Below are 72089 nucleotides of genomic sequence, written 5' to 3'. Positions count from 1 at the left end.
GGGGACACCCGAATTTCCCGGCGCGTTCGCAAGCGGCCGCGTTCCAAGAAAGGAGACGCTCCGCTTTGAGTGCCCCCAGCCGCGTTCCAATGACCCTCGCGAGCGCTACCGATCCCTTACACCAGGGTTTAGGTATTCTATGTAATTACCTCGCTTCTGCCGATTTTGTGGACGCGCCATCACGATTCCGAAGCAGACTCTGCGTGTCGCCAGTGTCGCTTCGCAATGTTTAAATTCGTGCCAGCAATCTCGCAAAAATTTTAATGAGGCGAAAGTGCCAATAAATTCCCTGGACTAAGAAAATTGCGTGCAGACCAACGACCAAACATACTGTCGCACTTCTGCCGCCGGCTTGGCCTTCTCCTGTTACTGGCAGTACAGTGTTCTGACAGGCAGGTGGCGAAGTTGCCTCGGCTATGGAGCTATGACTACAACTCGGTTTGGCTAGTTCGGCCGCATTCACAAAAAAAGTCAGTCCAGCAATCAACGCACTGAAGCCCGAGCACTGAGTAATGTGTTCTAAATCTATGAGATAGAAATAATTTTTGTAAAATTAGGACCTGCGAATACGCGATGGCACAATACATTGGAACTTTGGTTTCAGTCGCCTTGCCATCGCTTCCAGCAAATTAGATTTAAAAAAAGTGTGGGGAGACAAAAAAAAAGAAAGGAATTTTAGGCTAGGTGGCGCAAACTGCCGCCCGATACAACTGTAGTCAGAATAATCCATCCACCCGTCTATCTATTGCGGGCTGTGGCGGACGCGAGACCGGCGACATTGAGCGACCGAACTGAGCAGTGGCCACTGAGCAGTCAATCTTTTGTGTCACCTCGTGAGCACTCGCAATTCGCTGTTGACACCATGAGCACGCATGCATACATTCGGTACGAGGACGACAAGCGTTGTGCCATTGTCCCTATCGAATACGTGCGAGGATTTAAGTGTAGGGATGATGATGACTACTCTTCAACATTTTATTTGGTGAAATGGATTGAAGAAGATGGAACTGGAGATTATTATCGAGCCCGCATATACATAGGTTGCACGTGTCGTGACTTCCGCCGCCATCACGCGCTTGCGGCCATGCTGCCGAACCATTCGGCCGTCCCCGCCCATCCGCCCTGCGATGCCTGGCCACTCCTCGGACGCTTTAGATCATTTTTTTATCTTTCGGGCGCGATGCCTACTCCACAGACGAATGAACCACTCAGTGCAGGCTACTGGTCTGAATTTATTTGATCGGCGCGCGTACGCTACGCACACAGAGTGAAAATTTGCGACGATACATATCCGTACACGCTGCGACCGGGAGTCGACGCGACGATGGGCGTTGATGTGTTCCTTGAAGTGGCCCACGGGGGATATCGTGTACTCTTTCCAGCTTTGTGAAGTTGGTAGAAATGAAAGCCTTCGAATCAATGGAGGCACAGATTGATTTCTACAGCAGGTGGGTGAGAAGCCTGTCTGCGATGCGCAAGCAACGAGACTAAAAGCTCGGCCTCGGTACGCCGCTTTCTCTGCCGTCATTGCTCGCTGCGGTCGTGGTGATCCGAGCTGGCTTGCCTAGTGCTGTAGCTAAGATGCAGCGACACGGCACCCAGTCTGGGTTTGTGTTGTCAGACAAATTGGATGACGTCATTCAAAACAAGAACATTCAAGAGAGTCATTGCTTCCCATTTTTTCGTAAACATTTAGTCGACGACACAAGCCTCTTACCTGTCACAAAGTGCACTCAGCACACAAGTAAATTTGGGTTGACGGGTTCCAAATCGTAGCGCTTAATGCGAGCCAGCCACAGCTCGCGCAGATTCGTACTGAGTCACGGAGCGCTCGCACTTGCATGCCTACGATCATCTTACGAATCTGGATGAAGTTCGTGTTAAGCGGCTTCTTCTTTCACCTGGAGCTGTCGCTAAGGTCGTAGCAGCCAAGGGTGGCACACAAATCCATACCGAATCGACGGCGACGAGAATCGACATGTTGCGAGCTAACATACGCAGCTTAATGCTACAGGTGGTCTGGCGGTGGTTCGGCAGCACGGCCGACTCGCAACCGACGGCCACCGGATGTGACGTCGGTGCAAGCTATGTATTGCTGCTTGGAGGTAAGTTCGAACTGTTATTATTCTGCGCCTGCGGCAGTAACCATTCTTCGCGCGTTGCAGAGGAACTGATCACGGACAGTGGTTGCTTAATTACTGCAACACACTCCATTCTAATAAGGTTGCTTGATCGCCCAATGCGAGTCGCAGATATCGCGATATGAAGGCATGAGATTCTAAGAAGGTTGCTTGATCGATCAACGCGAGTCCCAGCTACCGCGGTATGAACGCATGAGACGTAAATCGTTAAAATTTCACAGAACGCAGCAATTAAGGCATACTTCTTTCTGTGGTGGGCCACAAATTAAACTGAGCGAAAAGCAGCCGTCAGTGGGAGAACACGTGTGTTGTAGATAGTCGACCGCGTGGGCAACAATCACCTGTAAACTTAAGATTAAGTAGCGGCTTTTGTTGCAGCGATAATATTATATTTGTCATGGCTGCTACCTGGCTGTCAAAAATAAGGACTTGGTAATTAGCACATATTTCGCTAGTTAACGCGTGCTCGTTTATCATTCCTTTAGCCACAATTTATTTTGGAATATCCCACGCCTAGAGGCACTCGACGAAAAAAAAAATCAAGCTCGATCATCAAAGGTAACTCTGCGATCGCAATTTTAAAATATTTTGTAACTTTATAACCATAGTTATAACCAGGCCACCTCTTCAAAACCAAAAATTAGAGCGATTTTATTTATTTGATATTGTGATGTCACTGCATCACAAAAAAGTAAATCATACATACTCTCTTTTTATGAGTTTTTTTGAATTCTAGGTTTTAATTTTTATCATAGCAATAATATGTATTTGATGTGTCTACAACTAACAGCCTCCATTTCTGCTGTGCTCTTGAAGTACATTTCTGGGGTGCATTTTGGCTTGTTAAAGTGTCTAGAAGACCTATACCGTTTACCTGCAATTTACTGATCTGTGTGTCAATGTTTCCGACTCTGAAGCAGACTTACAAACCAAAGTGAGACAGCGTCGTGTTCGCTTCAGGCGAATTGTTGACTCCAGTGACAGTGAGGAAGAAGAGCGCGAGGTGGTATGTATGCTCCTCAGTGCACAGAAACTGCCGGGCTCCTAAGAGTGTGTGAGGCTGAAAAATGTCTTTGCATTTCCTTACCCGCTTTAGGAAATGCAGACATTTTTCAGCCTCACACACTCTTAGGAGCCCAATTTCATTAACACCATGCCTAGGCAAACTCATGGAGCATGTCATCCTCAATAGGCTCCAAAACTATGCGGAGGACATGAACCTCCTACCTGAAACAATGTTAGGATTCAGGGCCCAACTATCTACCCAGGACATACTCTTGCAGCTTAACAAGGACATAATTGAAGCTGACGAGGGAACAGGAACGAAAGCAATATTGGGTTTAGACCTTGTTAAAGCTTTCGACAACGTCACCCACAAAGCCATTTTGACAAACTTGTCAGAAATCAACCCCGGAGAAAGGACGTACAACTACATCCGATCCTTCCTCACTAACAGAACAGCAGTGATAACGGTCGGAACAATAGAGTCTGCCCCAATCACACTAGGAAGTAAAGGAATGCCACAGGGCTCCGTCCTGTCCGCTTTCCTTTTTAACCTCTCCCTCATCAAAATTCCCCCCAAACTGGCACAAATACCAAACCTACATCACACGTTCTATGCAGATGACATCACACTTTGGGTAACCAAAGGATGCGAAGGCTACATAGAAGACACACTCCAAGCAGCAGTGGACATCATTGAGGCATGCGCATGGGAATCCGGCCTCACTTGTTCTGAGCAAAAATCTGAACTCTTCGTGATCCGTCGTAAACAAAGAGGTAGGCGTACCACGACATCCCCCCCGCAAATAAACGTCTATGTTAATGGACGATCTGTCAAAGAGGTACAGACCATGAGAATACTGGGGTTGTATTTACAAACAAATGGAAAGAATACTGACACACTCACTAAGCTAAAACGCACGGTAGAAGCGACGGCGCGATTAATCCGCCGCATAGCTAACCGCAGACAAGGGGTGAGGGAAAGAGATTTATGCCGCCTAGTGCAGGCCTTTGCGCTAAGCAGGATACTCTATGCCACCCCTTATCTCAAATTTTCGAAAGCAGAAAAGGACAAATTGGATAGCATGATACGGCAGGCCTATAAGGCTGCGTTAGGACTCCCACTAAATGCTTCAACCGAAAGGCTTATGAGGTTGGGAATACATAACACCTACAATGAACTGAAAGAAGCCCATTTAATGGCTCAAACAGCGCGATTAGCCAATTCCAGAACTGGCAGGAGTATTCTTACCAGGCTCGGAATTAACTTTCAACCTAAGAATAACGATGCTAAAGTAGACTTACCCCGCGACTATAGGACGGCCCTACTAATCAAACCACTCCCCAAAAACATGCACCCCTTACACCATGAGGGTAGAAGACAAGCACGAGCCAAAGCCTTACATAAGAAATACAGACAGTGCGCTGCAACACTTTATGTAGATGCGGCAGAATACAAAAATACCAATGCCTTTGCAATTGTGGTTGTGAATGAGAATGGTGACCACATCGTCTCGGCGACAATCAAAACGAAATCCTCTGAAACGGCAGAAGAGGCGGCTATAGCCCTCGCCCTAGCACATACCCAAGGGAGCATCATCCTCAGCGATTCCAAAATGGGTATCAATAATTTCGCTAAAGGGCGAATTACAAACACCTCCCTTAGAATCCTTAACGCAACCAAATTCTCACCAAATTATTCCGAATTGATATGGGTCCCAGCCCATTCGGGGAATCCGGGGAACGAGGCAGCCCACAATAAAGCCCGAGGTTTCGTCGACCGGGCAGTGGATGAGTCTGGCTCCCTAAATTTCACGAAGGACTCAATGATCACATATCATGATCTCACCAATCATTTTAAATTAGAGAGGAGAATTTTCCCCCTCCAGACAAAAGACTTACTAAAGAACAAGAGGTTACGTGGCGTCGTCTACAGACGAGATCGATACGCACCCCATCACTCCTCGCGCACATTTATCCAGATCTTTACAACCCAAACTGCAAACACTGTGGCCAACGTGCTACCTACGATCACATCCTGTGGGACTGCAAAATAGCCACCTCCGGGTGATCTAGTTACAGCTCCTTCTCTCGAGCGGTGGGAGACCGTGCTGGCTAGCTCTGACCCCAGAACGCAAGTTTTGGCGGTGGAGTGGGCTGACAAAGTCGTCGAGGGCTATGTACTCTCGACCACTTAACGCGACCTCTTGCCAAGCTCTTCCCGGCGAATAAAATGTTTTACAATCAACTTTGCATTTCCATTATTTATAGGAGTCTAAGAAGCAAAAACCCACCAACAAAGAGAACCTTTTAAAAGCTCTTGCAAGAAAAAAGAAGTTAATACCGCAGAGATTAGAAACAACAGAGCAAAATGCTCTGTCAGCTGCACTGGCAGAGGTGAGTAGCCTGAAGCAGCAGTTGCAAGAGCAAGACTTGGAAATGAGGAAACTAAGAGACCTTAATGAGAGGCTCCAGGAGAAAGTTATAGGAAGAATGGATGAGCTCGGTATAATGGCTTTTTGATTCCTTAGTATTCTTAGTACTAGTTTTAGCCTGGCGGCGGCATTCAAAGTAGTGTGTACTCGAACCACACTTAAGAGACAGATTATTAATAATGTCATATGTAAATATTCCTGTATAAAGTTCTCTCCTTCCTTGTTTTATCTTCGTAACCCCGTCTCCTGCCTTCCTCGTCCCTTCGGCCCGACCACGCTCACCCAATCCTAATAACTGGTGGCAGCGGTGGGATAGAATCTGCACCCAACAACTCGATCGCTCGATGAGATGTCCAAGTCAAGTCACTGGCTCCAACGGACCCCGGCAACTTTGCCATTCGTTTCGCCAGACCGCACTAGCACAGGCAGATGTTAGTAGTGGGATTTTGTGTTTTCTGGGAAATGAAAATTTGGCAGTTTTTTGTTTTGTCCGCCTCAAGCTGAGGGTTGTGTTTTAGCGGGAATTAGCGGCACGAGGTGCGTTCCGCGATGTAGAAGTCAAGGTAGAGGACCTCCTTGAAATTTGGGAAGAACTGGGCATTTCAGTAGACTCCGCTAAAACAAGAGAGGCGATTTTGGTTGTTATGCGGGCGGAGGTGGTGACAGTCGAGGAGGGAGACGAGACGTGGGAGACGATTGTAGAATGAAAAGCGGAGAAAGAAAAGCGAAGGCTTCTCCAGGAGAACGAGAAGCGAGAGGAGCAGGAAAGGCGAAAGCTGCGTGGGGAGAAAGAGAAGAGAGAAGTGCTTCAGCAGCAGGAACGGCGAAGGCTCTCAGAGGAGCAAGAAAGAGAGCGGCAGGAGCAGTATCGTAAGGGACGCGCTGAGCTCAAGGAACTGCGTAAACGAGAGCAGCAGGAGCTAGTGCGTAAAACTCAGTTTCTCAGATGGCGAAGGGCCCGAGATCGCCTCAGGAGTTACCGAAGAGGCGAGAGCTTCCGGACGTTCCTTGAAAATTTTGAGCACATATGCACAGAAGAGGAGCTAGATCAGGGTGAATGGTCGATGATGTTGGTGGCCGTTCTCCCTGGTGACGTCGGCGCCGTAATAGCGCGGCTGTCTGATGAGGATGCCGACGACTACGCTAAAGCGAAAAGTGCCCTCTTTCGTTTCTTTGGCATGCGTATAGAGGAGGATTCTAAAGATCGAAATTATGGCAGCGGGCAATGCTCCCATCAGTGCGCCAGCGACCAGCCAACGAACCGCGCCTGGTCAGCTACGCACAAAATAGTTGCTCAGAAGAGCAGTGACAGGGCAGAGTCAAGCCCGGAAACAACTGCCAGTTCGGCAGCGACAGCGGCAGGAAATGTCGATTTAAAGGCAGAAGCTCCGTTTCAGAAGGACTGCAGTGAGTGTTTGAATCAGCGCAATGACGAAACCAGAGAGGTCCTCCGCTGGTGCAGCTAGCGAATAGTGGCAGTCAGGACGTTGAGGCGATGATCTGCGGCACCGAGCGTGGCTGTGAGTCACCTGACAGCGACTCTGACGCTCTGGCGCCAAGGCAGAGCGCTGCGTTAGCTGATAAGAGCGAGGCCGCGCAGGCTTCCTTTGCAACACAGATAGGTGTAGGCGCAGCACCGAAATGTAGTCCTCCAGAAAGCAGTGACGTGCGTAAAGCGAGAGCTGAACCGATTCTAAGCGAGGAATGCGGTCAAGCGCTGCATCTAAACAAAGAGCAGCTCAGTGCAGGCAAATTAATCACAGCGCCGAAATATGGGCCGCAGGAGAACGGTCGTGCTCAGCAGAGGTCACGGGAGCGAGCGATTGTGCAGGCGAGCTGTCGCCTAGCACTCTGAGGAAAGCGCCAGTGGCTTTGCTGCGCGAGAAAAATGGCGAAAACGATGAGCCTTTCAAAAGTGATGAGCCGACTAAGGCGAGGGCCGGCAGTTTAGCACCTGATAGCCACGCGCGAACTTCTGACAGGCAGCGAAAGTCAACAGGCGAGCTTTACGGAAGATGGCCACGCGTGAAGACAGCTGATCCGAACATCTCTGCGAGAAAGCAAAAAGCGCGGGTCAAGCTTCTGCATTTGAGGACGCCGCGTAATTCCTCAAAATTGCCACCGCGGCGCTCAAAAGTTCGCAAGCGTTGCAGAAAAACCCAGGCGACTATTCATGCGCAGTCTGGATGCAAACCACCTGCTCCAGGGAGACGGCAGAAGGGCGGCGTGCTAGGGAGAAGGGTTCAAGGCCGCCACACAAAAGGGCGTCGCGGAGCGCGCGCAGGTCAGAGGGGGACACAACATGCGAGGTGCCGAGAGAAGAGAAAGCGCTTCTCTCGCGTTAAGGTTGAGTTGCATGCACGCGAAAACTCACGTGAATGCGACGGCGACACGCGTCGCGAGAAGCTTCGCGTGAAAGGAAATGTATGTGTCGCTTGGCTCGTCGCTCGGATCTGCCGAGATAGAAAATTTCGCTCGTTCGCCCGGAAGTGCATGCGCGATCAGCCAATAGCATGAACGCTCAGCGCACTTCACTGCCGGTCATTTCGCGCGCTTTTTTTTTTTGTCTTGAAGCGCTGCGTTGAGATCGCCGTGTATTCGCACTTCCAAACTACACTATACCTAAACGATGGCCAACCAGAGCTTCAACGAGCGCCTTATTGATGCCGTCGAGTGCGAGCAGGCCCTTTGGGACCTGCAGCACAGGCTCTACAAACATCGTGGCCACTCTGATGCGGCTTCGCGCCGAGTTGCAGAAGCCGTCGGTGCACCAGGTGAGCAGTTTTGTAAACAATTTCATTGAGTTGGTTTCATTGACTGCTAACTGCTTCGGTACGCAGACTGGATATTTACGAAGTGAAAGCGCTCATTTATGTCTCATGCATGTGGTGTTAGCTGTCGTCGAGTGACCGTTATCGTTCGCTAGAAAGTGCGCGCTGCCGCGTAGCAGATTTGCCTGACAAGGAAAGCATGCATAGAGAACTATTTCACAGAAATAGATACTATTTCACAGAAATACGGTACAGGCTTTTATCTTGTGGCGGGTTTAACGGCGTGTGCTCTTTGTGCTTTCGCAGTTCCAGAGGTTCCATCGCCCGATGGAAAAACCTGCGGGACACGTTCCGCCGCGTGTTTAAAAATCGCGTCCGGGCAAGAAAGAGTGGGGCTGGGGTGGACGACGTGGAAGAAGAAGATACCACCTGGCGCTACTATGAGCGGCTGTGTTTCCATCGGGACACGATGCTCGGCAGGCCGTAAGTCAATTTCCCATGATTTTAGCCGATTTATTTCACTTCAACAGCACAAATATATACCAATGGTATTTGCAGTCTACCAATGCTAAAAATTGTACCGAATGAATTCTATTTGTGTTTACTGTCTGAAATAAATCAAACACACTGTCCATGGTATTCAAGTGCATTTAAACATGCAAAGACATCATTTACTTGTTTGCAAGCGGAGTTTACACTCATCTTTTACATCACTGCAGAACCTCCGGTAACTTGGACCCCCTACCCCTCAATGTCGGGACCAAGGATGTAGCAGAGGGTCTTGATGACCCTGAGCCAGCACGAAATGCCCAGCAGATTGTTGCTGAGATGTATACCAGGGAAAATATTATCTCTGTTTCAAGCCCTGGACCAAGCTCAACTCCACCAATAAGTGCAGGAGTTGAGCTTCTGCCTGAAGCACCCAGCTGCATTGAGCCCCGCAAAAAAAAGCAAAAAAGACAAATACGATGATGAAATTGACAAACTTGGAGATATTCTGAAAACGGAACCGGATGAACTGGACCATTTCGGTTCTCTTATTCTTGCAAAAATGAGAACTGTTCCAAAAAGGTTGTGGAGCGAGATGCAGCTGGCGGTGTTTCAGACGGTATCTCGTTTTAGCCAAGATGAATGAGTTAGTAAACTTATCCTGTGCTCCACAGGATGAGTGACTAACTCATTCATCCTGTGCATGACCAGCTGGTGCATGGATTTCTAACTTTTTTGTGTAGGGAGGCAAGACTTCCTGTTTTTGTTATTTATTTTGGTGTGCATGAAATAGTTTTGTTCATAGTTTTTCTTCATTTTAACTTTTCATGATATGAGTGGTGTCACTCGAATCTGCAATAATCATGACATCATTACTATATTTTTTTTTTTTCAAAAAGTGTTACAGCCAACTATACCACTATATACATATCTAACTCCCGTGATAGATTTGTTTTTTTGTTTTATTGCGGTTTAACGTCCCGAAGCAACTCAGGCTATGAGGGACGCCGTACTGAAGGGCTCTAGAAATTTCGACCACCTGGGGTTCTTTAACGTGCACTGACATCGCACAGTACACGGGCCTCTAGAATTTCGCCTTCATCGAAATTCAGCCGCCGCGGCCGGGACTGTCATCCCCTTTAACATCTGTGTTGCTGTGACAACTACATGCTGCTGCAATATTTGCAATTTTTTTGCCAATAATCAAAGTTCCTATCATTGTACATTTTAATTTCTTCACCGTTGTCACTTGGAGTTAGTTATGATTTTGAGCTCTCACATCTCCATTTCTGTGCAATAAAAGATGTACTTACAATTTCCTTATTTTAGTAATGTGTATATAGTGACTAGTGTTGCAGTTCATTTAATTCTATTGATTATAGGGAACAGGTGGGACAGAAAGCTGCAGCAGCAGCTTGGCTAGTCCGCACCTCCTACAAGGTGACGACAGTGAATATTTCAGAACTTGACTACGTGACATGGCAATGCAAAATAAAAATGAGAAAAGAAAAGAGCTTGTACAACACAAAAAGGACACAGACTGGTAAGCATGTACACTGCATACCGAGGCTCATTTTATTTATTTATTTATTTATTGAATACTGCGGACATGCTGTATGTCCAAGCAGGAGAGGGAAATACATACAGGAGGGAAAAGCAAAACAGGTGCGATAGTACCGAACGATATAAATACCAGAAAACAAGCAACGCAAAAGTACAATTGAAAACGCGGTTACAGCACAGCTACTAAACCAGCAGTGAAAATCAAGAATGATTGCAAAACAACGGAGAGTTCTCCGGTAGAGCATTCCATTGAGAAACTGTTCTCGGAAAAAAAAGAAAACTTGTAGGCATTTGTGCGTGCAATAATAGGTTTCAGGCTAAGGGCATGCTTATGGCGCGAGGCTCGAGTGGAATCATCAACGATGTAATTTTCAGGTCTGATACCAAGTCGACAAAAGTATAATGAATGAAGTGAGTTGAGACGGGCTTTCTTCCTTCTATCTGCCAGTGGTTCTAAGTCTGCGAGTTTCAACATGGCGGAAGGAGAGTCTAGGCGCCTGTAACGGGTGTAAATGAATCGTGCCGCAAGACGTTGCATTCTTTCTAGTTTTTGGATGTCATCTATCATGTAGTGTTCCCATACAATGCAGGCATATTCGAGACTTGGCCTTACAATAGATTTATATGTCTTCAGTCTTAGGGCACTAGGGCAACCGCTCATCCGAAGCTTCAGAAATCCTAGCTTTTTGCAGGCGGAGGAGCATATATTTTCTATGTGTTTCGTCCATTTGAGCCATGACGTTATTGTGACACCTAGATACTTATATTCTTTTACAGCTCTGATTGCAATGTTATTAATGTTGTATGAAAAATTAAGTTGCGTGGTCTTTTTACAGATGCAGAGAGACACTGTTTTGTCAAAGTTAATAACCATTTCCCATTCATTACACCATTTAGCTAAATATTGTAGATTTGCGTTCAAAGTAAGCTGGTCAGACACAGCTTTACGGACACAGAGGGATCGAGAGCTTCTGGGAGGTCGTTTATGTAGATATTGAATAGTACTGGACCCAGAACAGATCCCTGAGGAACACCTGAGTAAACCTCTAAGAATCGAGAGGTGGCTCCATCGATGCGAAAAACTGCTTTCACTTTGATAAGTATGATGTGACCCAATTTATTATTTGATCCGGAATGCCTATTAATTTCATTTATATTACTAGTTTATGATGAGGTAAATAGAGCCACACGCCTGCAAGTTACATGCTATGGAGGAGTCTCCTCGTCATCATGCACTTGAGGCAGGTCTTGCAGCGGAGGTCACGCCGACAGCGTGCACGCAGTCTTCTGCGGTATTCCAAAGGCGGCGTGAAGGTCTCCGCTGGGACGTCTTGCATGGCCCGCGGACTATGTGTCCGCAGGCTCGCGAAGAGGAGGGCCGGTTGGAAACTGCAGGCCAGGATCCTGCAGTAGTCGCCAGGGTAACAGCAGCCGGAGGTGGCTGCTGTCTGGTCTCGCCACGGCTGCCCCGGATGGATGCGGCGAACAGGATACAGGCCGCACCGTCGCAGCAGGCGGCAGCGAGACGATGTGCACAGGACAGCAAGCCGGAGTGGCTGCACTGGATCTGCAAGATTTCTGAAACACTCCGCATGCCTTTAACGTAGGTCACGGGAGGGGAAACGGCGTCCACAAGAGCCTCGTGGCTCAACTCACTAGCAAAACGTGTCGGGCGGCTGTGCAACGCAGAGTTCGAGTGAACAAAGCCCTTTCTCGAGTTGAACGAGACTGCTCAGTTCATGCGAGGTTACAAAATGGGCGAGCAGCAAAGTGCGCCCCCTCTCAACACCACGGTCCAGTGGTCGTGTCCCTTCCAACATGGTGCAGGCAGCTCTGAAAAGCCTTAGGCCTCACTACCAACGCACTGCTCTGTATTAATGCTTACCTGATCTGTTGGGCACTGCAGATGCATATCCAGCTGTGTCATTGGCTGTGATGGTTCAGAATGGTAAACCGTTTCTCAAAAGTAATTCACAACTGCAAGTAAAATTTTTATTGTCACTCATGAATGCAGACAGCATTTAGAATATCTAATTCGAGCTGTTGCGCCTTCACATGTCCCTAAAAACGTTGAGCTTGCAACATTGCACGAGTGACCGACAAAATCTACTAGTCCACAGTTACAATTAATTAGCAGTCAGGTCATGTGCTGTAACACCAAGATGCTCATGTACAGATATGCTTTATTAGAAATTAACATACTCTTAGTCAAAACCTTTTATGTCCAGGTGCTGTACCACCGATTTCCTAGAGACCACACCATCAATAAATATTTAAAAATTTCAACGGCAACAAAAGTCTGTTCTCTGCATTTCCCAAACTCACACTACTGGTCAAACTTTGCAAGTCGCCTTCGAGTTTTACATCAGGTGGCTGTACCCTCATTTTTTCTTTTCGCGCTTTAAAGCCCTCAAGAAAACCACCTCATGAGAGGAGTGCTCCTATCAGCAAGAAGGGGCACAAGCGCTCAAAAAAAAAATTAAGGGAGGCAGGCTGAAGCAGAAATTACAACGGCAGTACATGAATGTCTTCCTCACAGTGAATCTCCACGGCTAGAGTCCACTGCAGACACCGATTCTTTATGGGGTAACTTTCCTCTGGATAGCAGACCTGTAATGAGCACAAGTCTCCACTACAGGAAATTTTTACCGAAAAAGTGCCATCACCTCAAGAAGCCCCATAGAACTTCCATAAATGCAATTATGACACTGTTTCTGCTCTGCAAGCACAGCTAGCTGCCAGCAAAGAAAATGAAGTAAAGCTGCAAGAGCAGCTCGCTGAAAGCAAACAGTGTGAAGTAAAATTAGAAGAAAAGCTTGATTCAAGCAAGGAGAACATACAGCAATTACAAGGTGAGCTGCAGCATGCCAATAAGAAACGTGGAGCACAGAAAAAAAGAGCTCAATTTATTTCGAGATCAACTCGTCGCCGCCCTACGCACATTACAGAAATGGGAGGAAGATTTAACTCCATTTGGAATGGAAAAATTCCACGGAAGTTATGAGGACATTCACTTCTACACTGGGCTTCCAGACTATACATCATTTGTAGCCCTACATGAGTACCTGCACCCAGGAGAGGATGAAACAAATATAAAGCGTCACCAGAGGAACTGCGGGAATCTCACATGCAGAGGCCTGCAACATAACATCAACTCATCAAACGAACTATTTCTTGTGCTCGTGAAACTCTGGCTGGGTTTGCTTCACCAGCATCTTGGACATCTATTTTCTGTGTCGAAGAGCACAGTGTCCAGAATATTTTCTGCATGGACAGACTACATATGCTTGCAGCTGGCACGGCTGCCGCTGTGCCAGTCCAGAAATGCCATTAATGAAACAATGCCAGATGCTTTCCTTGTGAGGTATTCATCAAGTCATACTCGATGCCACTGAAATCAGATGTGATGTGCCCACCTCACTAGTCACACAGTCCGAGCTCTACTCGCATTACAAATCAACCCACATGGTGAAAGGACTTGTTATGACACCAAGTGGAGTGCTAACATTTGTGTCCGAGCTGTTCATGGGTGGCACGTCCAACTGGAAGTGTGTAATCAAAAGCGGATTCCCAGACCTGCAGTTTGATGAAGGAGATTCAATTATTAGTGACAAGGGCTTCCTGATAGAAGACCTTATGCAAGGGAGAGGTGTGGCAGTGAACGTTCCACCTTTCCTTAGATCTTGGCAGTTCAAGTAGATTACAAATCTACTCCACCTTGGGGGATTCCCCTAAACATTTAACGATCACCGCAGAGGAAGTTGAAAAAACTCGAGCAATTGCAGCTCTTCGAATTCATGTTGAAAAGAGGATTCAGCGCATCAGAGGGTTTCACATCTTTGATCATTCCCTTCCTATTTCGCTGGTTCCATTAGCGAACCAAATGTGGACGATTTGTGCGATACTCGCAAAACTTTCAAGGAGCTCTCATAGCGGAAAGTGACGACACTCAGACTTGCATAAGTCTGAGGAAATCATCCTGCATTGTAGCAGTGCACAGCAGTGGACATTTTATTCATCATTCTCCAAATACGACATGAGTGTGTTGAAATAAAAATCATTCATGCCTTCCCATTCACTCTCACTCATTCTAACTCTCTCAATTAGAATAAATTCTTTAACAAAAACAATAAGAAAGCTTCAAGAAAGCTAACACATGATATATCAACAATTGCATCATCTCCTAAAAGCAGTGTCTAAGATGAAAAGGGATGTATGCATTATAAATTGAGTAAAGTACTTTTTCCTTGTTTTTCCAGGTTCACACATGAGAATAAAATTTGATTAATCGTAAAATCAGCTCCGCATTCTTCGCAAACAGGTTAACCTTGTTTTGTCAGTAGGAAATTGCGTGTCAGGTGCGTGTGTCCTATAGGGAGATGGCAGATAATGACTTCCTTGAAACGTTCTTGGTGGGTGCAGGGTTTCCATTCTCCTAAAACTGGTTTTACAAAGTGTAGTTTGTTGTTTGCTTCATTGTCCCAAGCAGACTGACATTTTTTCCTAATTTCACAATGTGTCGAGTACATGCAATCTTTGTAGGGAATATCTACTTTCTTTGTTTTGCTTGCCACGAGCCTGCGCAGTGCAGAGGTCTCCTCTCTCATTGCCTTTAATTCCGACGTGACTCGGCACCCAACAAAATTTTTTGTTTTTTTGCTTGAGCTATGGCTTTTGCTATGTTGTGTATGATGTCACCGAGCATCGGAGTAATTGCATTTCTAGACTGGAGAGCTGCAAGTAAACTAAGGGAGTCTGTGTAAATAATACTGTTTGTGAGGTTCTCATTCACTATTTCTTTACGGCCAAGCATACAGCGTAACATTCGGCTGTGAAAATTGATGTACACTGTGGAAGTCTGATTATTTCCTCCTCATGCCCTCGTACTACTGCACCTCCTATGTAGTTATCTGTTTTGAACCGTTAGTATACAAGTCCGTAAAACCATTGTATTTTTCCTCGAGTGTGCAAGACAGGTCTTCGGCTCCCGAACTATCAGCGGCTGGCACCTAAGGAAGACGACGACAAGTGATACAACGTTCTGATGCTCGTGTGTCCTCTTTACTGACCGCTGCCTCTGGTCTGTACTGTACCACTAGTCGTTCGCGACGCAGCGCCTTGGAAGACGTCCTACATTACATGTGGTGGAGGTGCCAGCGATCTCCTCATCCTGGAGCTTCACAGCCGTTTATTGCCTCCCATTTCCGCAATGCCTCAGACCGCCACCCAACCTGCATCACCGCTTCCCTTGGCTGTCTCTTCTGGCGTAGCGCAGCAGTGTGACCCAGCCTTTTTCAGTGGCACAGATTACACAGATGTGGAGGATTGGTTGGCCTCCTATGAGTGCGTAAGTGCATATAACAAGTTGGATGACAACGTCAAGCTCACCAATGTTATATTATATTTGAGCGATGTTGCCAATCTGTGCTTCCGCAACCACGAGGTAGACATCTCCAGCTGGGTGGATCTTAAAACCAGCCTCACAGAAGTCTTTGGCGCCCAGCTGTGCGCAAGCTTCGTTCCGAGCAACGCTTGCACAGTTGGGCACAACAAAGCGGAGAAAACTTTACAAGCTACATTGAAGATGTCGTCCACCTCTGCAAGCGCACCAACGCTTTCATGAGCAAGGCCAGCAAGATCAGATATATTCAGAAAAGCATTGATGAAGATGCCTTTCAGATGGTCGTCGCCAAAAATCCCCAGTTTGTGTCCGATGTGATAAGCTACTACCAAAGCTTCGATGAGCTATGCAAACAGCGCCTTTCCACCCGCCGAGCCGGCTTTCAAGAGGCAAAAATTTCCAGCTTGGCTCTTTCCGGGGATGGTGCTCTGGAACACCAGTCGATCCTCCAGCACATTCAGCACTTTGTCGTTGAGGAAGTCACCTGCCAGCTGTGCTTGTCTACCAGCCCACCTACACCTGCGCTGCGGCTCACTCCCAACCTCCAGCGTGTCATACAGAAGCAGGTCGCCGAGGTACTGCCCTCTCCTCTTCCACCTCCTCAGTAGTCACTGATCGTGCCTCCTTAAACACTCCCAGTTTAGCGTGTCTATCTCCACGTGCTCTTCTCATCGCAATTACGTGCGAGCATGCACACGTGTCTGAACTTGGGCTGTGTAGCAAATTGTTACGGCGTCTGCAGCAATTCTGAATTTCCTTGTTTTAGCGCGCAAGCCGAACGATTAACACTTGCTTTCGCCCTCACTTCGCTTGCGTAGGTTAGCAACGCGTGCGGGTGCTAGCACGGACTTGGATGGTGCAGGCACACACCACGAAGAGCCTGATCGCCGCTCGGAGTCGCCGACATCTTATCAGGTAACAAAAGTGTTAAAAGCCATTTGCACTGTCTCTTACTGCAGCCCTTATTTTAGGTATGGCCTCTATGGCTTTTCTGTTGTATTCAGGAGAACCATTACCAGGCCACAACAGCAGACCATTGCGAGCAGCAGCAATTGGGCTTGGATGCTGCAAGCAGTTTGTTTATCTTGTTAGCATATTGAATAAAGGTGATTTTATTGTGGATTTAAAGATACCACAGATCAAAACATGCTTCAGAATGTATGCTTACCTTTTTGCATTTGCAGTGATAATGTTGTTTGGTCAAAGTGTTTATTTCCTTTTTTTATGCGCTTTCAGGACGCCGCACATAAACACATGCTTCAATACGTATGTTCACCTTCTTGCATAAAGCGTAATAATGTTCATTTGTCAGTGTTTTATTATGCTTTTCAGGGTGCCACAAATCAACGCATGATACAGCAAACGGAACCACTGGACCTCGGCACTGAAAAAGTTACTGGGAATCAAGACGTTGCAAGGGGCAAAGAGTCAGTGACAGAAACTCTGCCAGTTCTAGCACACTGTAGTGCAGGCCCTAACAGAAGAGTTAGCTTTTTTTGGAGGGTATAACACAATATCAGCAGTTCCTGGGGCTGTGCGAGACCTGTGTGGTGCAAATGACAATGTTTTTGCCTTGTTTTTAAGCCTGCTACCCCAGGTTCGGGATAAGGCAAGTAATGTAAGCCCGCCAAACAAGATGCTAATTTTCCTCCTCAAGATGAAGCATCGATTACCATTTAGTGCGACTGTGATTTTTTTGGTGTACATGACACTACAGCTTCTAGAATTTTTCATGCTGTGCTGGGTGTACAGACCTGAAAGCTATGTAATCAATGCAACTCGTCCAGAAAGTTTCAAAGCGAAATTATCCTGACTGCACTCTCATCGTAGACTGCGCGGAAATCTGCACAGAAGCACCTGCAGAAGTCAGACAACAGCATATACTGTTTTCCCCATACAAGAATGGCTTCACATTGAAGTTCCTCGTAGCTATTGCCCCATCAGATTTAATAGTATTCAATTCTAAGCCTTATTTATGGTGGCCGTTGCTCAGATGCACGTCTTGGATTCTGGCTTCATTAATCTTATCCAGGAAGGAGACGTGATAATGCCACCCTTCTCTACTGGCAGCCAGCAGTTTTCACAAGAAGTAAAGGCAACATATGACATAGCCCAAGTACGCATCCATGTCGAACGTGCCATTCAGAGAATGAAAACTCATCGCATACTGCATTCCAGTCACCCTCATTCCTGCCATGACTAAAATATTTCATATATGCCGTGTTTTAGCCAACCTTCAGAGCCCCATCATACAACTTTGAGCACAATCATCAGTCAAATCACACAGCCCACATCCTTCACAGTGACAAACTTTAACAGTGCAAATCAATTCATTACTTGTTTCAAATAAAATGAAAAATAGTACTGCTGCAGGCGTGGTATGCAGTTTGCAAGAAAGTTTTCGTCTCTCTCTACAACTATGATGCTTTGCTTCTTGCTAAACACAAAAAAGAAGCACTGTTCTGTGTTGGTCACATACATACCTATCTGCACTTGGGAGTAGTACTACGCAACAGACGCAACTTCCTATCCTCAAACACCATGTAGCTAATATAGCTATCGCAATATTCACTGTTTATGATGATGTCATCCTGCCTGATGTATGGGCTTTTTGTCTCAAGCAGGACAGTGCCATTTGAAGTTGTCAGCAACTCGTTGGGGCTTGCACAGAACCAAGGTTGCAGAGGGTGGATGACGATGCCAACCTGCAAGGCATTAGTCATTGTACCGATCAAGCGGGGATTTCTGCTTCTTAACAGATAAATATAGCATTCATGTAATGCTAGGCACCAAACTCGCAAAAAGAAGGCATTTGGTGGTTTACCCAAGAAGGCAGCTTAGCAAACCATGAAAGAATTAGAGAACTTAATTGACAAGCTGCTTAAATTGTTTTTTGTTACAGTAGCATGAGAAGTATAAAACATCGATGATGAAGACAATAAAACAAGCTCTTATCTTGAAGATCCTTCCTTTGAGTCCAGTCTTTCATGCACTACTGCCGCAACATAGTAATTACTGATTAGCCTAGTTCTTTACTGCAGAGCAGGTTAAAGTTGCATGCACAAATTTGTGTTACTTTTGTGCAGATTTTTTTCTCAAAAATCCTTTCTTGCCTCTGGTTCCATGGCAGTTCCTGCAATAAGCATCCATAAAAAATGTCATCCTGTCTGCATTTCATTCCAGTACACACACCACAGATGTGTCTACACATGCTTTTCATCACATTTTTTTTTTGAGTACAGCTTTTTAAGCTTTTTATGCAGTACTCACGTCTGCTACCTAAACAGATGGTTAATCTTTAGTCTTTCGTTACCACACCACTGTGCTTCGATCGCCAGTGATAAAAAAATTCGGAGCGCTACGGCAGCGCGACCGCGACTGTGGCCGCTACGGACTTGCTGGGTCATTCAGTTTGTTGTTCACGCATTGAATTTAAATTTCCTGCTTAGTTTATTTTTGCCAAAAAGCGGCAATTTTTGAGATGCGCTTGAAGTTGGGGGTTCGGTGTCAGGCGCTCTGAACAAGCCGTCATCATCGTGAATGGCGCTCGCTCGAAAAAACCTAGTTGCACGCAAGTCTGCTGCGTTTGCACCACATATTTTTGATGCATCGATTACCACGCACCCTGACGACGATGCTGTATTGTTAGGTATTGTTTCGAAGCTCAAACTGCGCAAAGAGAGCCCGGAACGCTGGCCTGTGCGTTGTTTCCTGCTTCCAGTCCGTTTGTGCGAACCGAAGCTCCTCATTATAGCCGTTACGCTGATATGGCGCCATCTAATTTGTTTTTCAGAGACTACAGTTTCGGTTTCTGCGTAGACTGCAATTTTCTCATGACGCGCAAATTTTTGAAATGGAGGCATCAAAGGGAAGCACAGTAAGTCTTTCTTTTCATTCTGCCATGAACAGAGTCGTAAGCAAAATTGTAATTGACACTGAACTTTCCACAGGCAGCACCAGTCTCGGAGATTGAATTTTTTAAGCCAAAAATAGGCCGTGCACCACCCCAAGTCAGCGAGGCACCAGACTACTCAATACCAGTGCTCACGGATGAGCAGGTGTCAAGGTTTCTTCATCAAGTGAAGGTAAGGACTTCACAATAAATAAATTTTGATACATACTGCCGCGGCACACAAAAGGGCACACAAAAAGATGCTCACTGTTTGTGCAACTGTAAAAAACCAGATCCACTGGCATTGCAAATAGGGCACTAATTCAAATACGGTTTTTTCAGGAAATTGCACCAAACATTTTGATCCTGACTTCAATCTCTGACAGCGAGGACACAGATTCTGCCCCTGAGACAGCTGCCCTGGAACCTGTACGAGTAGGCATATGCAAGCAACTCTCTGTGAAACCGCCCCATGCTGAAATATACCAAGACCTCGACATAGACGAGGGACAAAAAGTGGAACTGACAGCTGCATGCTGTAGCGAAATTGAGGAAGCTACTCGAGGCTAAGCAAGGTCACCGAGATGGTTACAAGAACGTCGAGGGAGGACCACTGCCTCTGTAATGCACCGTGTCGCAGCATGCAGCACAGGTGCAGCAGGCCTTGTTGCGGCGATTATGGGATACGTGAAGACTGAAAGCCGTGCAGGCATTTATAGAAATGGAGTCTCAAAAACATGTGGACTTGAGTCTTCGAGACTGTGGTCTTTTTGAAGGAGCATGCCTTTTATTGGAGCATCTCCAGATGCACTAGTGTCTTGTTCAGGCTGTCCAAAATCAGTACTAGAAGTGAAATGCCCTATGAAAGATGCTTCATTGACGAAGGGCTTAACTAAACTGGCATATCTGAATGAAGACTTGCAGCTCAAGCATAACCATGCCTATTACACACAAATTCAGGCTCAAATGGCTCTAACTGGGCTGTGTCAGGCATATTTTGTGGTATTTACAAGTTCCTCTCTAACAAAAGAAATCATAAGCTTTGACGAGACATTTTGGGCAGCTACTAAACTCAAGGCAGCAAATTTTTTTTCCCCCCACATATTCCCGGAGCTACAGTCAATGCACATCTTCAGTCAAATCGAACGTGCAAAGAAGACATGTCATTGCCGAGGCACCAAGTCGGGCCACAGTGTGGAATGCTCACTCTGTGAGTCAACGTTTCACCTCAAGTGTTGTTGTGTTGGGTTTTATGGCGCATAAGCAACTGAGGCTATCATGTGCCACACACAGGGTTAAATGCATGTTTCTAGAATTTATGTGTTACAGTTGTTGTAACCTATGGTTTGTTTAGAATATTTGCTTCTTTTAAAAAGTTAAATGTGCAGGACAAGTCGACAAGTTCATTCTCTCCCAAAACCAATGATGGATGGAAAGGGATTTGTTCATTGTAAAACCGTATGAAATGTTTCTTCCTCAGTGTTTCGAGCTTTGGACATGAGTATAGCAAATGGTTTACGGTGAGGTCGTCTCCGCATGCGTCATATATAGGTTCGTCTTGTTTTGTTAGTATGAAGTTGTGTGTGAGGTGTGTGTGTCCTATGCGAAGACGGCATAAAATGACTTCCTTAATGCGTTCCTGGTAAGTACATGTTTTCCATTCGCCCAACACAGGCTTAACCAAATGGAGTTTATTATTTATTGTATTATTCCATGTTGCCCGCCATTTATCACTTAGTTTAGAAAGTACTAATTTCATATAATATTTAAAAGGTAAATTCACTTTCTCGATTTGTTTGTTCCGGGCTTGAGCTGCGCATACGTCTGCTCTTTCATTCCCTTTTATACCGACGTGACTAGGGACCCAGCAGAATTTGACGTTTAGCCCGTGGGCAGTGGCTGTTATTATGTTGTGTATGATGTCGCCGAGTAGTGGCGTGACTGCATTTCTGATGTGAAGCGCTGTGAGTACACTGAGCGAGTCTGTGGAAATAACGCTGTTGCTTATGTTCTCATTTACTATTTTCTCTACCGCAACCCAGATGACATAACATTCAGCAGTGAAGATGGATGCATACTGCGGAAGTCTTATTATTTTTTCCCATCTTCCTTGTACTACTGCACTTCCAACACAATCGGCTGTTTTTGAACCGTCAGTATAAAAGGCTTCAAGGCCACTGTACCTTTCGAGTGCGAGGAATTCTTGGATGATGTGTTGTGAGGGAGTTTGTGCTTTTCGGAACTGTGTGTGAGATCGCAGTCGGTGTGAAAATTATTCCATGGGGCAAGTGGGTCCCGTCTTTGAGCCATGTTAGGTAATGTGTCAGCTATGCCAAGATTCTGGCATATCTCTTCGAACCTTAAAATCGAGGCCTGGTAGCTTGTGGTTTGTTCCTGAATATTATTCTAGAGGGGCACTTTGTTACGATGGAATAACAGATGTGTTTTGGCAAGGATCTCACTTTGAAAACATATGTACAAGTAAGGGCATTTCTTCCGACTTCTAGTGGGGGGGTCCATTTGTCTCGACGTAGAGACTGGTTATGGGCGATGTTCTGTAAGCGCCGCATGAAGGGCGAAGGCCTGAGTTATGTGTGGGGTCTAGTCTTTTGAGATATGATGGCCGTGCTGATCCGTACACTACGCATCCGTAGTCTAAGATGGAACGTGTCAAGGAGCGATAGATGTGCAGGAGGCATGCTCTATCAGACCCCCAGTGTTTTCGAGACAGTACTTTCAATATGTTCAGTGATTTAGTGGCTTTCTTTTTTAGGTTATTTATGTGGGGTAGGAACGTAAGTTTTCTGTCAAATGTTACGCCCAAAAATTTATGCTCCTTTTTCACAGGCAGTACTGTTTCATTTAGGTGGAGTGTGGGGTCGGCCTGTATTACCCGTGCCACACGGGTACGTTTAATGGCATTACGTGCTTAAGGCCTTAAATTCGCTAATGCCATTATTTTTGGAGGTGGTGCCACACGTTCACATTTAGTGCCATTAAACTTGATCGCGATGATAACATCGGAGCTAAACATGTGATAAATAAAACATTCTAAAAATACTTCATTTTAATCCTAAACACTAAAATATGAGTTCATTGTAATATAAAAATATTTTGCGGCTGAAAAAGTGCACAACATTCTACCAGAAGACTAGACGTCTAATCCGCAGCCGTAGCCGCGAAGTATTTGTTGCAGCCATTGCGAAAAATGACGCCTGGGACAACGTGCTTGTTGCCGGAATGCGGGCCTCCGAACATGAGCCGGGCTCAGCGCTTCCTTGCGGTTCTTGTTTCCATGCATATGAGGCATCGTTCTGAACTCCACAGGCTTCAGGTGCAACTGAATGCTGCTAGGAATCGTGTCCGTGACATCGAATATCATTTGCTGGCCAATGCAATGGTCGCGGCTGCTGTGAGTGCTTCTGTCGGGGCAATGCACAGACAGCGCTGGCAATTTCCCCGTAACTCCCGGTGGTTTGAGGAAACATTGCCTCACTTGGGAGAAGCGAACTTCAAGAGGTGCTTCCGTGTCTCTCAAGCCACCTATAGATACATCGTAGAAACCTGCCGCAACGACCTTCAATGGCAGGACACCTGCATGACGGTAGCCATCTCCGTCGAAAAACGGGTCGCTGTCGGGCTTTTCCGGCTGTCCTCAGCAGCAGAGGACCGAGTCATTGCCGAGTTGTTTGCTCTGGGACGTTCAACTGTGAACGAAATTTACAAAGAGTTCTGTGGGGCAGTGTTGAACAATCTGGAGCAGCACTGGCTTACGATGGTTTCGCCTGCCAACCTCCGCGGACACATTCGCGAGTTTAGTGCAGTCACCGGATTTCCGCAACGCGTCGGTGCACTAGACGGATGCCATTTCTCCGTCTCACCGCCCAAAGAGTTTGCTACAGACTACTACAACTCTGAAGGATGGTAGGTAATATTTTGCCCTACTAACTTTGTTTCTTCGTTACTGTTCCGCAATATTCAGTACAGACCAGTCTGTCTTGTATCATTTCCAGGTAAAGCCGTGCAAAACACTAAAATTAGGGAGACGAGAAAAAGCAATGTTTATTGTGCCTCATCTGCTTTGCTTGTACCTAGATTACTATAGCATTTATGTGTACAGTGTTCCTATCATTATTGGCACTTTTGCGCCTGCCCATAATTGTATTTATACACTGAAGGCTCATTTTCTGGCGAAGGCTTGCACATGTTTACCTCCTATGGCACTGTTCTGATTGTAAAGTTTTTTGACTCATGTAGCATACGCTTTCATTTTGATTATCTTGTTCTGTGCAGGTATAGCATCATCATGCTGGCCCTCATTGACCACAGATATAGCTTCATGTTTGTAAGCATCGGATCCCCCGGGTGGTGTCATGATGCCTATGTTTACGACCGCTCCAGCCTTCAGACGTTTCTCGAGAGCTCAATGCTTTCAAGAGCCGACGGAATGTGTGGAAGGTGTGCACGTTCCGCCAATCATCTGGTGTGATGAGGCGTTTGGCCTGACAGCAAATTTGCAAAAACCATACCCAAATGCTGCTCTGGGAACACCTGAAGGAGCGTTCAATTATAACCTCCAAGATGAGAAGGTTAGTTGAAAATGCCTTTGGTCGCCTAAAGGCGAGGTTTAGATTCACCATGCAGCGCATGGAATGTGACCTCAACACTGCAAAATTGGCAATTAAGGCTGCAAGTGTCCTTCACAACGTTTGTGACGAGTTCAGGGAACATGTGGATCAGCAGTGGGAGCAGGAGGTTACTTTACAGAACGCAGTTTTCCTGCAGCCAATTCACACTACAGAAGAAGGAACCACAAATGGGCACAGTGTGAGGGATGCCTTGGCGCAGCATTTTTTCAAGGCCTGCTCGTAACATGTGAGGACTTGAATTTAATTGTCCGACAATTGGTTGGTTGGTTTATGGGGTTTTAACGTCCCAAAGCGGCTCAGGCTATGAGAGACGCCGTAGTGGAGGGCTCCGGAAATTTCGACCACCTGGGGTTCTTTAACGTGCACCGACATCGCACAGTACACGGGCCTCTACTGTGCGATGTCAGTGCATGTTAAAGAACCCCAGGTGGTCGAAATTTCCGGAGCCCTCCACTACGGCATCTCATAGCCCGAGTCGCTTTGGGACGTTAAACCCCATAAACCAACCAACCAATTGTCGAACTGCCCAAGCCAAGGTTGTTTCTGTGTGTAATGCTTCCTGGCAGGCTATTGCTATTATTGCGTTGGCCATGAAGCAGTAGTGTTCCATTTCATTTATCTTTTTTCTCTTTAATAAACTCATCTGCAATGACATCAATGTACTTGATTCCTTTTGGACTCGGCTGGCAAAGTTCATTAGTACTTTCAGCCCACTGCTGCCAGGATAACAATCATAGGTCGTAGCTTTAGCTCTCATGCTGAGAGTGCATCATGAAGTTGGAACTTCTCAGACGGAACTCCGCCTGGTTGGGTTTGAAAGAAAGGTTGAAAAGTACTGACACCAACCAGTTATTTTCAACCCAACATTTCAAGACGAACTCTGCCTTGACGACTGAAATGTGACCCAGCAGCAGCAGGATCTGCCTTCGCTTTCCCTCAGTTAACAAGTGGGGAAGTCTATTAACATTTGAAGAAGGGTGTGCAACTGTGCACGTTATACTGAATGCAATGGTTGCAACAAGTGCTCAGAGAACAATAGAACACCCTAGGTGCCCAGGTTAAATGTTCATTTACTCCGACCAAACTGTGCTATCATTCTGTTTTGATGTGGAAAAAAAGAACACTCAGTGTAGCAAACAATATGGCTTTATTTATTTTCAGTACAAGTACAAGCAATATGAGAGGGAACATGGAAGCGTGTAGCCTCTGTGTAGCCCTCCAGAAAGCAGTGACGTGCGTAAAGCGAGAGCTGAAACGAAGCGCTGCGTTGAGATCGCCGTGTATTCGCGCTTCCAAACTACACTATACCGAAACGATGGCCAACCAGAGCTTCAACGAGCGCCTTATTGACGCCGTCGAGTGCGAGCAGGTTCTTTGGGACCTGAAGCACAGGCTCTACAAACATCGTGGCCACTCTGATGCGGCTTGGCGCCGAGTTGCAGAAGCCGTCGGTGCACCAGGTGAGCAGTTTTGTAAACAATTTCATTGAGTTGGTTTCATTGACTGCTAACTGCTTCGGTACGCAGACTGGATATTTACGAAATGAAGGCGCTCATTTATGTCTCATGCATGTGGTGTTAGCTGTCGTCGAGCGATCGTTATCGTTCGCTAGAAAATGCACGCTGCCGCGTAGCAGATTTGCCTGACAAGGGAAGCATGAATAGAGAACTAGAATTATACTATTTCGCAGAAATACGGTACAGGCTTTTATCTTGTGGCGGGTTTAACGGCATGTGCTCTTGTGCTTTCGCAGTTCCAGAGGTAAACGCCCGATGGAAAAACCTGCGGGACACGTTCCGCCGCGTGTTTAAAAATCGCGTCTGGGCAAGAAAGAGGGGCTGGGGTGGACGACGTCGAAGAAGAAGATACCACCTGGCCCGACTATGAGCGGTTGTGTTTCCTTCGGGACACGATGCTCGGCAGGCCGTAAGTCAATTTCCCATGATTTTAGCAGATTTATTTCACTTCAACAGCACAAATATATACCAGTGGTATTTGCAGTCTGCCAATGCTAAAAATTGTACCAAATGAATTCTATTTGTGTTTACTGTCTGAAATAAATCAAACACACTGTCCATGGTATTCAAGTGCATTTAAACTTGCAAAGACATCATTTACTTGTTTCCAAGCGGAGTTTACACTTATCTTTTATATCACTGCAGAACCTCCGGTAACTTGGACCCCCTACCCCTCAATGTCGGGACCAAGGATGTAGCAGAGGGTCTTGATGACCCTGAGCCAGCACGAAATGCCCAGCAGATTGTTGCTGAGATGTATTCCGGGGAAAATATTCTGTTTTAAGCCCTGGACCAAGCTCAACGCCACCAATAAGTGCAGGAGTTGAGCTTCTGCCTGAAGCACCCAGCTGCATTGAGCCCCGCAAAAAAAAAAGCAAAAAGGACAAATACGATGATGAAATTGACAAACTTGGAGATATTCTGAAAACGGAACCGGATGAACTGGACCATTTCGGTTCTGTTATTCTTGCAAAAATGAGAACTGTTCCAAAAAGGTTGTGGAACGAGATGCAGCTGGCGGTGTTTCAGACGGTGTCTCGTTTTAGCCAAGATGAATGAGTTAAACTTATCCTGTGCTCCACAGGATGAGTGACTAACTCATTCATCCTGTGCATGACCAGCTGGTGCAGGGATTTCTAACTTTTTTGTGTAGGGAGGAAAGACTTCCTGTTTTTGTTATTTATTTTGGTGTGCATGAAATAGTTTTGTTCATAGTTTTTCTTGATTTTAACTGTTTTCATGATATGAGTGGTGTCACTCAACAGAGTATATGAAGGGTGTTTTGTTCTGTTATACAGTGTGACATGTAATTCAATATTATTTTTTGCAGACACGGAAACTGTCACAGATAGGTGGCAAAAATATCCAGACATTGACGGCAAGCATCCTGCTTGCAATATTCATTGATGAAGTCAGGAAAACTTTTAGTGTCTTTGGGCAATGCGGCAAAAGAAGTTTGAAAGATCTGTTGATCTGCACTGACATCGCACAGCACACGGGCGTCTAGAATTTCGCCTCCATCGAAATTCAGCCGCCGCGACCGGGATCGAACCTGCCTCTTTCGGGTCAGCAGCCAAGCGCCATAACCACTGAGCCACCGCGGCGGGGCACAAAGGACATTTCACCACCAGTCCACTCTAATTGTGCCAGTAAGGAAAGTGCACTTGCCTTGCATTTGAGAAATGGGTAATAAATTTAAAATGACTCATGGACCAATAATGGAAGTGTTATATTCTTGAGGCAAGGAACACATAACACTGTGAAGTTACGTCATAGAGTTCAGTTCGTAACAGGAGCTTTTAAAGAAGTTAACATATGAACATTTAGAGGGGGCTAGTGCAATTTCTCAGAAAGGTGTTTTTGCTTTTTAGAAGCAATCCTACACCTGTGCCGACTCCCACTCTATTCAGCAGGCAGCTGCAGGGTGGTTGAAGAACTGTGCCTTGTGGGTGACGGCTGCCTCTAGAAAAAAATTTCATTTTATTACCTCTTGACATCATCCAAACTTGCCACTGAAAAAGCAAGACTGTCATATGCAACCTTTGTGTCAAATTCCAGCACAAATTAATGAGGCGTTTAACCGAGAGAAGCATTTTACGGTGCGCGTTTAGCGTTGCAACAGTTGTGGGGTCTAAAATGAAATAAATCTGTTCTACCCGTTTAAGCACGGCTGACACAGTTCAAAACAGCGCGGACCTCACCTCGTGGTCGTGAGCGCTACCGAGCGCTCCCGAACGAACATTCATCGCCCACGCTAAGGCAAAGGGGAAGCTCCGAGGCCAGACGGGACGGGGTGGCGGGAGCATGTTCCGACCACGAGGCGCCCGCGGCGAAGAGCGGAGCAACGCACAACACGTCCGTGCGCTTTCCCAGGGCCGAGCAGAAGAGAGCTGTCTCTCCCCCGCGCGCGAGCAGCAAACACACCATCCGTGGCTCTGGCGTCGCTGCGATGCGAGCGCCCTCCCCTGTTAGTTAAAGTAACACAACTAAGGAGAGTGCGTTGCGGGGGGGCTAACCACAAGGAACAAGTTGAGGGGGAAAGCGAACCACAGGGGACGAGCGCGTCCCCACATCCCCCCAACCTCAAATAGGCCCACATGCCTGCAAGTTACATGCTATGAAGGAGTCTCCTGGTCTTCATGCACTTGAGGCAGGTCTTGCAGCGGAGGTCACACCGACAGCGTGCACGCAGTCTTCCGCGGTATTCCAAAGGCGGCGTGAAGGTCTCTGCTGGGACGTCTTGCATGGCCCGCGGACTATGTGTCCGCAGGCTCGCGAAGAGGAGGGCCGGTTGGAAACTGCAGGCCAGGATCCTGCAGTAGTCGCCAGGGTAACAGCAGCCGGAGGTGGCTGCTGTCTGGTCTCGCCACGGCTGCCCCGGATGGATACGGCGGACAGGATACAGGCCGCTCCGTCGCAGCAGGCGGCAGCGAGACGATGTGCACAGGACAGCAAGCCGGAGTGGGTGCACTGGATCTGCAAGATTTCTGAAACACTCCGCATGCCTTTAACGTAGGTCACGGGAGGGGAAACGGCGTCCACAAGAGCCTCGTGGCTCAACTCACTAGCAAAACGTGTCGGGCGGCTGTGCAACGCAGAGTTCGAGTAAACAAAGCCCTTTCTCGAGTTGAACGAGACTGCTCAGTTCATGCGAGGTTACAAAATGGGCGAGCAGCAAAGTGCGCCCCCTCTCAACACCACGGTCCAGTGGTCGTGTCCCTTCCAACATGGTGCAGGCAGCTCTGAAAAGCCTTAGGCCTCACTACCAACGCACTGCTCTGTATTAATGCTTATCTGATCTGTAACAGCTGTAACACCAAGATGCTCATGTACAGATTTATTCTTCCACAGTGCATTTCAAGTTTTATCTAGTCAGTGAAATACACTGTATATACTTTATTAGAAATTAGCACACTCTTAGTCAAAACCTTTTATGTCCAGGTGTTGTACCACCGATTTCCCAGAGACCACACCATCAATAAAAAGTGGATTGCAGCCATAAAGAGGGACAAGGGAGCATATTTAAAAATTTCAGCGGCAACAAAAGTCTGTTCTCTGCATTTCCCAAACTCACACTACTGGTCAAACTTTGCAAGTCGCCTTCAAGTTTTACATCAGGTGGCTGTACCCTAATTTTTTCTTTTCGCGCTTTAAAGCCCTCAAGAAAACCACCTGATGAGAGGAGTGCTCCTACCAGCAAGAAGGGGCACAAGCGCTCAAAAAAAATGAAGGGAGGCAGGCTGAAGCAGAAATTACGACGGCAGTACACGAATGTCTTCCTCGGAGTGAATCTCCACGGCTAGAGTCCTCTGCAGACACCGATTCTTTATGGGGTAACTTTCCTCTGGATAGCAGACCTGTAATGAGCACTGATCCACAAAAGTCTCCACTACAGAAAGTTTTACCGAAAAAGTGCCATCACCTCAAGAACCCCCATAGAACTTTCATAAATGAAATTATGACACTGTTTCTGCTCTGCAAGCACAGCTAGCTGGCAGCAAAGAAAATGAAGTAAAGCTGCAAGAGCAGCTCGCTGAAAGCAAACAGAGTGAAGTAAAATTAGAAGAAAAGCTTGATTCAAGCAAGGAGAACATACAGAAATTATAAGATGAGCTGCAGCATGCCAATAAGAAACGTGGAGCACAGAAAAAAGAGCTTAATTTATTTCGAGATCAACTCGTCGCCGCCGAACGCACATTACAGAAATGGGAAGAAGATTCAACTCCATTTGGAATGGAAAAATTCCAAGAAAGTTACGAGGACATTCACTTCTACACTGGGCTTCCGACTATACATCATTTGTAGCCCTATACGAGTACCTGGACCCAGCAGAGGACGGAACAAATATAAAGCGTCACCAGAGGAACTGCAGGAATCTGACATGCAGAGGCCTGCAACGTAACATCAACTCATCAAACGAACTATTTCTTGTGCTCGTGAAACTCTGGCTGGGTTTGCTTCACCGGCATCTTGGACATCTATTTTCTGTGTCGAAGAGCACAGTGTCCAGAACATTTTCTGCATGGACAGACTATATATACTTGCAGCTGGCACGGCTGCCGCTGTGCCAGTCCAGAAATGCCATTAATGAAACAATGCCAGATGCCTTCCTTGTGAGGTATTCATCGACAAGAGTCATACTCGATGCCACTGAAATAAGATGTGATGTGCCCACCTCACTTGTCACACAGTCCGAGCTCTGCTCGCATTACAAATCAACCCACACGGTGAAAGGGCTTGGTGTGGCACCAGGTGGAGTGCTAACATTTGTGTCCAAGCTGTTCAAGGGTGGTACGTCCGACAGGAAGCGTTTTCTTGTTATCAAGTGATCCTGTCGTTATGAGTTGAGTGTTTGTGCACTACGCTTCAGCAGCTTTCAGTGTGTGGTTGGGTGCGGACGCTCACGGTGTGGACCCAACCTGCAAGTAACCTGGGCTGCCAAATGTTCTTGAACGCCAGGTTTTGGATTTTTTCCCTGTCAGAGGGTACATGGTGTGCGTCATTTATCTTCTTTAGGATGTGCTAGGACTGGCAACCAAATGCCAACGTGTTTCGTGCCAGGATGTAGCAGCAGGTACCGGCGCAACACGGAGAAGAGGCACTTCTTTTCTACGCCGACCGATCCAATTCTCCTTGCAAAATGGTCGAGAGCGATACCCCGTGCAGACAAGGTGTTGGGGAAAACATGCAAAGTGTGCGACGCCCACTTCCAAGGAGGGGATATTTTGAAGTCATACAAGCATGTAATCACCGAAGTGACTGAAATCGAGCGCGGTGCATGGTCTCTAAGAAGTGATGCAATTCCTACCATATTTCCTAATCTCCCACTGTACTTCTCCTCAAATCGTAAACGGCGAAAATCTTAGAAAAAGAGAGCAACCGTCTCAAAAAACGCAATGGCAATGCAGAGTGACGCTGCAGAAGATATCGATATCGAGCGAGAGCAACCAGAGCCCGTGCAAGAAGCTGGACACCGAAGTGCAAGTGCGGTACCGCGCGAAACTTTCGTTCAGAGGCGAGGAGCAGCCTGACACTCTCGACGACGATGTTGTCCAGTTCGCCTTTACATCGGGCCCACGAAATCTGCCGCCTGTGAGAGCAGCAGATATTTATTTATATCTTGTGGAAGGCGTGTGTTTTTACACGAACAAACAGTTTAAGTCTTATAAACTTGAAGATGCGTAAAACGCATTCATATGCGGGAAGGTGAAGCAAGTGAAATCTTTTAAGGCGGGAGCGCACAGAGACGGCATTGTTGTTATTGCGGCGACTGTGGAAGCCAGTGAAACACTTTCGAAGTCATATAAGACGTGGTGCATTGTGAAGGAGGATGGAACCGTTGAAAGTGCGCATTGCACTTGCATGGCCATCATAATAAGCACTTGTATCATAATAAGAGCTACAATGCCATAAGCCTTTACCTTGCCTTATTTTTCATTTTTATGAATCAAACCACAAAGAATTGAGACTTTCCCGTTTTCGAAAATTCTGTACTAGTTGCGTTACAGCGAGAAAAGCGCTACTGTTCGCCTAACTACACAAGTGTAATGAAATGTTTGCCATACTGCCGTAATTCGTCATTGTAAACTTTGTTTCCTGTGCTAACAGCCGCCGAAGCACGGCTTTATCGCTTTGCTCGCCGCATGCAGATTTGTCTAGAATTATCTCGTTTTGTTTGTGACACGCTGCCGCATCTGGGCTGTTCTAGATTGCACTTGTCATTTGCAACATGTTATCTGTAACTTTCCATACTGTCTTTAAATTCAACTTGGCCCAGTACTGTCAGTAGTCTATTTCGAGGATCGCCGAGAGCGCTTGTGATCACCGATGCATATTATTCATTTGTGGGGCGCAACTCAGCCCAATAATCCATTTGTTCAGGCAGCTGTTATTGGTCTCCATGCAAGTCTGCTTTATCAAAGCCACTACTTTGCGACAATATTCATGTCATAGTTAGCCAGATCATTTGTTGATGCTTGACTGCATGATGTTGCGATCTCACCCTCCAGCATTCTTTTGTACAAGGCATTTAAAATTTTTGAAGGTCCACACTTCTCACCAATAATTACATTTGTTTGTGAACTTTTTATTTCTCATGTTTCCTACTTATTTTTCAGCCTTGGGGAATGCTGCACACACGTGGCTGCACTGTTGTTCAGAGTTGAGACAACTGTGCAGTATGGCTTGAATGACCCGTCCCCGACTGATGTTGCATGTAAATGGATTGAGGCATCAAAGGGAAGCACAGTAAGTCTTTGTTTTCATTCTGCCATGAACAGAGTCGTAAGGAAAATTGTAATTGACACTGAACTTTCCACAGGCAGCACCAGTCTCGGAGATTGAATTTTTTAAGCCAAAAATAGGCCGTGCACCACCACAAGTCAGCGAGGCACCAGACTACTCAATACCAGTGCTCACGGATGAGCAAGTGTCAAGGTTTCTTCATCAAGTGAAGGTAAGGACTTCACAATAAATAAATTTTGATACATACTGCCGCGGCACACAAAAGGGCACTCAAAAAGATGCTCACTGTTTGTGCAACTGTAAAAAAACCAGATCCACTGGCATTGCAAATAGGGCACTGATTCAGATACTGTTTTTTCAGGAAATTGCACCAAACACTTTGATCCTGACTTCAATCTCTGACAGCGAGGACACAGATTCTGCCCCTGAGACAGCTGCCCTGGAACCTGTACGAGTAGGCAGATGCAAGCAACTCTCTGCGAAACCGCTCCTTGCTGAACTATACCAAGACCTCGACATAGACGAGGAAAAAAAAGTGGAACTGACAGCTGCATGCTGTAGTGAAATTGAGGAAGCTACTTTGAGGCCAAGCAAGGTCACCGAGATGGTTACAAGAACGTCGAGGGAGGACCACTGCCTCTGTAATGCACCGTGTCACAGCATGCAGCACAGGTGCAGCAGGCCTTGTTGCGGCGATTATGGGATACGTGAAGACCCCTCAAGTTTCCAACCTGCGGTGGGGCTCCGAAACAGAGAAGAAAGCCGTGCAGGCATTTATAGAAATGGAGTCTCAAAAACATGTGGCCTTCAGTCTTCGAGACTGTGGTCTTTTTGTTGCAAGGAGCATGCCTTTTATTGGAGCGTCTCCAGATGCACTGGTGTCTTGTTCAGGCTGTCCAAAATCAGTACTAGAAGTGAAATGCCCTGCAACTATGAAAGATGCTTCATTGACGAAGGGCTTAACTAAACTGGCATATCTGAATGAAGACTTGCAGCTCAAGCATAACCATGCCTATTACACACAAATTCAGGCTCAAATGGCTCTAACTGGGCTGTGTCAGGCATATTTTGTGGTATTTACAAGTTCCTCTCTAACAACAGAAATCATAAGCTTTGACGAGACATTTTGGGCAGCTACTAAACTCAAGGCAGCAAATTTTTTTTTCCCCCACATATTCCCGGAGCTACAGTCAATGCACATCTTCAGTCAAATCGAACGTGCAAAGAAGACATGTCACTGCCGAGGCACCAAGTCGGGCCACATTGTGGAATGCTCACTCTGTGAGTCAACGTTTCACCTCAAGTGTTGTTGTTGTGTTGGGTTTTATGGCGCATAAGCAACTGAGACTATCATGTGCCACACACGGGGTTAAATGCATGTTTCTAGAATTTATGTGTTACAGTTGTTGTAACCTATAGTTTGTTTAAAATATTTGCTTCTTTTAAAAAGTTAAATGTGCAGCACAAGTCGACAAGTTCAGTCTCTCCCAAAACCAATGATGGATGGAAAGGGATTTGTTCACTGTAAAACCGTGTGAAATGTTTCTTCCTCAGTGTTACGAGCTTTCGACATGAGTATAGCAAATGGTTTACGGTGAGGTCGTCTCCGCATGCGTCACATATAGGTTTGTCTTGTTTTGTTAGAATGAAGTTGTGTGTGAGGTCTGTGTGTCCTATGCGAAGACGGCATAAAATGACTTCCTTAATGCGTTCCTGGTAAGTACATGTTTTCCATTCGCCCAACACAGGCTTAACCAAATGGAGTTTATTATTTATTGTATCATTCCATGTTGCCTGCCATTTATCGCTTAGTTTAGAAAGTACTAATTTCATATAATCTTTAAAAGGTAAATTCACTTTCTCAATTTGTTTGTTCCGGGCTTGAGCTGCGCATACGTCTGCTCTTTCATTCCCTTTTATACCGACGTGACTAGGGACCCAGCAGAATTTGACGTTTAGCCCATGGGCAGTAGCTGTTATTATGTTATGTATGATGTCGCCAAGTAGTGGCGTGACTGCATTTCTGATGTGAAGCGCTGTGAGTACACTGAGCGAGTCTGTGAGAATGACGCTGTTGCTTATGTTCTCGTTTACTATTTTCTCTACCGCAACCCAGATGGCATAACATTCAGCAGTGAAGATGGATGCATACTGCGGAAGTCTTATTATTTTTTCCCATCTTCCTTGTACTACGGCACTTCCAGCACAATCGGCTGTTTTTGAACCATCAGTACCATCAGGTTTCAAGGCCACTGTACCTCTCCTAGAGTGCGAGGAATTCTTGGATGATGTGTTGTGAGGGAGTTTGTGTTTTTCAGAACTGTGTAAGTGTGAGAACACAGTCGGTGTGAAAATTATTCCATGGGGCAAGTGGGTCCCGTCTTTGAGCCATGTTAGGTAATGTGTCAGCTATGCCAAGATTCTGGCATATCTCTTCGAACCTTAAAATCAGAGGCCTGGTAGCTTGTGGTTTGTTCCTGAATATTATTCTAGAGGGGCACTTTGTTACGATGGAATAACAGATGTGTTTTGGCAAGGATCTCACTTTGAAAACATATGTACAAGTAAGGGCATTTCTTCTGACTTCTAGTGGGGGGGTTCATTTGTCTCGACGTAGAGACTGGTTATGGGCGATGTTCTGTAAGCGCCGCATGAAAGGCGAAGGCCTGAGTTATGTGTGAGGTCTAGTCTTTTCAGATATGATGGCCGTGCTGATCTGTACACTACGCATCCGTAGTCTAAGATGGAACGTGTCAAGGAGCGAGAGATGTGTAGGAGGCATGCTCTATCAGACCCCCAGTGTTTTCGAGACAGTACTTTCAATATGTTCAGTGATTTAGTGGCTTTCTTTTTTAGGTTATTTATGTGGGGTAGGAACGTAAGTTTTCTGTCAAATGTTACACCCAAAAATTTATGCTCCTTTTTCACAGGCAGTACTGTTTCATTTAGGTGGAGTGTGGGGTCGGCCTGTATTACCCGTGCCACACGGGCACGTTTAATGGCATTACGTGCTTAAGGCCTTAAATTCGCTAATGCCATTATTTTTGGAGGTGGTGCCACACGTTCACATTTACTGCCATTAAACTTGATCGCGATGATAACGGAGCTAAACATGTGATAAATAAAACGTTCTAAAAATACTTCTTTTAATCCTAAACACTAAAATATGAGTTCATTGTAATATAAAAATATTTTGCGGCTGAAAAAGTGCACAACATTCTACCAGAAAACTAGACGTCTAATCCGCAGCCGTAGCCGCGTGTCGTAGCCACAGCGAAAAATGGCGCCTGGGACGTCGTGCTTGTTGCCGGAACGCGGGCGTCCGAACATGAGCCGGGCTCAACGCTTCCTTGCGGTTCTTGTTTCCATGCGTATGAGGCATCGTTCTGAACTCCACAGGCTTCAGGTGCAACTGAATGCTGCTAGGAATCGTGTCTCTGACATCGAATATCATTTGCTGGCCAATGCAATGGTCGCGGCTGCTGCGAGTGCTTCTGTCGGGGCAATGCACAGACAGCGCTGGCGATTTCCCCGTAACTCCCGGTGGTTTGAGGAAACTTTGCCTCACTTGGGAGAAGCGAACTACAAGAGGTGCTTTCGTGTCTCTCAAGCCACCTACAGATACATCGTAGAAACCTGCCGCAACGACCTTCAATGGCAGGACACCTGCATGACGGTAGCCATCTCCGTCAAAAAACGGGTAGCTGTCAGGCTTTTCCGGCTGTCCTCAGCGGCGGAGGACCGAGTCATTGCCGAGTTGTTTGCTCTGGGACGTTCAACTGTGAACGAAATTTACAAAGAGTTCTTAGGGGCAGTGTTGAACAATCTGGAGCAGCACCGGCTTACGATGGTTTCGCCTGCCAACCTCCGCGGACACATTCGCGAGTTTAGTGCAGTCACCGGATTTCCGCAAGGCGTCGGTGCACTAGACGGATGCCATTTCCCCGTCTCACCGCCCAAAGAGTTCGCTACAGACTACTACAATTATAAAGGATGGTAGGTGATATTTTGCCCTACTAACTTTGCTTCTTCGTTACTGTTCCGCAATGTTCAGTACAGACCAGTCTCTCTTGTATCATTTCCAAGTAAAGCCGTGCAAAACGCTATAATAAGGGAGACGAGAAAAAGCAATGTTTATTGTGCCTCATCTCCTTTGCTTGTAGTAGATTACTATGGCATTTATGTGTACAGTGTTCCTATCATACGCTTTCATTTTGATTATCTTGTTCTGTGCAGGTAAAGCATCATCATGCTGGCCCTCGTTGACCACAGATATCGCTCCATGTTTGTAAGCATCGGATCACCAGGGCAGTGCCATGATGCCTATGTTTATGACCGCTCCAGCCTCCAGACATTTGTTGAGAGCGCATGCTTTCAAGAGCTGATGGAATGTGTAGAAGGTGTGCATGTTCCGCCAATCATCCGGTGTGATCAGGCGTTTGGCCTGACAGCAAATTTGCAAAAACCATACCCAAATGCTACTCTGGGAACACCTGAAGGAGCATTCAATTATAACCTCCAAGATGAGAAGGATAGTTGAAAATGCCTTTGGTCGCCTAAGGCGAGGTTTAGATTCACCACGAAGCGCATGGAATGTGACCTCAAGACTGCAAAATTGGCAATTAAGGCTGCAAGTGTCCTTCGCAACATTTGTGAAGAGTTCAGGGAACGTGTGGACCAGCAGTGGGAGCAGGAGGTCACTTTACAGAACGCAGTTTTCCCGCAGTGCACAACAGAAAACTAGACGTCCAATCTGCAGCCGTAGTTACATGCTGCTAGGAATTGTGTCCGTGAGATCGAGTATTAAGGCGCGAATAAGTTCGACGTAATGCAAGCGCGCGCGCGTACGCTGCGTTGGTGAAAACAGCTCCGTCTATAGTTCGACGCACTGCAGCGGCGAATGCAACTGGCGGCTGCCAGCATGCCCCGACGGGCGCGGCGCAGATTTGGCTCCTGCTCCAGTTGCGAGCCGGCGCCGCCGGCCGCGTCGACCCACAATGCATCGCACGGAGAAAAATGGCGCATGCCAGCGCGAGCGACGTGAGTGGCGTGAGCTGCCCAAACATCGAAACTGAGCCGGATATCATTGTGGAACGGTTTACTGAAGCCATCAAACAACACCCTTGTGTACACGACACAAAATGGCTGGATTTCAGAGACAACCTGCGCAAAGAGAACGCTTGGGAACAAATAAGGCGAAGCACCGGTCTCTCCACGGGTGAGTTGTTCCCGACTGCTGTGCTCGGCTTCACTTGTACCCTTCTCAGCTGTCACGTAATGTCTGACCGATTTTTATTGTCCCTCGTTTTCCATGCAGTTGAAGAATGCCACAAGTTATGGAAGAAGCTCCGGGACCGCTTCACCCGGGGGCTAAAAGCCATCGAGCTCGCTACGAGGAGCGGCAGCGCCTACGTTGCGAGGCAGTCATGGCAGTTTGCCGAAGCAATGTCTTTCTACAAGAGCTGTGGTCGGCCAAGAAAGTGAGTTCTTTTGCTTTGTTTTGGAATGTTTGTTTTTGCAGATCGAGGTACGTGGAGTTATGAGCACGAAACGTGTTCAATGCATGGCATGAATTGGGTGCTACGTTCAGGCACAGGTTGTTCAGAGCCTCCTTTGTTAATCTTTTTTAACCGTAATTTTACCTTCTGTACGGGGGCACACCTTGTTTATATTGAGCCTCCTTCGTTAATTTATACTTTTTTACCGTGGCGTTCCCTTTCTGTGAGAGGATTTAGTACGTTTTTTTTTCCATGTAACTGCCTATGAACTGCTGCGCTTTATCACGTTAGCATGGCTTTAGAAGAAGACCCTGGAGGAGCCTGTACAAAATTGCTTGTGTTTTTAAAATGTTTCACGGCTTTTGTGCGGCTACGAAAATCAGGGGACCAAATCCGTAATAAAATGAGATTAACTTTTTACCAGCTTCAAAATGTACAGCAATATCAAACATGCAATAAAAAGTTGGCGGGTGGTCAGACGTCTGTAGCAAAAATTCTGTAGATAATTATGCTTCCGATTGTGCATTTGTGTTGTGTTTTTTAACGTTTATGATCTCATGGGTTCAGGTGAGCTGCATTCATAGAACTCGCGTGTATTTTGTTTTGGGCTAGTATGTGTGTTGGCTTTTTGTCATTTTTTATGGCTTTACTGTTCGTGCTGAGGGTAGGCTGAGGGTTGGGAACGGTAAGTGGGCAGCCCCCTGCCTAGCATATAGGTCGGAGATGTAGCTCCTGCTTTTGGAAGGTAGAAGATTTGCTCACCGAAACTTCCCGGCAACATCAGCATTTTCGCTCTGTGACACTAGTACTAATGTGGATAATTGAAGCACTCGGTTCAGCATTTTGCTTACTGGAATGACACCACTCACAGGCATGAATAAGAAGGCAAGATAAATGCATGGGCCTTGAATTTCAACTGAATTTCAAACATCATTGTAAGTCAGAGCTTGTGTCCTTTTCTTTTTCTTCATCCGTGGGTAACGCTCTTACACTCGACAAGGCACTGGTGCTCTGTTAGCAGTAAAGTAAAAAAAAAGTGAAATGACAAGACTGAACTTACTGGAGTCAAATCTGTTTGTTTCAGGACTACCTGCAGCGTGGGCTTAAGGGCCCTGCCAGGAGGTGATGACATCCCCTCAACAGCAGAAGTTTTCAACAGTATGCAAGGTGATGATTCGGCAGCACCATCGCCCACCGCCAATGTTGATGAAGAGCTGGAGCCCGCAGCAGCTAGTCCTGGTCAGCCTGCCAGGCAGGAAGACTCCACAGTGAGGGAGCCACCCTCAAAACAGTCAAAAAAAGCGTCCAGTTGCGATCACTTCGAGCAGCAGCTCCTTTCCCAGCTGGGCAAGAACACCGAAAAGGAGACTTTCGCGCAATCAGTTGGCATGAGCTTGACAGGATGCCAAAAAGAATCGCCTCTCGCTTGAAGGTTAGAATAATGGAGCTAATAGCTGAATATGACGAGTTTGAGGCTTAATTTTAAGACATACTTTTTGAAGTGTAGGTGACAGCAAATATATCATCTGCACTATGTTTCTTTTGATAACCTAGAGGGCATTGCCATTTCATTTTTTGCATTGCCTGCCATGCAGTGCAGTTTCCTAACATCGTTTTGTTCGTGTTCCTATTGTTTCAGTATACTACAAAGCTGTGATATATCTGTAGTTAGACTGTTGAGTGGTTTCATTGCAAGTATTGCAAGCTTCAATGCGGTTAACATTCTTCTACCTCTTTCACCATACATCGTGGAATCCTGCCGCAATGGCCTCCAACAGCAGGACACCTGCATGACGAAAGCAGTCTCCGTCAGGCTTTTCCGGCTGTCCTCAGCAGCGGAGGACCGAGTCAGAGCCGAGCTATTTGCAGTTGGACGTTCAACTGTGAATGAAATTTACAGAGTTCTGTAGGGCAGTGTTGAATAATCTGGAGCAGCACCGGCTTACGATGGTTTCTCCTGCCAACCTCCGCGGACACATTCGCGAGTTTAGTGCACTCATTGGATTTCCGCAAGGCGTCGGTGCACTAGACGGACGCCATTTCCCCATCTCACCACCCAAAGAGTTTGCTACAGACTGCTATAATTATAAAGAATGGTAGGTAAGATTTTGCAATTGTTTTGTTTATTTGTTACTGTTTCATGATATTCATTACAGACCAGTCCGTCTTGTATTATTTCCAAGTAAAGCAGTGAAAAACAATAAACATGAGAGACGACAAAAAGCAATGCTTGTTATGCCTTATTTGCTTTGCTTGTAGATTACTATAGCATTTATGTGTGCAGTGTTCCTATCATTATTGGCACTTTTGCGCCTGCCCATAATTGTATTTATACACTGAAGGCTCATTTTCTGGCGAAGGCTTGCACATGTTTACCTCCTATGGCACTGTTCTGATTGTAAAGTTTTTTGACTCATGTAGCATACGCTTTCATTTTGATTATCTTGTTCTGTGCAGGTATAGCATCATCATGCTGGCCCTCATTGACCACAGATATAGCTTCATGTTTGTAAGCATCGGATCACCCAGGTGGTGTCATGATGCCTATGTTTACGACCGCTCCAGCCTTCAGGCGCTTCTCGAGAGCTCATGCTTTCAAGAGCCGACGGAATGTGTGGAAGGTGTGCATGTTCTGCCGATTATCCTGTGTGATCAGGCTTTTGGCCTCGTGGAAAATTTGCAAAAACCATACCCAAACGCTGCTCTAGGAACACCTGAAGGAGCATTCAATTATAACCTCCAAGATGAGAAGGATAGTTGAAAATGCCTTTGGTCGCCTAAGGCGAGGTTTAGATTCACCACGAAGCACATGGAATGCGACCTCAACACTTCAAAATTGGCAATTAAGGCTGCAAGTGTCCTTCTCAACATTTGTGAAGAGTTCAGGGAACATGTGGACCAGCAGTGGAAGCAGGAGGCCGCTTTACAGAACACAAGTCTTCCCGCAGCCAGTTCACACTACTGAAGAAAGAACCGCAAATGGGCACAGTGTGAGGGAAGCCTTGGTGCAACATTTTTTCAAGGCCTGCTCGTAACTCATGAGGACTTGAAATTAATTGCCGAACTGCCCAAGCCAAGGTTGCTTCTGTATGTAATGCTTCCTGGTAGGCTGTTGCGATTACTGCGTTGGCCATGAAGCAGCAGTGTTCCATTTCATAAATCTTTTTTCTGTTTAATAAACTCATCTGCAATGACACCAATGTACTTGGTTCCTTTTGGAATGGGCTAGCAAAGACCATTAGTACTTTCAGCCCACTGCTGCCAGAATAACATTCATAGAAGTTTGTAGCTTTAGCTCTCATGCTGGCAGTACATCATGAAGCTGGAACTTCTCAGACGGAACTCCGCCTGGTCGGGTTTGAAAGAAAGGTTGAGAAGTACTGACACCAACCAGTTGTTTTCAACCCAACATCTCAAGCCCAACTCTGCCTTGACGACTGAAATGTGAGCCAGCACATGTTAGAGCAGGTGTGCAAAATGGGTGGTTCAAATGATGCACACCAGCTGGGAATGGCGAAATGTCGTATGTCTGGGGCAGCACACCTACCATCCGACATCAAAACACCCCCTGCTGAAACCACCAATCCGAACTTCCAGTCGCCTCAGCCACAGCCACCCCATAGCCAGCATAAAGAACCGTACTTTAGCAATGAGCAGTTCCTTTTTTCCCGACGCAATAAACCATTGGAATGCCCTGCCCAACGACATAGTATCAGGCAATGATCGCAAATCATTTCGCGTGAAACTCACCAGTCATTTTCAGAACACGTGAACTGTTTGTTGGCCTTTACTTTTTCTCTGTATTTTCCCTGTGTTTTTCCTGCACTTTTCCGGACTTTTTTGGCTTCCCTTATTTTATAACCACTCGATACTCTTTAATTTATTTTTGTAGCGTTTTCAGTTGCAGTGTTTCTTTCATTGCCTATCCTATGTTTTCATCATGAGTGCATTTACACAAAACAACTTGTAACCCCCTCCTTATGTAATGCCCTCGGGCCTTTAAGGATGAAATAAATGAAACAAAAGTACGCTAAACAGCTGCTTCTGGAGCAGATAAAGTCCCAGTTCCTCACTGGCCTTAAGGATCCAGTGCGCAGTTTTGTCCTGTCTAGAGCACCATTTACTCTTGAGGGAGTGATCGAGGCAGCCATAAAAGAGGAGCGTAATGGGCTGCTGGTCTTTAGTGAGGAAAGGGTGCAGCTTGTAAAGGAGCCAAAAAGCACAACTGCCGATGCGAGTGTTATTCAGTTGACTCATAGGCTAGATCGGCTGGAGGCGCTCCTTGCTGAAAGCTTACAGCTGAATAACAGGCAATTTCAGGAACCCTGAACGGAGGCAGGTTCGCTGCTATGCTTGCAAAGGGTACGGTCACATTGTTAGATTTTGTCGCGAGCTAAACCACGAATCGAGTGTGTCAAATGCGCAACAGCGTGCACAGACCGACACGGAGAGGGAAAAAAGAGCCACTGCTCCAAAAAACTCGTAGAGTCCCTGCAGCCGAGCCGGTTGAGGGGGGTTACAGTAGTTTCCTTTTCATTAATCTTTTTTCCGTTTAATTGTTTACTTGATTCCTTTTGGATTGGGCTGGCAAAGTGCATTAGTACTTTCAGCCCACTGCTGCCGCACTAACATGCATAGAAGTCGTAGCTTTAGCTCTCATGCTGGCAGTACATCATGAAGCTGGAACTTCTGAGATGGAACTCCGCCTGCTCGGGTTTGAAAGAAAGGTTGAGAAGTACTGACACCAACCAGTTGTTTTCAACCCAACATCTCAAACAAACTCTGCCTTGACGACTGAAATGTGAGCCCGCAGCAGCAGGATCGGCCTTCGCTTTCCCTCAGTTAACAAGCGGGGAAGTCCATTAAAATATGCGGAAGGGTGTGCAACTGTGCACATTATACTGAATGCAATGGTTGCAACAAGTTCTCAGAGAACAATAGAACACCCCGGGTGCCCAGGCTAAATGATGTTCATTTACCCCGACCAAACTGTGCTATCATTCTGTTTTGATGTGAAAAAAAAAACGCTCAGTGTAGTAAACACTATAGCTTCAGGTCTCTTCGATTTGGCTGCACTGGCTACACTAGTTTTGCGAAAGTTCTGCCACCGTGTAACAAGCAAGCAAGGCCCATTCTGGCAGTTCACAACACTAGCGCCGCACTGTCGCTGTCAAAACGAATAGGCTAGTTCACAAAATGTGCAGGCCTTGTCTGCAGCGCATTGCCAGCGTCGCTTCCCCGGCAGGCGGGCGGTGTTGGGACTGGGAGCCCGAGCTAGGAAACGGTCGAGGCAACGGTGAGTCAAATAACTTTTATGTACAGTATGTACAAGGGCTTTTACATGATACAAGGGTCAAGAGCACCACGGGCTAGCACAAAGAAGAAGGGCAGCCCCGGCGGCGAGCGTAGCTCCGGCGTGGTGGCTCTTCTGTTGCCCGTCTGCTGCTCGGGTTCAGCGCGGCTCCGTTTTTATAGCCGCTGGTAACGGTTACGGGAGCCAGCCGTTCAAATCCTCCAATCACTGGCCACCGTTCAAATTAGACCAATGGTCGAGAGCCGGCGAGCGTCGGAGGAGTTCGCACCGACAGAGAGGAGGAGAGGAGGAAGGGTCCGTGTCGGCGCCGCGGCGGCGGGATGAGTCACGCTGCATGTCGCGACTTGTCCGAGAGAGTCTGGGCCTGCTTTGAGCGACGGCGGGCGCGCAACGCTGGTTTAGACAGGCCCGCCAGCGAAATGGGAGCTCCGGCACTACAGCGGGTGATTTGTGTCGGGTGCTCCATTGATTCGTGCTGCATTTTTTCTTTTTCTTGTGTGGTACATCGGGCTTTTCGTGCGTGAATCTATAAACATGATGGAGATGACTGCGTGCTTGCAAGCGGCTATGGAGCTGCTAGAGTTCGACAGCAATGAAGGATTCGACGAGATGTGGATTTTAGTTGCATGTGGTGTCGTCAGAAACAATCGCCAGACTATCCCTGGCTACTGTGAAGCTGTAGTGGGCACGTACCTCCAAGTGGAGTTCAAGAGACTCTTCCGGCTGTGTAGGACTTTCGATGAGCTGAGCACTCGCTTCATGGCATCCGCCTTCTTGCCCGATGCTGTACAAGGAAGGCGGCAGATTTTGGCTGAAAAAACATGCCTGATAGCTTTAGTGTACATAGGCTCCCAGAGCTCAATGTACTCTATTGCCGAGAAATTTGACATGACGGAGTCGGCGGTGCACGTCTGTGTCAACCGTGTTAAGTTTTTGCATGCCATCAGGGACAAAGTAATCTGCTGGCCTAGCAGCGCGGAGATGGTCTGCGTGAAAGCTGGATTTCTCGCGAAGAGTGGTGGCAGAGGGCCCCGGAACACTATCGGCTGCATCGATGGATGTCATATGGAGATCCTCAGGCCGGATCAATCTGCACATTCTTACTACAACTGGAAGAAGTTTCCATCCATCATACTGCAGGGGATCTGCGACGTAGAAACAGATTCACGCACGTGTTCGTCGGTTTTCCGCAATGTGCGACGACGGTAGGCATCTTCTTGGGGACTGCGCTTACCCGCTAATGCCGTGGCTCATGACTCCCTTCAGAGACAACCAGAACAGTTTTCCTTCATGGAAAAGGAACGAAAACACTTTTGGACTATTGAAGGAGCGCTTTCGAAAGTTGTACTTCACTGACGCCAAAACTGTAGTACAGTGCTGCTTCCTTGTAATGGCTGCCTGCATTGTGCACAATTTCTGCTATGAAGAAAGGGATTTTTTGGAAGAGTTGGAGACTGCCACCTTACGACGATGCAGGAAACCGAGAACCAACAGGACTTGTTGACCCTAATTTGGTAGGCTACAGAGAGGCTCTGAGGGAATACAATGCAAAGTAACATGCTAAGGCATCCTTGTAGTGCTTGCAGTGCTGTTTGACTCATCTGAGCAATCACCCGAAGATGACAGCAACCCGGACAGTGGTTCTGAGCCAGAATCACATGAAGGGAACCCGCGTTCCTCGACGGCTAAGCGTCCAAAAATGGTTGAATGGATATGGAAAGACAACGACAGTGCCGAAAAAGTACGAAGAGCTCCATTTACGGAATCACCTGGGCTGAAACGGCGCATGAATGGGGCCCTGACAAGCACGAGTTCTCCACTAAAATCCTTAAATGCCCTACTAAATAATGAGATGTGGGAATCGGTTTGAGAGTACACAAACGATTTTGCAAGAGAGATGCAGCTTTCAAAGCCATACCCTGCATGGTTCCTGACAACAGCAGAGGTGAAGCTTTACTTAGCGGTGTGTATCTTGATGAGTCAAGTAAAAAAAGCTCGCTACACGCATACTGGTCAGAAAGGAGCGTGATCAGAACCCCAATCATTGGAGAAGTGATGCCACTGAAGCGGTTTTGGCAGCTGTCAAAGTATCTTCATTTTTTTACCGCAGAAGCCACAAGCTCTGATTATAGGCTCCGTAAGCTTCATCCAATTATTGAGTATCTGCTGAAAGCTTTCGAAAGTGCGTACTCTCCTGAAGAAGGCCTTGCTGTGGATAAGTCTCATGAAATTCCGCGGATGCCTGCAATACGTGCAATTCAACCCATCCAAGTGTGTGCGTTTTGGGATCAAGTTTTATAAGCTTTGCGAGTCGACCAGTGGCTACTACCTCAATTTTTCAATATACACCGGGCAAAACATGAAGTCAGACGCAACTTTTTGAATGCTGTGCAATGAAGCTGCTGTCACTGACCTCGTTCGTGACAGGCTTGCTGACGGCCACACCATTTACTTGGACAATTGGTATTCGTCACCCAAACTTTTCTTGGCGATCAAAAATGGTGGCTCCAATGCTGTGGGAACGGTGTGACTGAACACGAAAAACATGCCGAAAGAGTTCAAAGGATTGCGCCTGAAGAAAGGTCAGTGTGAGACCATGTTCTCCCATGGAATCATGGCACTTCAGTGGCAGGACCGCAAACCTGTCAGTGATTTCAACTTGCCGCAGTGCGGCAGAAATCACTGCCACTGGAAAAAGACGCCATAAAGGTAATGAGCCTGTGATGTATATTGATGTGATTTATTGATGTGATGTATTGATGTATATTCGTAGGCTCAGGCTGGCAGGAGCGGTGTGCACCATTACGCAGGCCGGCTGCAGAAGATTTTCTGCCTGAAATAGCCGCTGGCTATGAAAAAGTCCCTGGAATCCGCTGCAGAACTGAAGTCTGTACGTACATGTTTTGCTGTTTGTTACATGGCCATTAGCAAAAGGAGAGCAATGAGAAAGATTCCAAGGCCAGACCCTGCTTAGCCCAGTGGTGATGTTTTGCATTGTATACTATGTGCCGACATGTTATGCTGAGTTCAAGAAACACATTAAATAAAGAATTAGCTAGGAGCATTGATGTGGCTGCAGCTGGGCACACGCCGCGGCTCGCGACGTGCACCGACATCAGCAGCACACGAACTCAGAATGCATCCATGTGCTGCTCTGCAATACCCCACGCAGTTGAAATTGTTAAACTGTATTGTTTAGCTAGTGCTCACAGTGTCTGTTACTGTTCTATTTTTTTTTTTTTTGAGTTGCAGTATTCAACGTTTTGAACACACTTGTGGTTAGTGCGCAGACGTATTGCACTGGAATATGTATGCAAAAGGCTGTTGTTCCTTGATGGTTCATGTATTTCAAGTTGGGATAGACATCTTAGCATTATATGGAGAATCCAACCCATGTACTATTAGCAGCTTTTGCACTACTTGTGTTGCATGATTGTGATATCGGCATCCTGTTGTAAACGGGAACGAACTACAGCAGCTCAAAGATGCAGTAGCAAGTGTTGCCACAAGCACACGGCAGCTGGTGGAGACAGCTGTTGGTCGGTCTGCTGCCCTGCAACGCTTGGCTGCTGCAGCAGAGGCGCAGGCTGAATGCCAGGCCGCTGCACTGGAACGGAAGGCAGCCACTGCAGAGAAACAGCTGACCAACAGTGTTGCTTCACAGGCGCGCCTTGTTGCTGCAGCTGAGCAGCAAGTTGTCGTTGGCCGAGTTATTGCCCAACAACTGCAGCGGCTTGCCGCAATAGCCAACGATGAAGCGGTGCCTCCACAAAGGCTGAATCTGTAGTTTAACTTCACCTTGTGGGTTTGTTTATTTTTAATTTTATTGCAGTACACTGTCCAAGTCAAGGTTCACATAATTATTTGTGATATGTGCAATCAAGAGTTACTATGATGGAATGAACGCCGGTGCAACAGGGACACTAACAAGAAAGGGACACCACACGAGCACACTACCAACTATTTATTACACGGAAAAGTGGCATATTTAAACATTCAGCTCAAGCAACAGACTCATCGCATTATCACTCCAAATGCTTCTGGGATTTTTCGCTCACGGCCAACGCCGCCGCCAACGACACTGGATTTTCTGCGACACGGAGCCCTTAACGGTGTGGCGTTAAAAAACGCAGCAAAAAAATGCTATGCACAGCTTAAAATTTCATATTCATGAGCGAAATATACATTTTTACGCAAGCAGAAGAAATATTGGGCTTGCTTGTAGACACTCACATTTATAGGCCGCTTCCTGAGGTTACCAAAGTTGTTGACTCTTGAATTTAAAAAAAGAATTCATCATTATGACTCGAGCATTGTCATTGATTATTAGCAAGCATCCTGATATCAAATATTTACCACAGGGCTGTCTCCCAGTTGAGTGAAAGCATCGGAGCACAAAAGTACACATGAGTTGATCTTGAAAATTTCTTTAAAGATGGACACATTGGATCAAGATTATAATTTCTGTAATGGATTCAGATCTCATAACACAAGCTTAAAGCTCTTACTCTGAAGGAAGTAAGAAGCATTCCTCTTGAAAAGTTACAATGCGGGCTGCTGATTCGAAATGTAAAATGTTTTGAGCTAAATGGCAGTTTTTGCATGTTTCTTTTGCAGTCAACTGCACTGAACCTTTGAATCACATAACTGTTACATGCGTGAGCTGTGAAAAATTACATCTAAGTCTATCGAATACCGTTATAATGAACACTGTTAGGGTTATTGGATAAATTAAACAAAATGGAAGGAAGGTTTGCTTCAGCCTTGCTTTCATGCCATGCCAATCGAATCTCATTCATGCAAAATAACATTAATTTGCTGCCACACGAGAAAATATAATGGCATTCGATGACAACGACATTAGGATCTAATGAGATTGCGCAACTCATTCACCTGCAATCTCTGAGCAAATGTATTATGTCCACTCAAAATTAAAAAAGTGTCTGAAGCTCCTTATAATGAGTGCCAAAAAAAAAAATGCGCGAAGACAACGAGACAAGAAAAGGCACAAAGCCTGCTTCAAAGGCTAAAAAACGAGATCAACAAAGCCCCGCTCAGAATCCAAACCACCATTTTTCATGCAGTATTTTCATTGTCTTTCCCACAACATCAAGAAGATTGTGGAAAGGTATGGGATCCGTGTCGTTTCTTTTTTTTTTTTTTTGGAGCTCTACAAACTGAAAACAGTATGTCCATTACACAGTACAGAAAAAAGGAAATAACTTGCAAAATGAACCACCAGAGCAAGTTCACAAAATGAGTTTCCGGAGTTACCTACGAAATTCCTTTTTTGTGCGGACAGTCCTTTTTCGTGCGGATTGTAAAAAAGAGCAAAAACCAAAATACCAGTACTGCCGCCAAACGCCAATCTCGTAAGTACAAGCACGACATAGGAAAAGAGACTCCACGAATCACTGATACCCCTGTCGCACAGCCATCACAAAGCTCGTTTATTATAAAGGCGAGCGAGCCGGTAAAGGGAGCATTGTCTTAAAGTACCCTTGCCAGTGCTACACGGCGCAAAGCCAACTTCTAGCTGCTTTCTTCTCGTGCCACCAGGAGGCCACCACTTACGGTTTTGTTTGCATGTTTGCAACAAAAAATTTCATTCAGTTAGCATTTTTATTTTTGTATTAGTTATTTTTGCACCCAGAATGTTTTTTATTGCAAACTCAGGCAGCGGCCCAGTAGCACAATTTATAAAACGACCTGTTTTAGGTAAATGTAGCCTTGTTCGCGTCTATCCCAGCCACCATGGACCGTTTTGCTTGTTTTGTTATTCATGCGCCTATCCGCCAGTGTCTGCGGTGACATCGTGCCAAATTTCCACAGTTCTAACTTTCATGTGCGTATTCAGCAAGACACTGCTAGTTTCTAGTTAACAGAGTGTGTCGCCTGTGCCTGTTGTGTGTTGAAGTGTGTTTGTTGCGAGTGTTTTACGAGTGCCGCCATGAGTGACGAACGCGAGCAAGTGCGACGAAAATGCGAGATCGCACTCGCTGTTGCAGCCATTGTGTCATCGCAACTAGATATCGAAGGTGCACGTGCGCAAGTGCGTGCTATTGAGGAGCGGCTCATCGCAAACAACGCGATACTAACTATGCTCGCAGCGTTGCCACCCCTATGCCTCGCGAAGTCTGGGCGTACCCGAGAATCGGACGGTGGTTCGAGAACACGTTGCCAAATCTGGGAAGCCGGAATTTCCGGCAGTCGTATAGAGTTTCGGAGACTACATTCCGGTTCTTAGTCGATGCTTGCCGGCCAGAAATGGAGCGCCAACATACAGCCATGCGCGAGGCGATTCCAATCGAAAAGCGTGTTGCACTGGGGCTCTACAAGCTTTGTTCTTCGGCAGAGGACAGGACTGTTGCCCACTTGTTTGACATAGGGAGGTCCACAGCCAACATCATATACCGAGAGTTCTGCGAAACGGTAGTGAAGGTGCTGGACAGGCAGTGGATAAAGATGGTGGCGGAGGATGACATGCCGGAACATATTATGGAGTTTCAGGCTGTGTGCGAATTTCCCCAAGCCATTGCAGCTTTGGATGGATGCCACTTTCCAGTCTCTCCACCTAAAGAACACGCTAGCAATTGCTACAGCTACAAGGGCTGGTAAGCACTGAGAGCATAGAATAAATATGGATGTGTATTCATAACTTGTGATAAAGCACGTTTTTCATAATTAGAATTCGAAGGTACAGCATCCTGCTGGCCCTTGTGGACCACAAGTACACCTTCAGGTTCATCAACGTTGGCTCTCCAGAGCGTTGTCACGATTCCCATGTCTACCAAGAATCGGCCTTGGCGAAGCCTGTTTTCAATCCCATGCTTAGAGCACCCACCACTGTTATTAGTGGCACTGCAGTACCCCCGTTGATACTATGTGATCAGGCCTTCCCACTAACGCCAAACCTCATAAAGCCTTTCCCCAGCTCAAGCACACTACGGGACCAGAATTTTAATTACCACCTTTCCAAATCCCGAATAGTTGAAAATGCCTTTGGGAGACTTAAGGCTCGATTCCGCTTTACAATGAAGAGGATGGAGCACGATAATAGAAATGCACCGACTGCAATACGTGCATGCTGTGTGCTTCACAACATCTGTAAGCACTTCAGGGACTCCGTCCCGCAGCAGTGGTTGCTTGAAACAGAGATGTACGATGGTATTTTTGAGCAGCCGACACATGCTACAGATGTCCAGATTAGGACTGGTAAAGAAGTTCGTGACGTGGTTGTCCAGTTTCGTAAACAACTGGGATGCGACTAGGCAGGGCACAAGAATGTTGCGCTGGTAGCAGCACACTTTTCAATTACTGTTTATTGAAAAATTGACCCAGCAGGTCGAACAGCTTCTCATGTGCTGTTGGCGCTCACGGAAAGCTGCTTCTTCCTTTCTGGCAGCCTCCAGGCCCTCCCGTAGCAGACACTGCTCCTTAAGTATTCCTTTTTGAAAGTTCCGGTTAACGATACCGGTAAGTTCCGCGAGCAAAATAATGTGAGCATGCACTACCCGCAGGGAGTGTGGGCACAGTCATGCTCTATTTTCCCTTACTGCATGAAGCACACTAGCTAGGCTATTGCGCTATATATAGCTACATATATATCGCACAAATTTTTCACAGTGGAAGAGAGGCTACGAGCGCAAGGCAACTGCTTCCAGCCTTACCAGTTTGGCTCGTGAGTGGAGCGCCCTTGTGGACACTGCCACCTCACGCTTGTAGCGTCCACTCCACTGCGAACGGCCTACGAGATGAAGTGTAGTAACTGCGACTTGGCCGAGCACGTAATGTGACGCGCGTGAAGAGCGAGGTATTGGCATCTTCTCGCAGAAAGAAACAGCGACAGTAGTGTTTAGCAATTGATCGGTTCCTTGTAGTTTCCACACTTTTATACAGTACAACCTCGATAATTCGAAGGTTTTCTGCGGTCCCGTATTTTCCAATGTAAATTTGGCCGGATAATTCGAACAGGCGGCCTGCGCCAGCCCGGTTAATTCGAAAATTTGGACTGCTATGCGGCAATGCCTGATCCATGTTTCGCCGCAAACCCGGCGAAACGACGGCCCTACGGAGCCGCGAGGCAAAGCCACATAGTAATGGTGATGATTTATAGGCAAAGCGCCCCAGCCGGAGCACTCTCTGCACAAAAATCGGTCCACAGCACGCCTCGCGCACCGCCGAAACAAGCGCCTGCAGAGGAGAAGACGTGCTTCACTGCAACACGGCGGGCATACCGGTTTTTATCACGTGACCTCGCCCCCATTCCATCCCTTGGTGTGCTTCGCCCACTCTTCCCCCGTGCCTCCGACGCTGCAAGTACGCCGCCACCACCGCCGCGCAGGTCTCGCCTGCGCCATTTCTTTGTGTTGTGCGCTGTGGTTAGGGGTCGGCTACTCTGCCGTTTTTTTGGGCGGGACTGTGCAGAAGTGCTAGCTTTGTGACCGTAGCAGTGAAGAAATGCCAAGGTACAAGACTTTAACGCTGCAGCAGAAGTTCTGCTTGATCCAGGAAGCAGGCAAGAGCGCTAGTTCGAAGACCGAGTTGGCCAAAAGGCATGGCGTGCCCCTCTCGACGTTGTCCACAATATTGAGCAACGAGTCAAAAATACTAGAGGCTTACGGCAAGACATATTCTTCGAAGCGGTCACGAGTGCGGGCTCCCACGTATCAAGATGTGGAAGCTGCTCTGCTTCGCTGGCTGCAGAAAGCAAACGCTGCCCACCTTCCCGTCAATGGAACGCTACTGCGGAAGAAGGCCAACGACCTAGCTCTACAACTTGGGCACGAGGAATTTAAGTGCAGTAATGGATGGTTTTGCCGTTTTAAAGAACGCAATAATTTAACCTTTCTGACCGTCTGTGGTGAGAGCGGCTTCAAGATGTGTTCCTTCCACTTCATATATGTCAAGAGCAAAACTTTGATGCGGGCTAGTTTGTACACAACTGAAGATATGTTTAGCAGGGCAAACAAGTACAACAAAAAAGCAGACTACAAACTGTGTTTGCTTACTACATCATCGCTTTGTCCCTGTCCTTACTTTCACTGCAAAACACATTTTGCTACAGGTGTTGGATGGTAATACAACTCACTAACAAAAGAGGCAGCAAGTACTGCAAGGATAGAATACTTCTCAAATTCTGTGCTTTTATACTTCTGAATAGGTGTGAATGCATTTGGTACAAAAACACGGAGCCAACATGATGCAGAGTAAATTCCTTTATTGCAGCTGATCTTCAGCATGGAGTCGGGCACAAGCAGCAGAGACTGCTAGGGTACGTCGCGTGTTATGTGCAGAAAATGCAGCCTGCACCTTTGCTTCACAAAAGAAAGGGACTGCTTCTATACCTTCCACACAACCTAGAGCAGCCTCTATTACTGTGCCATGTTACCAAACGGTAACAAACCTATTTCTCTTCTATTTTCGAAATAAAAGATTCCATTTTTTTTACGTTCGTTTCTGAGTGCATACTCAGAAAAAAAAAAATTTTTAAACTCTTTTCTTAATATATGGCCCCATAGAGGGTTAAAATATCTGTGTGACTTCATGCTTCTGTCACTGAGTTTGCCTTGTATATACTCTGTTAATATAATTTCGTACCTTCTGCTTCTGGACTTCTGTGCTTCAAACAGCGTCGAGCTACTCACGTTTGGGGGAGGCTGAACACCCCCAAAGAAACGTCAACAAACCTGTAGGAAAGCAGAGAATTTACTGGCGCAGTCATGACAGAATTCGGCAATCGTCAACCGCGAGCCGACGCTACCGTCAAGCCAGCCAGCAGCCGTCCGGGAACCGGGGAAGAAGCCGATCTTCAGGTCCAGATAAGGGAACAAGGTACTCCAGAGTGCCGACCCTGAGGCGTTGTTCATCCTGCATCTCTGGACGAGGCAGTGGCAACAGAGAGGCAACGGATCCTACTAGCGACACCAGCATGGGTGAGTGGGATTCCTTACGTACCTCCGAGGTGGTTATGGCTCATGTGTAAACGGGCATATGGTGTTGATAAGGAGAATGATGGCGAGCTCAGACCGCAGAAAGGAAAATGCGAATGCATTAAAGGGGATGGCTACAGAAGACGACGATCAGTCAAGCGAAATGTCGCAGCAGGACACAGCGACATCACAGCCGATAGCAGAAGTGCTACGAAAGGTAGCTCAACGGTGAATTCCGATGCTATGGCAATCCGCCGCATGGAACTAGATTTCGAGCTTGCACTCGCAAAGTGAATCTCGAGAGCGCATTCAATTGCAGAAACTTGGGATAGTGATGACAGGTGGCAGGCAGACCCCCTTGATATCGGAAAATGGAGAGCAACGGCGAACGGGCCTCGACCCAGTCTCCCAATGCGCCAAAGTCCTAAAGGGGCTCAAGTTGCCGGGTGACACGGACGTACCGCTTTGGTTTGACGAGGTGGAAAGTTTTCACGACGTACGATGTGCCAGAAAACAGTCGCGTACACTTGATCATGCCAGCGCTGACTGAGCGTGTGCAGTAGTTGCTTGCAGTGACTACGGTACTACGGTGCAGTGCGGTACTTGAGTGCAGTGGCTATGAGTCAGTGAAGACGGCCGTATTAAACGAGCTAAAGCTGACCCCCGCCGAGTACCTGGATTGGTTCAATGCGCCGCAAAGCGTAAGGAGAAAACTTGGGCCCAATTCGCCTCTCGCGTGAAGACGTACTTTCACTATTACCTTCGTTCGAGGGAGGCAGACCCTAAGGAAGATGTGGTGGCTCTCGTAGCTGATCAGATGAAAGCTAGCCTAAGCACCCTATCCCAGCCTATCCCAGAAGTGCTATGCTCAGACCACACAACTAACTGCTCAGACCACACAACTAACTGCTCAGATTACACAACTAACAGACCACACAACCAACCACACAAAAACATGCTATTCCATGTAATACAGAAAGACCCTAAAAACTGGGACAGACTCGTGCTGTTCGTCCTGTGGGCGTACAGGGAAGTGCCCCACGACACTACAGGCGTTGCCCCATTCCGACTCCTTTACAGCAGGAACCCTACAGGGCCACTGGCCATTTTGCAGCGCACGTTGACGGGCGAGCAACCGCTCCCAAACACTCTAAGGGAGGAACCCACGAAATACCTCAGGTAGCTACAGGAGCAGCTAGAGATTACCGCGGAGGTAGCGGGGCTGAAGGCAAGTACACGACAAGAAAGCTACGCGCAGGCATAGGCAGGCAAGAAACAAGGTCTTCAATGTCTGAGATCCAGTCCTCCTTTTCGACACCAACCGCGACAGCAAACTAACTCCAAAATGGCTGGGTCCCTACGTCATAACCGTGTGTGAAAGGCAGAATTTCTACCTAATTGAAACCGGAGCGCGAACCTCGCCACTGGTGCATGCTAATAGGCTTTGGACATAATACGCATGGGTTAGCAACATTGGTGTCGTTTTCGACGAGGACACAGATTTTGGAGAAATTAAATGCCCACCACGGCCTTCGCCCACGTGGTGTGGTGCATTCCCGATCGAGCGGGAGAAACTGGCACATTTGGGCTCTCTAAGCAGGGCGCTGACATCGCGAAACTGTTCAGCGGTTACTTGCACCTATTCAGCTAGACACCGGGAGCAACAGAAGTGGGACTGCACAAGACCGAGCTGCACAATGGGTATCATATCTAGTGAAGCAGCGCAACGGCACAAGGCCAAGGGAAGAAATTCAAAAACAGCCACGTAGTTACCAAACACAAAGATAAACTTACTAGAGAGATTATCGAGGCATCTGAAATCACGAAGCTGGGTGCGAATTGTATCAGCACCCCTTCCGTAGCCATTTCGTTGAAAGAGCACAACTATCTGATGTCATATGACCGATGTACACGTACACGCGATACAGCTGCATGCGCATAGTGGCTGGGATGAAACCTTCCGCTCCCCTCTCTTTCTTTTTTCGAAGGTGCTGAAGTATACATATGCTGATTGCATCCGGAATAAACATTTGTTGTCAGTTCAGCGCTGTGTTTGTCCTCTTCTTCCCTTGGCCTTGTGCCGTTGCACTGCTTCACTAGATATGTCAGACCAACTTGCCCACCAGTTCATCTTGTACAATGGGTATCAGGCAAAACATGCCTTCCGATATCGCGAACCTGCTCCTTAGGGACGAGGTCGGCCGCCAGGTAAATGAGTTGTTAGACTTAGGTCAAACATATCCAGTAGAAAGTGAACATGCCCATCCTGTGGTGTGCGTTGGAAAAAAGGACGGCTCAGTGCGTATGTGTATTGACTATCGTGCGCTGAATGTGCGGCTACACGTACTGACGCCTTCCCGATGACACCCCCGCAGGAGTTAATTATGAGCCGATCACCTTCGCCAGCCATCGGTTCACTACAACTTAAACCCGCTGGTCAACAATCGAGCGTGAGGAATTTGCTATCAATTGGGCACTCCAGAAATTTGACCACTGGCTATTCATAGCACAGATTAATGTAGTCTCTGACCACAATCCACTATCCTACCTGACGACGAGCACGCCTCATGGGGCAAATATGGCAAGGTGGGCGCTGGCCTTGCAGCGCTACAATGTCGTAGTGACACAAAGGAAAGGCACCTGTAACGGCAACGCCATGTTGTCTTGCATCCCTAGCACGAGCTGGGATAAGCAGCAATGAGCCATGGCCGCTCGGGCTACGTGAATGTTCCGGTCACCCGCTGCACTTTGTGATGTGAACGGTGATCGGTGGCCAGAACTCTGTGCAAGGATGCTTGCATGACCCGACTCTTGTACTGTGACGAACATCGAACATCGTGTATGCTCTGTGTATAGTCCACGAGTGCTTGTGAGCCGGATCAGCGAGTCGTATTTTTCTGACGCGAGAGCCACTTTTCAGCATGCCAATTTCTTGCTACATGCGGATCGCATATTGTGTTTGTAGACAGCTGCGATCTTTGGTTGATCTTGTCTAAACAAGCGGACTCCCAAGCTCGTTTATCCTCTTAGGGGGGACATGCAAGATCGCGCCTCGTTAACGACCTCGCCGGCTCTCCCCTTCGTACTCCCTGCATGGCTCGCGCAGTGCACCGAGTAGCACGTGCTGAAGCAATGACCAGCATGGAGAGGGCGCCCTTCTGGAGGACGCCCTTCTGGAACGCAGACATGATGGCTCGAGCAGAGGTTGAGCGTACAGCGTGGCCCTGCCGTCCCGAAAGGGGTGGTCTCCCTCCCACCGCGACTGATCCCGTTGTAGCCGTGCGGGGAGGTAAACAAAGGTCATCCGGTCGGACGCAGCACGCGAGTATCCTGAGGCGGTTCGCACATGCATGCACTTGGAAAGGAAAAGAGTGTTCTTGGGGGAAAGTGAGGGTGTTGCGTGGAGTGTCTTATGAATGTTTTGTTTTATTTATTCAAGCCCTCGTTTCGAGGCTATGCCCAACCTCCAGGGCTGTGGCTACTGTGCAATAAAGTAGCGATTGGTTGTTCAAAGACTTAAGAGGGTCAAGTGAAATGACCACCCCAGCGCCTTTATTTATGTAAGCAATAAAAACGGAAGAAAAGGCCAGGAATGGCAGTCCCAACCAGGCTCCGTGCTTAGCACGTACAGAAAGAACTAGGCTCTAACAGAGACCACCGGTCGATCAGTAAGATTTTCTGAAGTTGTATCTCTGTGTGAGATAAGTGTCTTCTAAGTTGCAGTGTTTCAAATGCCTGTGTGACTTCATGCTTCTGTAACTGAGTTTGCCTTGTATATACTCTGTAAATATAATTTCCCCTTCGTAAGTTCTGTTTCTGGACTTCTGTGCTTTAAACACCACCGAACTACTCACGTTTGGAGGAGGCTGAACTCCTCCGAAGAAACGTCAACGAACCTGAAGGAAAGCAAAGAATTTATAGCGGCTGCCACATCGGCGGACTCCCAAGCCAAGCAGCAAGCCCTCACTCACGCACGGGCCTGTCTCATCGCTTCAAAACCAAGCCCAGTCGCGTCAGTGGAAACCCCGTCCTATGCCACAGATGCAGCCTCAAGACTACGTCGTCATCGTCAAGCCCAGGGTCACCCTGACGACCTAAGGAATACCTTCTGACAAGGTGAGTTGGGCAAAGCACTGAATTTGCACCTCGGCATTTCTACTGCCGAGAACGTTCTGAGCGACCATCTGAGAGCAGAATCTGCTCATTGTGGGCGCATGGAATCCGTACCTCGCCTGCTCGGTGAATTCAAGTTGACCCCAGGCAAAGGCACCCTGCCCATACGCGGGCATTTCAAACAAACTAGGTACATGTGCCGTGGCATCATCGGAGGCATTAGCAACGAGGAAACCAGCACAACGCTCACCGCCCAAATTGCCTGGCGATGCAGGCAGATTGCCAGCATTCGCTTCCTCGGAAAGTCGTCCATTGCAGTGATCACCTTTGTGGGAGAAGTGGTCCCGCCGTACATCCACTACAATGGGGAACTCACCCCCATCCGAGAATATAAGCGAATCGTGCCGGCCTGTGTAAAGTGTGGTACCGTGGGGCACCGAGTGGACACTCGCCCTACGCCAAACTCGCCTAAGTGTGGCCTTTATGGCCAAACTGTGACACAGGACGGCCCTGCGCCACACGAGTGCAACCCAACCTGTGCAATCTGTTCTGTTGACTAGACCACCCCACGGACTCGAAGGCAAAATTCCGCCGACTTCATCTTGCCGGAGCCAAGCCCTCCCAACATGGAGTATCCGAGAAGCCAGCACCTGGAAACAGGCAAGGTCCCACCGCCGGAGAAGCCAATGGCGGCACGGTACGCGGCAATCGCGCCACCAGGTCGCGCGACATAGACGTCAACATGGCCTCCTCATTTCCCGGACTGAAGTCAATGGGAGAGAAGCGAAAGAAGAAAAGCATGAATATGCAAGCGCCACCACCGCTCCCTAGGAAAGTCGACGCCAAGCACTTCCCCGCCCTCAAATCAAGTGGCGCTGCCGAAGCTCGGGCCGTGGCACAGCAACAACACACTCAGGTGAGCAGATGGGCAGGGATCACCCCCTCCCCTCCCTCCTCCTCACCCACTTCCCCCTCCTCGGCTTACGGCGTATATGTCGAAAGCCGCAGAAAAAATGAGCAGCTTAGACCACAGATCGGGCAATTGCTCACCAAAATTCAAAATTAAGAAGAAAAGCTAGCTGCTGCGACAGGTATCCCAAGTTCCAATGCCATGGAGAGTGAGCCCGAACTGCCGCCCGCATTCGCGTCGGCAATGGCCGTGAGGAAGGCGCGTCTCACCTTCCATTTCCAGGCGATGTCGTGTGCGAGTGGAGTTCCCAGCGTCTACCATGAAGCGCGAAGTGCAATCCCTTCCAGGTAAACATTTTTGCTGCCCGGGCTGCGCTCACTACAGAAAACGGCCAAACAGCACTGAACGACTTTTTTTCAACCATGGGAACCTTCCACACGGGTCTCCACAACAAGACCTACCAAGCACACCTGAAATCCAAGTTGAAGCCTGCCGCAACGCTAGCTGCTGAAAGTGTGCTGACTGATTGTGCATCCTCAGAGTTGAAATCCAATCATCGTCTACACCAGTTGAGATCCTGTCTCAACTGCGCCAGTTGAGTTTCCCCTTCAGGTGGTGACGAGAGGAAATGCTTGATGATGATGAATTGATGGTTCGGGGTCGCAAACAATCACGTTACTCAATGGCTGGACAAGAAGGTTAACTATTTATTTACACAAAATAAACAAGAAACAAGCAAGGAGAAAACTATTTACAACATGACTGAACAGTTGATTACACGAAATCAGCCCCACTTAACCGGGAGCGTTCCCTTTTAAGCCTTCTGTCTCTGCCCTTGGCGGGGACAGTAACCAATCATAAAACAGGCGACACTTCTCCCCAATCGACGCCCACGCAAAGGACAACAAAGCCTCCGTCAGCCAAACAAATACCTCGGAAAGGAGAGGTTCCGAGCATCGGACGATCATAGACCTATCAGCGCCGCATCGCGCACCGATCGTCCACCATAGACCCGCGTCCTCATAGTAATCGGCAGGGACGCGAAAAGGTTAAAAAAAACATCCATTGGACACAAACACGACGACCCCAGGCATACAAAACACTCCACTGTAGAATGCTGTGTGCTAGAAAGTATCTGTGGTGGGGAGGCAAACCGGAGAGAGAACAAGCGTTCTGGCGACGGCACCGCCAGCCACAGCAGCACCCACCGACGTGCGTCCGTCGTGCGTCCGGGGTTCCATGCACTGTGCTGGAGGCTGGGTGGCACCGCAAAAAGTTCAGCGAACTTAACACTCCGTGAAAGAACTATACAAAGAACTCAATTTCGGTAATCCCGGAAATATCGCAGTCTGCTTTGATGGGACGTGGATGACGAGAGGGCACCAGTCCCAGATTGGCGTGGGCTCTGTCATAGAGCTTTTTCCAGGCTACGTATTGAACTATGTTGTGCTGTGCAACTACTGCCTTGGCTGCAAAAATGCACCTAAAGAGGAGGACCCCCAGTACAACGCATGGAAGGCCCAGCACGTATGCCAAAAAAATACGAATTCAAAATCTGGGCAGATGGAGGTGGATGCAGATCTGATGCTCTTCCAACGATCGTTCGAGCGGCACGGCCTGCGATACACCACAATGCTCTGCGATGGAGGTAGCAAGCATTTTCGCACGGTAGATAAAGCGAAGGTATATACCACAATGCTCTGCGATGGAGGTAGCAAGCATTTTCGCACGGTAGATAAAGCGAAGGTATATGGTTTTATACCAGTTGAAAAAGAAGACTGTACGAATCATGTACAAAAGTGGATGGGCAGTGCTTTGCGCAATCTTGTCCAAAAGGACAAAGGAGAGGATTGTGAAAGTGCGAGTGGTAAAGGTCGACTACTGCAGACCTTATAACCAAACCATGGGAAATGTCGGCAAAATGGAGAAACCCTCCAAGCGACAGCGGACGCGGTAGTGGAGTGTGCGGCCTATAAAGGCCTCGCATGCTTGCCAACCAAATCTGAAATTCTGCTGCTCCACTCGACCGCAGACTATCACAAAAAGGGGAGCCCCTCTACAGAAGTGATGGTCGACGGCTTCCCAGTACCAGAGGTACAGAAACTCGCAGAAACTAGGGATGCTCCTTAAAGGTTAAGGAGCTTTTATATTTTACTAACATCAGATCAATCATGGAGTATGCCTGTGATGCATGGGACCCTCAAGCCAGAAGCCACTGTGCTATTCTGGAGCGAGCTCGGAATCGTGCAGCGCAGTTTGTTCCTAACAGCTATAGTTTTGATGTTCGTAGTAGCAGCATTAAGCAGGATATGGAGTGGAGCTACCTTAAGGAGTGCCAATTACAGATTAAACTAGAATTTCTCGACCGCATTTATTTTAATAAAACTGCCATAAACCCTACAACATATTTGCTGCCACCCTATTTTACATCGGAACGGTGCGATCATGAATGGAAAATACGCGAGACGCAATGTCGTACTGATGCTTTCAAGCACTCTTCCTTTCCGCATACCACCAATAAATGGAATAAGCTGCTTCATGCAGCTGTTGAATGTCGGTCTGAGAATGCTTTTCGAGCACTGTTGTCGAGCCTGCAGCATGCGTGAATGCTCCCTCACACTTTATCACCTTTTCTTTGTATTGCATTGGTGCCACCAGTAAACCTGACATGTGTAGACAGGGTTGATGCCACTACTTTCTTTCAATTTTCTTCTTTATTGCAATGTATCACTGACTGGGTAGCCCATGTTTGTTTGACATGTATGTACGTATGTATCCCCCCTGCAATTATGCTGTCACGGCGCTGCAGGAAATTCAATGTACATCCAAAACAACGGCCTCAATAGAGATACCATCTCCAAACTCATGGTCATGACACTTCAAACCATCAAGCTAATCAAACGAATAGCAAACAAGCACCGAGGCATGCGAGAACACAACCTCAGGCGGTTAGTGCAAGCATTCGTGATTAGCAGAATGGTATACTCACTCCCCTATCTTCCCCTCACAAAGAAGAGGAAAGAGTAAATGCGCTAATAAGACAGACAGGCCTACAAATAGGCCCAAATCTCCCACAAGGGGCCTCAACCAACAAACTCCTCCGCATGCGGGTCCACAACTGTCTACAAGAGCTGACTGAAGCCTACCACACAGTACATAGGTCGCAAAAGATCAGCTTCCATGGTTCTCCCTAATGTGTTCCCAGCCTGACTGACCCCCGAATGCAGAAATATAACATGTCTCACACCGCCGTATTCAAGAACGAAACTTGAGCTCTGACTTAAGTTCATATTTTCAAGTCGCAGAAAAATATAAGTGGCGAAGAAAATTTCGAAAACAGCACTTAAGCCCCACTTATGAAAGCAGCACTTTTAGATGTAAGTACACACCATGAGAACGAGGCTAAGCAAACATTTATGCATAACTGATCAATTTATGAACAAATAGAGAACAGAAGTGCCAAAACAGCACTGCTAATACATGGTACAAGTGTGAAGAAACATTTTAACGACAAAGGTTTTTTTTGGCTAGCTTTGGAGAACTAGTATTACTTGTCTGGCCACAAGTGCAGCCGTCACTATAGTAGTGCGTTCTTTCTAGTTAGAACGTTGATTAAGGCAAAACTAAAGCTGAGCACTTAATAGATGAGTGATAAGATCACAATAATATGGATTTATTTTTATTGTACCGCTGGTTAGGAAACGGCGGTCATGTTTACCATGGCGTGTACATTTGTACACAGTGTGTCCCAAATGCACTGCTTAGGCGGCTGCTGCTTCATCGTTCTGTAACTGCTGCGAATGTTGCTTTTCTGTTTTCCTGAGTCCTTTTTTCTTGTTATAGGCATCCAGAATCATGCTAGAACACGACAGAAGGCTCCAAACTTTTCCGTCGACCAGCTTTTTGATGCCATCATGAATGGAGATGTGTCAGACGCCGACCTTTCTGACGATGAAGTCGCCAATGTACAGGCAGTTCAAGTGGCGAAATTTCTTGTTCGCATCTGCGTCATTTTGCCTTTACACTTGTAGGAAACTGCGTTGGATGAGGAGCATAACCCTACAATGCATCCGGCAGACTCCGAGGATGATCACAGTGAGAATGACGAGAGGCCTGAGAAAAAAGTGAAGCATGTCAAGTGGCTCGCCAAACCTTTCGATCCAGTGGATACACGGCGCACCTACCAGCCGCTTGGCGGGTCAGCGCCTGAGGAACCGCTAAAGTATTTCATGAAGTATTTCACAGACGAAGTTTTTGAGGATTTCACGAAGTACACAAATATCTATGCCTTGCAGAACACAGGAACCAAACTTTGTTGCTCCGTGCAAGAGAAGAAAGTGTTTTTTGGCATTCTGATTTATATCCGCTCGAGTTCCAGCTATGGGGCATTTGTCCAATATATTGGACATCAAAAACTCCACCTGTACGCAGGCTTCAGCATACTTTATGCCGCAGCACCCAGTTGTCCAATACTTTGGACACCTACTAGCTCCACCTGTGAAGTTGTGTGAGAACTCCATCAACAAGATCGGCGCTAGGGGATTTCAAAATGGCGGCATTCAGTGGCACGGCTTTCTACGGCGACCGCCGGAAAAGTTCTGTTTCTCATATTTCTAGCTTGTTTCTGCATGGTATCTGCACTTCGACTGAAAGGCAGGGTTCATAAAACACGAACTAAAAATTTGAGTTGTGTGTGCACTTTTTTTTTATTGACGGATTGATTTGAGATGTCCAATACATTGGACGCTGGCACTCAACGCGGTCTTTTTGAACGCTCCAATGCTGTCGCTAGTACAATGAGTGTGATGCTCGTTCTTTTTGTCGGCGTTTCCTTTTTCATTTTACGTTGCGCTTTTTTGGAGCGTTGTTGTCTGTTTTATTTGTTTGTGCATAAAACGTCCTTTTTATCATTCAGGGGACAGACTTTGTGTGTCCGATGAAACGGCGGAAAACATTCTACAACGAATAGCTGCAGGGGACACATCGGATATAAACTTATCCGATAGTGATGAGGACACTATAGTCGACCCCAGCTTTTGTGCTCCTCCAGGAGGTTCGAGTTCTGAAGAGGACAGCAGTGACGACGATGGCCCGTCCACTTCTAACAGGAAAACATCGGCTGCATCGTGGCAACGCCATCACGGGTAACAATTCGAAACTTTGTGGCTTCACAGTGATCGTTGTGACAAATCTGGGAGGGAGCGAATATGTTCTGTTAAGGTGCTTTTTAAATTTTAATCCAGGCCCATTCCAAAGTGGCTTCCAGATTTTGTACCCGGCACTGCCGATGACAGCGAAAGACGCTGTCATGGGTCCCCTACGACTATTTCCTTCAGTATGTACCCAAAGAGGTCTACAATAAAATGGTATTCGCGGTGAACAGAAGCCATGTGGAAAAGACGGGACATTCCTTAAATGTGTCAGCTGATGAACTGGAAACCTTTTTTAGAACATCATTAACGATGTCGTGCCTAGGCTACCCGAAGATCCAACTGTATTGGAAAAAAAAAAGACAAGAGTCGCTGTTCTTGCCGACTATTTTGAGCTATTTTGTGGTGTTTCCTTGAGCTCACTGTTATGACCCAAGTGTGCACAAACATGTATTGTTTTCACTAATCCATGACATGCAGAAAGCCAACCAAATGAGCTATAAAAAACCAAGAGCAGATTTGAAAAAGGGAGCTCGAACTCTTTAAATGGTGAAAATTTCATTAGGCTGTCATAAATATTAAAGAAAAAGTTTTTCCAAGTAGCATTTGCCCTTAGGTACAATAAATCTTTTGTATTGTAAACCACTTTGCATGTGCTGGTACAAGTGATTGTGCAATCCTCTGTATAGTCTCTTTGCTGTATAAACTATGCTTTGTTTGTGAACCTTTGGCACCCACCCATTCTCTGGCTTGCGCCTGGCGAAAGCTGGGTACCAAACGACCAACTCCCTTGTCATTTGGTAGCTGGTCTCCGGCTGAGCTTGCCACGTTGAGTCGAGGGCAGTTTCTTTGTGACCGAGACCGCTACCCCCACACGCTCTAAGGGTGTCTGGCAACACACGCATAAGTTCACGAAGAGGTGACAGCAGAAAGAAAAAAAGCGCAAAGGACGGAGACACAGAACAGGCACACAGGACGATGCTAGTGTATATAAAAGCTCGTCGTGTCACCTCAAGAGTTGCCGGCCACCATTGCAAGAACGACCTCCCACGCATAAGCGGTGCATAGATTTGTTCAGCAAGTGGAGCAATGAATCCAGCAACCCAAGTGCAGAAAGAGACAAGCTGACAAATTACTTGGCCACAGTATCGACCCCATGCTCAGAGTTTGAGCTAGCACAGTTTTGTAGAAGGAAGCTATATACCCGAAGCTTCCAGCAAAGTAAGCATTAGCTATTCAGGCCAACAGTTCAAGCAGTGAAAGAAATTTCAGCGCTGCCGGATTCATTGTGCAGGAGAGCGCAGCACTAGCCACAAGCCTTCATCAACGGATGACTTGTTACACCCCTGTCACAAGGGCACTATAAAGGTAATTTGAACTAATGCTTCACTACTCCAAGAAAACGCCCACTGCCAGAGAGAGGCGCCTAAGGACACCACTTCAAATCAAATCAAGGCAGCGTGAGTTTGTCCTTTGAGGCTGCAAGGGAGTAAGTACTCTTGCTTGCAGCACGTTAACAGCGAAAATAAACTGGGAAAAGAAGCACTCAATATTCTTTTTATAAATTTACTTCAAAATATTATTGGTCTTTTAAAATATAAGATGATTTGTTTTGTGTGGCCTCGCCACACCATACCCTCGTTCCGAATTTACAAGCACCACGGTAATTATGATGCCGTGCCGGCCATGTTGTATGTTGTTTGCAGTGAGTAGTGCCAGTCAACATTCTTAGCTCGGGAGGTGGCTAAAGTGGTGGTCGCGGGAACTAGTGGTGCTGCAGTCAAGCTTTTCTGCATCGACTGCTGTCGTGGGAGTTTCACTCGCTGCAATTACGACAGGCTAGTCAGATTTTCAAGCTGGTTTTTCGTGTGATGATGCTGTTAGTGTTGTGGAAACGTGTTTGCGGTGAAATATGTGCACTTGGTGACTTCAATTGAGAGGTACACATGCCATCCTGCTTTGCACCCGGCTGCACAAATTGCAATAGAAACGATGCCACCGAGCATAATTTTTTCAAACCACCTCGCGAAGAAAGCGAACTTAAAAGGTGGGAGCAGATGTTGCATCGCAAGGACAGACGGCTGTCTCACACGTCTAAGATATGTAAGCGTCATTTTGAGCATGAAGATATTATCAAGGAGTACAAGCACGTTGTGAACGGGCAAGAGGTCCGAATGCCCCGCGGGAACTGGGCGCTAGTGCCCGGTGCCGGCCCTCATCTCTTTCCCAGCCTTCCAGATCGATTCTCAAAGCCAAAAATTTTGAAATGCAGGCGAAAGTCACCAAAAACGCGTGCTGTCATGTAATCTGATAAGTGTGAAGATCCTTGGAGCGATAATATATGTCCTCCTCAGGCGAGGCTTGCGTCGAGGCAGTCAGCCCTAACGAGCTGATGCCTCTTTCCCACTCGGCGGAAACCACTATGTCAACTGCACTGACGACTGGTGACCTGGTGACTGCGACTCAACCATCTACGGAGTGGAAATATGAATCTATACAGGACGAAATAACTGAGAAGGTGTGTGCAGTTTTCTACTGCAGAAAGCTAGCGGCAAGCCGTCTAGTGATTCCCGGCGCTGTTGTTGTGGAAGAACATGGTAGCTGTTTCGCGAACTGCTACAACAAGCTGCACAAAGCAGGTGTTCAATACTGTAGCTTCTGTCACTGACCTTGAAAACATTCTGCTGGAAACAGATGGCTTATAAATATCAGTGCAGGAGTACTCTCGGAGTACTTTGTACTCGAGAGTACATATACTGAACTTCAACAGTTATGGTGTCGATGACGTCGAAGAGCCTCCTCCCGTGTGGCAGGAGTGCAAATTGAATTGTGCGCATCGTCTGCGCCCGAATGACACGCAAAAAAAGCGTGGGCATTCCACATTTTAACCCTTACGTAATGCCCCTGAAAAGGGGTCTTTAAGGAAATAAAATTGATTGATTGATTGATTGATTGATTGATTGAATACAAATATTGATGAACAGCCGACGAAGTCGGAAGGTGTTCACAAACACTGTTGTTTTTTTTTTTCGAAGCAGCTAATCTGTGCGCGTTGCTTGCGTTTGCGAAGACAGGTTCGAGCGACGAAGAAAACAGCAGCGTGTCTCATGCAGTGCCTCGTTCAGATATCGCTCGCCCAAACCCCAGTGGTCGTACCATTGTGCCCTCCAAGCGGAACAGCTTTTCGCCATGTACCAACACCAGTTATGCCATATTCTTATTTGCTGACGCCGGAAAAAAAATTATTTACCTCCAGGTATAGGCAGGGCGCCGCCACTCTTTATGAATGTGTAGCGGACGACGCGCTTGATGTGTAGAAAAGTGCGACTGCAGCGCCGTTAGTTCCAGCGACGTCCACGATAGGCAGGGAGAGTATAGGGAGCTGCGAAACTGAAACTATCTAAGAACGTTGGTGACAGTATAGTCACGGACAGCAGCTAGTGACCCATGTGCGGTGCCATTGCCACTACTACTCGCCCACGCTACCTGCACGCTGAGACTGCACTGCTTTTTTTTTCTATAAAATGATGTGTTTCTGTGTGTGTGTGTGTGTGTGTGTGCCGGCGAAATGAGTGGCGGTGAACCTGCGGTAGCTCAGAGTGCAAAAGCGCCAAAACCACGCACCATGTGGAGTGAACAAGAGAACTGGGCACCCTGGAGGTGCACTTTTGACCATAGATAATTACTTATTGCACATTCATCGTTTTGCATGCAGTGTGCCCTTACCACTCAAAAATTCCTGTTTGTTCTGGCACTTATGTGCAAATAGAAAAACGAACGAAACTGTTTCAGGAACTGTGCCAAACAACGCGCAATAGGCTCGGCACCAGTTCCATGGATTTATTTCGCAGAGATTTATTTATTTATTTATTTCCTCAAAGGTCTCGGTTGAGACATTACATGAGGGAGTGGACGGTATCTGGCAAACAATGGTAAAAAATGTTAAAATGAAAGGTTCATTGGTTTCAGATTCATTGGTTTCTGGGCAGCCTGCCAGCCAATGGTCATTCATAGGTCGAAGAGAGCGTGACCAGCAATTTTAATGAGCATTGCATCAGTGCTTGTCGTTAATCACACAAGTGAACCAAAATGCAGTGCACGCCATTTTACTCCGTTTCATGACTCGTTAGTCAGTGGGACAAATGTATAAATGAGACTACTTCTAAGTAAAGTACCCAGTTTATCATATATTCGCATTGGATCACTTTCATTCAACTTACAATGCATTTAATAAAGTTTCCACAAGCTGAATCAAAACGCAATTTTTTGGCAAAAGAATCTAAATATGTGAATTTGTATTTTTTGTTTTGTAGTTTTTGTTCGTCTCACGTTTTCGCTGCTCCGTAAAGGCCGAGTCACACTGCGGAAACAGTCGGCCAACAAAACACTGTTTCCGTCGGGTTGGCGATCCTGTCACATCGCGTCCACACGAACAGTGGGGAAGCGTGTCGCTGTCTCCCGCCAGCATATGCCGGCCACATGTGCGCCACTTGTTCAGAAACTCCCTGTCATACCACAAAAACCAGTTCCGTCGCATTCCCCGCCACTTCTCTGCCTTTGCTCGCGCGCTCTCTTCCGTGCGCAATTGCTGCGTGTGTACAGGCACGGAAATTGGAGACACCTTGCACTGCCGTAGCTGTTTGTGGTTTTGCAGAACGTCGGAGGAAATATCGCCGTGCGCGGCTGCTGCAGCAGCATCCTTGCTGATATACTGTGCCATCGATTCTGACTCGGACGACGAGGCACCACCGCAGAAGAAACCGCACTCCAAATAGATGATGGACTGACTGCGAAGGGTGCCTCAGCAAGGCGCTTGTGCAAACTTGATGCGAGAGTGGGCCCTAGAAGATGCGAAGGGGTGCTGCCGCTGGATACGCATGGACACCAGCTCATTCAAAGAACTTTTAGCCCAAGTGAGACCAGCAGTTGAAAAAAAGGACACGAATTTCCGCCTTGCCATTCCTGCTGCAGAACGACTGGCCATTGGACTGCGTTACATCGCCACAGGTGAGCTCCTAGCTTAAAATTTGGGGTCCGCCGCAGTTTCTTCTGCTCGGAAGATCGCTACGAAAGCTTCTTCTCTGAGGTTGCCCGTACCCTGTTGTATTATGTGAAGTGCACAATTTTCTTCTGCTCAGAAGATCGCTACGAAAGCTTCTTCTCCGAGGTTGCCTTGTGCCCTGCTGTATTCACGTGAAGTGCACAACCCCAAAGCGATGTGCCAATCATGCCCACCTGTGGCATGAGCGATAGTCTCTCCCTTAACAAAACTAATTTTGCGCGTGTTCTCTTATTATCTATTCATTCTATGAATAGATCTCAGCTAATTTGTTGATCTTTGACCTCGTTTTCAGGAGACAGTCAAATGTCCATCCAGTGGCAGTTCAGAAGAAAACATAACACAGTCTCTGGGAATGTGCAAGATGTATGCAAGGCCATAGAACTCAAGGAGGATTTCTTGAAGGTATAAGTCCGCCTCGTGCGGCATAAGCCCAATTTGTGGCCCTTTTTTTCGCTTTGTCCACACGACTCTCTGCCCACAGTGACGGGATTTGAAGGCGCAGACTCCTTTCCCAAGCAATACAGCCCTAGTAAGCCGAGCACCAGGCCGGGCCATAGCTTGTACCCATTTTGAGAAAACCGGTGGGTACCCGGCCAGTGGCGGGAGTCGAACCCATCACCTCCCGAAGCCGAGGCGGGCGCTCTGCCACGAGGCCACGACTTGAGGTTCGCAGACGTTCAGAAGGCGGCACGACCGCTGCGAATGTGTTCCACGTCGCAGTCACCGAGTCACGGGGCTCCATTACCATCTTTCATGCTGCCCGCTGTAGAAAGGACACGGCACTACAGAGCTTCCCGGGAACTTGGTGTCGTGGACAAATTCTGCGCCGTCGACGATGTGTCGAGCAAGTCGGACCTTCAATGATCCTGCCGGATTCGAGCGCTGCGACAAGTGAGCACTCCTGCTTGCACACTGGCTACACGGATGTTACCGGTCCTTGGTTCGCCCGCCGTCGACGACATGTCGAGCAAGTCGGACCTTCAATGATCCTGCCGGATTCGAGCGCTGCGACAAGTGAGCACTCCTGCTTGCACACTGGCTACACGGATGTTACCGGTCCTTGGTTCGCCCGCCGTCGACGACGTGTCGAGCAAGTCGGACCTTCAATGATCCTGCCGGATTCGAGCGCTGCGACAAGTGAGCACTCCTGCTTGCACACTGGCTACACGGATGTTACCGGTCCTTGGTTCGCCCGCCGTCGACGACGTGTCGAGCAAGTCTGACCTTCAACGATCCTGCCGGATTCGAGCGCTGCGACAAGTGAGCACTCCTGCTTGCACACTGGCTACACGGATGTTACCGGTCCTTGGTTCGCCCGCCGTCGACGACGTGTCGAGCAAGTCGGACCTTCAATGATCCTGCCGGATTCGAGCGCTGCGACAAGTGAGCACTCCTGCTTGCACACTGGCTACACGGATGTTACCGGTCCTTGGTTCGCCCGCCGTCGACGACGTGTCGAGCAAGTCGGACCTTCAATGATCCTGCCGGATTCGAGCGCTGCGACAAGTGAGCACTCCTGCTTGCACACTGGCTACACGGATTATACCGGTCCTTGGTTCGCCCGCCGTCGACGACGTGTCGAGCAAGTCGGACCTTCAACGATCCTGTCACCGTTGCCAGCAGAGATGGTGTACTCTGTTTCTGGCACATCGTGCGGCACGGACATGCGGCCTGCAAGTGAGCCCTAACTATTGACGAGCTACAGCGTAATACAGAACATTTGCCGGACGAATCGTCGCCCGAACATAGCACCATTCAGGCACACCTCAAGCTGCGTTCGTTTTGTGTCAGCAGTGACGACAGAAGCGCAGGCATGCAGTGTTCGTGACTCCCTCCATGCAGCGTCCTTAACCGAACGGAAGTTCATTTTGATGGACCAGCAAGGCCAACAAATTTCGGCCCCTTGTGACAGTGAGTTTGTTCTGGTGCAGGTTCCCGCGATGAACTCTTTGATTGCGAAAACTTTGCGCCCAAGGTGCCAACAGCCTTCCCTGGGTGTACACTGCGATACCAGGCTCCGTATGGCAGTGAAAACGGTGCTTTCATGCACTGCTTGTGGCCCAATTGAGACCTAGTGGCCCTCTCCAAGGAAGAAAGGTGCAAGGGTATTTGATGTGAATATTCGCTTAATGTAAGCTATTACAGCAATAGGTAAAGGGCAAACAGCTCTGAATGATTTCTGGGCCACCATGAATGTGTCCCATCGTGGTTTACACCACAAAACATTCCAAGGCAAGTTGAAGGGCCTCTTCAAGCTTGTTGCAGAGGAGGCTGCTGACAACATCTTTAAGGATGCTGTAGCTGCTGTGAAGAAGGCGCACAGCGAGATGGAGGTTGGCTTCACCAAAAATGTGACTTGTTTATGATGGCACCTGGCTCACACGCGGTCATAGCTCCCACATTGGAGTAGGATGCATAATAAAATTTCATACAGGGCTTGTGCTGGCTGGACAGTATTGTTCTGTCATACTTCTGTCTCGGATGCAGCCTGGGGCCAGCAGAGAGTGACCCCACATACCTTCAGCGGAGGCAAGCAGCACCAGTGTCACAAAATGCAGCTTTCTGGCCGTTCATTGGCCATGACCTGCGATATACAGCAGTTCTTCTTGTCCCTGTCTTTTGATTGCGCTTTTCTAAGTTCAACATGTATTACCAACTCGCCCAACTTTCTGCATTGCTCTGAAATGGTCAGTGAAAATACTATAGCTTGTGAAGATGCCCCAAGTGATCATTATTACTCTTTCTGGGCACAATGTAGGTAATAGTTTGATAAAACTGCTACATATCTGCAGTTCAGAGAACATATCACCAAAATAACAATTTCGAAGCAAGTGGACTGTGTTTTCTTGTCTGGTGCCGCAAGGGTGACCCGCCCGACAGTCAGCTCCAGCGGAAGTGCACGCCTCATTTCTTTTCCCTTTCTCGTAGGTCCGATGGACTTCAGAGCGCATTCACCGCCTTGCGGCATCAGTTCTCTCTCCTGCAAAGAGTGTGGAGATGTCGAAACTCTAGCACACCCTATTTGCCATTGCCCCTTTGTGAATGACCATAATGCTCCCTATAAGAAGGGTTTCGTAAACTCAGACTTCCATCAGCCTGTCTCGACGACTTCCTTTTCCTAAACGGCTAGCGCAACAAAATGCAGCGCACTCAGAAGTCGTTTCGTTGAAGAGGCGCACATCCGTGTGCAGTTCTAGCTATTACTTCTGCTCCCAGCAATTCTTCTGGAACATCTCCCGGAACATCCGTACAGTGGCAGCCGCTACGGCTTCGCCTGCCTGTGTCACAGAGGAGCCCTTGCCGCTTGCACCCTTCATCCTGGCTGCAAGCAGAATCTTCTACCCGACGACATGAGTTTTCATCAAACGTTAGATTTCAGAAAGCTCATGAGCTGCAAATGAGGCCCCGGAGAAACCCAGCCTATATTGGTTGTATGGGGGCTCCATCTCAAGACTCATGAGCTCCATAACAATAAGGGCTTGGATTATGAGCAACAAAGCTTGTTT

General features: G+C 47.3%; 1 protein-coding gene and 2 pseudogenes across 1 annotated transcript; all 3 read left to right on the top strand.

Annotated features, from left to right (window-relative positions):
- The first annotated feature begins 25658 nt into the window (after window positions 1-25658).
- Window positions 25659-33941, top strand: LOC149361913 (uncharacterized; annotated as a pseudogene).
- A 3679-nt stretch (window positions 33942-37620) lies between these two features.
- LOC149361912 (uncharacterized) lies at window positions 37621-39762 on the top strand (annotated as a pseudogene).
- Window positions 39763-49683: 9921 nt separating this feature from the next.
- LOC149361911 (uncharacterized) lies at window positions 49684-50687 on the top strand. Its single transcript, XM_089568179.1, has 2 exons — window positions 49684-50030; window positions 50114-50687. The coding sequence occupies exons 1-2, from the start codon at window positions 49684-49686 to the stop codon at window positions 50685-50687; spliced, it is 921 nt and encodes a 306-aa protein (XP_089424305.1).
- The last annotated feature ends 21402 nt before the right edge of the window (window positions 50688-72089 follow it).

This window comes from Amblyomma mixtum, chromosome 2, assembly GCF_055824585.1.
Source record: "Amblyomma mixtum isolate Tamu chromosome 2, ASM5582458v1, whole genome shotgun sequence".
In the NCBI taxonomy this organism is placed as follows: Eukaryota; Metazoa; Arthropoda; class Arachnida; order Ixodida; family Ixodidae; genus Amblyomma; species Amblyomma mixtum.
Note: the sequence above shows the minus strand (reverse complement) of the source record. Positions and strands in the feature narration are given on the sequence as shown.

What these genes read in the sequence shown, in the direction of transcription:
- LOC149361911 (XM_089568179.1), top strand. Translation starts at nt 49,684, where the DNA reads ATGGAGCGCCAACATACAGCCATGCGCGAGGCGATTCCAATCGAAAAG. An exon ending in TGCTACAGCTACAAGGGCTG is followed by an intron (nt 50,031 to 50,113) that starts GTAAGCACTGAG and finishes TAGAATTCGAAG; the next exon opens with GTACAGCATCCTGCTGGCCC.